General features: G+C 37.1%; 3 protein-coding genes across 3 annotated transcripts in view; all 3 read right to left on the reverse strand.

Moving 5' to 3' along the window:
- LOC128013742 (mixed lineage kinase domain-like protein) overlaps window positions 1-874 on the reverse strand; it is an 8,810-nt gene extending 7,936 nt beyond the window's left edge. The window contains exons 1-2 of the mRNA XM_052596932.1: window positions 772-874; window positions 335-371 (exon numbers count right to left, since the gene is read on the reverse strand). The gene's annotated coding sequence lies outside the window, so the exon portion shown is untranslated. The remainder of the gene's footprint in view (window positions 1-334; window positions 372-771) is intronic.
- Window positions 875-33,156: 32,282 nt separating this feature from the next.
- On the reverse strand, window positions 33,157-33,912 carry LOC128013756 (stonustoxin subunit alpha-like). Its single transcript, XM_052596955.1, has 2 exons — window positions 33,786-33,912; window positions 33,157-33,701 (listed from the first exon to the last, which is right to left on the reverse strand). Exons 1-2 carry the CDS (start codon window positions 33,850-33,852, stop codon window positions 33,157-33,159), a joined length of 612 nt encoding a protein of 203 aa, XP_052452915.1. The 5' UTR covers window positions 33,853-33,912.
- Window positions 33,913-35,223: 1,311 nt separating this feature from the next.
- Window positions 35,224-39,313, reverse strand: LOC128014060 (protein NLRC3-like). Its single transcript, XM_052597296.1, has 5 exons — window positions 39,264-39,313; window positions 36,509-38,338; window positions 36,127-36,281; window positions 35,382-35,545; window positions 35,224-35,235 (listed from the first exon to the last, which is right to left on the reverse strand). The coding sequence occupies exons 1-5, from the start codon at window positions 39,311-39,313 to the stop codon at window positions 35,224-35,226; spliced, it is 2,211 nt and encodes a 736-aa protein (XP_052453256.1).
- Between the last annotated feature and the right edge of the window lie 19,070 nt (window positions 39,314-58,383).

Consider the following 58,383-nt stretch of genomic DNA (forward strand, 5'->3'; position numbering starts at 1 on the left):
TGCTATGTTAGCTAACTACTACAAACACTGCAAAATATGTAATCTTAAAACTTATAGTCAACACATACATCACGGATATTTTACAATTATTGCACTAATACTTATAGCTAATATAGCCTTATTATTATAACAGAAGTAGCCTAATGGAATTATGGTTATTGTAGGCTAATATGCACGTGAATGTAAAACATATACACACACACACACACACACACACAAACACACACACAAACACACAAACACACACACACACACACACACACACACACACACACACACACACACACATATATATATATATAGAAGGCGGTACAGCTTACAGTAAGCTACTTACTTTATAAGTTGCTGTTTCCTTTTGATCCGGCGAGAGTCTGACAGACAAAGGATTGTGAGAACAGCTGATTTGAGTGACTGAATGGTGGCTCCTCCTCTACTAGTTCACTAGCTTTAAGTGCAGCTTCCTCATCGAAACTAAATCTGGTTCACTTTTTATTGTATTGTACCTCAGTGGTTACACACAGAGTATTCACACACAGTGGAAGCTTACTAGAGAAGTGTGAAGTGGGACATAGCCTAATACACCTCTGTAAATAAGTACATTTGATTTAAATTCACATCTCGCACACTTTAATGCCCTTTGGATGTAACATATGGCCACTACTCCCTTTGAACTGGAATCATGGAGGAATATCCCTTGATGTCTACTTAATAATAATTAATAATAATTCCTTACATTTATATAGCGCTTTTCTAGACACTCAAATCACTTACATAGTCGGGGGGTAACTCCTCATCCACCAGTGTGCAGCATCCACCTTAAGGCACTTACGGTCGAATAAAACAAACGTCCTACATAATAAGAGATACTATGACCGGAAATCCTTGAATTGAGAACCAGTGTAAAACATAAATGAGAACATGGGAGGCGCTAGGGAGGGGCTAGCAGGTGCTACAGCACTCCCAAGAAAAATAAAAGCACTCCCATAGCACCCCCACCGTTTTTTTCTTCTTCCTGAAACCAATTATATATATATATATATATATATATATATATATATATATATATATATATATATATATATATATATATATATATATATATATATATATATATATATATGCTGTAGCCTAATAATTTGTATTTAATAATTAAGGTGATGATAATAATAATAATAATAAAAAAAAAAAACATTTGACTCTGCATGCATAACTCGTGCTATGCAAAAACGACATGATTTGCAGCTGTCGTATTTTCGCAATGTCAGTAGGCTACAGCATTTTATAAAAAATAGAGCGAAAAATAAGAAGGCTTGCCCCCGAATAAAGATTTCTATATTCAACTAGTCACTCATTATATTAAATGTATTAATATAATAATAGCTAAATTACCATCCTTTAGGCAGGCGTATATATATATATATATATATATATATATATATATATATATATATATATATATATATATATATATATATATATATATATATATATGGCGCAAAGCAATCAAAGCATCGTAAAGTGATTACTAATGTGTCGGGAGAAAAGAAGACATTTTAAATATTTATTAATAAACAAGTGCTTTCTGTGTCAGTTTTGGGTGCAAATATGACGTTGCTGAATGCTGACGCTGACTCGCCATCTCCACATAGAAATAAACACCTTTTCATACTGACTAAAAAATTAAAAAATATTACAAAACCGAGTGGCTGAGTTTTATTCATATTTATTTTATTATTGATATAAAAATAATAATAACCTGTTTTGGTTATATTTAATTGCAGGACTCTGTATCTGTGACTAAATGTTGTGAGCAGTCGCACTGTTGTACAATAATTTGTATGAAAGTAGGTGTTCAACTCATAAGTGCTTCCATGCTTATGATGCCTCGTTTGTTTTAAAAAGTGAAAGGTTCAGTCATGCCCAAAAATATTAATGCCCGATGAGGTTAGAAAACACCTCACAAGAGACCAGAGACCATTACTTCATCCAAAATAACTACAGACCCTTTAGATTCCCAGCTCCATGTTGGTGCTTCTTCTTTTCAGTTCACTCCTCTCATTTTCTGTAGGCTAGGGTTCAGGTCAGAGGACTGGAATGGTTATAGCAGAAGCTTGGTTTTGAGCTCAGTGACCCATTTCTGTGTTGTTTTTGAGGTTTGTGTATGGATTATTGTACGTTGGAAGATCCAAACATGGCATATTGTAAAAAGTTTAACTATTATTTACTCAATTTTTTTGGTGAAACATTTTACACTCAAAAAAATTGAGTAAATTTTAAAGCTGTGAAATCAATGAAATATACTGTTTAAATTGAGTAATTGTAAGTAAAAAAATTAAGTAAATCTGAATAACTTAATAACTTTATATGAGAAATAAAATTAATTAGATATAATCAAAATTATAAAACACCACAACTGAAATTCTATGTAAAATAAACAAATATTGAGTAGATATAATTGGATGAAATTTAACCAAACAAATGTGCCATGTTTACTACATGTAAAAGTGAATTTATCTTAATATTGGACTATAAATTATCAAAATGTTGCATTCTTTTTTTTTTTTTTTTTACAGTATTTATGGTTTACAATTAATATAATAAAACCAAATTAAGAAAGAAACACATTTTTATTAAACATTTATTTGTCAATTAAACACTAGACAAAGTCTAAAATCAACCTTTGAAACATTTTATCCATTTTAATATTCCAGTAGATTGCAAAAATTAAAAACTGTAAAGTAGCCAAAAGGGAAATGATTAAACCTTATGAAACATTTCATCCATCTTAGTATTTAAGTAGATTACATGTAAAATACGATAGCCGTAAGAGAAATGACATCTTACTTTGTTCCTGGTGCATACCAGCCATTTGCAGTCACACTCATTACCACTCATTAAACCATAAAAAAAAGCAACACTTACATCAATATTAAAGGGATAGTTCACCCAAAAAGATCATGTTGTCATAATTTACTCGCCCTCAAGTTGTCCCAAACCTGCACGAGTTTCTTTCTTCTGTTGAACACAAAAGATATTTTAATGAATGTTGGTTAAAAGACAGTTGAAAGTTGCCATTGACTTCCATGGTAGGAAAAAAAGTATACTATGCAAAGTCAATGGCAACCTTTAAATGCGTTAACCAACACTCTTTAATACTTGGCTGAATGTCACGTCACTTCACTTAAAATATCTTTTGTGTTCAACAGAAGAAAGAAACTCGTACAGGTTTGGGACAAATTGAGGGAGAGTAAATTATGACAACATCATCTTTTTGTTTGAACTATCCCTTCAACAGAATTAATCCGATAACAGAAACACTTCCATCAGGAATACCCATTCAGTGGGATGATCATGAACCACTACTATGCAAGAAAATACATTTTTAACCTTTGAACATTAACAGAGAGTTTTGGAGGATCCAGCTCAAGAAACAGTTTTTGGAACAACTCAAGTGAGTACAAGTCTTTCTCAAAATATTTGCATATTGTGATAAAAGTTCATTATTTTCCATAATGTACTGATAAAAATTAAACTTTCATATATTTTTGATTTATTGCACACCAACTGAACTATTTCAGGTCTTTTATTGTTTTAATAGTGATGATTTTGGCATATAGCTCACGAAAACCCAAAATTCCTATCTCAAAAAATGAGTATATTTTACCTATTTTAACGAATAGGCTGTTCCCAGAGTGCTGTATCAAGGCACCTCAGTGGGAAGTCTGTGTGAAGGAAAAAGTGTGGCACAAAACGCTGCACAACGAGAAGAGGTGACCGGACCCTGAGGAAGATTGTGGAGAAGGATCAATTCCAGACCTTGAGGGACCTGTGGAAGCAGTGCACTGAGTCTGGAGTAGAAACATCCAGAGCCACCGTGCACAGGCGTGTGCAGGAAATGGGCTACAGAGAAGAAGCACTGGACTGTTGCTCAGTGGTCCAAAGTACTTTTTTCAGATGAAAGCAACTTTTGCATGTCATTCGGAAATCAAGGTGCCAGAGTCTGGAGGAAGACTGGGGAGAAGGAAATGACAAAATGCCTGAAGTCCAGTGTCAAGTACCCACAGTCAGTGATGGTCTGGGGTGCCACGTCGGCTGCTGGTGTTGGTCCACTGTGTTTTAACAAGGGAAGGGTCAATGCAGCTAGTTATCAGGAGATTTTGGAGCACTTCATGCTTCCATCTGCTGAAAAGCTTTATGGAGATGAAGATTTAGTTTTTCAGCACGACCTGGCACCTGCTCACAGTGCCAAAACCACTGGGTAATGGTTTACTGACCATGGTATTACTGTGCTCAATTGGCCTGCCAACTCTCCTGACCTGAACCCCATATAGAATCTGTGGGATATTGTGAAGAGAAAGTTGAGAGACGCAAGACCCAACACTCTGGATGAGCTTAAGGCCGCTATCGAAGCATCCTGGGCCTCCATAACACCTCAGCAGTGCCACAGGCTGATTGCCTCCATGCCACGCCGCATTGAAGCAGTCATTTCTGCAAACGGATTCCCGACCAAGTATTGAGTGCATAACTGAACATAATTATTTAAAGGTTGACTTTTTTTTGTATTAAAACCCTTTTCTTTTATTGGTTGGATGAAATATGCTATTTTTTTGAGATAGGAATTTGGGGTTTTCATGAGCTGTATGCCAAAATCATCAGTATTAAAACAATAAAAGACCTGAAATATTTCAGTTGGTGTGCAATGAATCTAAAATATATGACATTATGGAAAATAATGAACTTTATCACAATATGCTAATTTTTTCAGAAGGACCTGTATTTGTGGGTCTTGGGATATCTCAAATCCAATGCATACGTGACTCCCAAAAGATAGCAGCAGGCTTTGCTGAGATTCCCAAGATTGCGGAGGACAGTGATGCCCTCAATCACAACTCCTACATCGCTGACTACCCCATCATTGTCCCGAAGGATGTAGATTTTTATGACCTAATCTGCCAACTCTGCTTGTACGAAGACCGGTAGATCAGCTGAACCCTACAGGCAAATTTTAAAGATAACTGGTTAGAGCTTACATTCAAACCTGAATGTTACAAGAAAGCAACAAATACACAAAACAAATAGCACCTGAAGAAGCAAACATTCTGTTGGACCATATGATAGGTAAAATCTCAAACAAAGTTTACTAGGGGGAGGAGTTGCAAAAATGAACAGCATTCTTCTTAACAAGAGGACAGGTTAATTTTCTACATAGGGACATTTATTTTTAACAATAAACCTAAAAGAAAAATGAAAAGAGACCAACTGCGAGCTTCTATGCTGTAAATCAATGCTATAGGCTTTTATTGAGGTCCGCATTATTTAAACCAATTTCTTTATAATAATGTTTAATATTTAAGTAAAATGACTAATGGTTTTGAAACAAAAAAGCTTGTTTAATTGCACTACTTGAAATCAAACTATTTAAGGATGCAAAATTAAACTGATCTGTTTCAGGGAACAAAAATATTACTTTAATTAAAATTAAAACAATGTACCCCTCCCCCAGCCTCCGCTGTCCTTGGATTTGTTGTGAAACAGCTGTGGTGACTGGAGTAATGGAATGAAAATTCGGCTTTAATATATATATATATATATAAAATTACTAGCCAAATGGCGATAGAGGGTGGGGGGGATAGACGGTTGTTTTTTCTGCATTTTTTTTTTATAAATGCAAGCTTAATGAGCTTAAGAAACTTATTTTAGAAACATTAAAAAGCTTACTGTTTTCAAACTTTTGACCGATATTGTATGTGATCTAGGTTTCAATGCACTAGAATGATTTTACAACGGAGCAGGCCTTAAACTGGCTGACTCCCTATAGTGGGAGCTGATTAAAACGCACCAGTCTATGTTATGTCCACGCCATTTTAAATACTTTTGCATGGCGTATTTGTAGTGGTGATTTAAGAGCTCATACTTGAGTTCATATAGTAATTATGATGTTTTACAAAAACGTGACAGCTTTTTACAAGACAGAATGTTGTCATTTGAAAGTTCATAAATGATGTGTTCCCTTTTGACAAGCCACTGACCCCAAAGGGGAACCTGTACAAAATCGTTTTCCATTGGGCATGTATAGTTATAGTTGCTTGACCACAGTACACTTATTGTTAGACTTTCAAATGGCGGTTGAAATAAACGTGATCCAAATAGTACGAACGTTAACCCACTCCAAAAAAAACAAAAAAAAAAACCCTAACATACATATCACTGCCCCACTAACTAACTTAGAAAACTACACTGTTATGTACACGTACACACGGTCAATGTTTAATCAACTTTTGAATAAAGTATTGCAAATATACATCGTTATAAAATGATTACTTACAGGAAATTCGAGTAATGCTGTTCACGTCGTTGCTGAGAAAAGCAGTCCTTCAGTGACAGGTGCCTCTTGCTTGAGCCGTTAAACTTGTTAAACTTCTTAAGATGAGGCAAAATACAAACACAATTGTTGGGAAATCCTTAATAATTAACTTCTGAATTAAACATCACAAACATATTTAGTTTTAGCTGGCTAAATTACATAACGTCCCACGATATGAGAGGAGTGCGGGTCTTGCCGTTGCTGAGGAAAGCCGTCCTTCAGGTGACTTCGATTAAGCTACGAAACTTGTTGAAGATGACGTAAAATACAAAGACAATTGTTAGGAAATGCTTAATTATTATTAACTTTATAATAAAGTGTTACAAACGTAAGTAGGATTAGCTGACTAACGTTACTTACCAGGAGTTGTGAGGAGTATGGCCAGTCGACGTCTCCGTTTTTTTTTTGATCACTTTAGCCGCGAAACTTACTCAATTTATTTAAACCGTCATTTATTAAGCTGGAACTTTATTTAGTAAAATTGGTAGGAAATACTTAATAAATAATTTTAGTTTCTAAAACAGATCAGTACAAGTAAATAATTATCAAATATTTCTATTAGAATTCACCAGAAATATTGAGGGTATATTAAAAATCTAATTAGTTAGTTAAATACTTATTTATTTTCATTACATAAAATTAAATAACATATGTAAATTTTAGAGAAATTATTTGTTGGATTTTTAATTATTATTTTTAACCTGACCCATTCAAAATATCACTTCACATATCACTATGATTTCAAAAAATTGTATTAAGTAAATATAGCTCTTTATTTTTGTGAAATTTACTAAGCCACTGAATTATTTTTTACAGTGTGATTTCTCCAAGTACAACATGTTCCTGGATCAACATTCTTATTGATTCTGGAACAACATTCCAATCAACCAATCAGAATTGAGATATAACTTTTCAGAAAATATCTGTTTTAGTCTTACAATCAGAGTCAGGTGCTTCTGCACCCTTCTTAATCAGCTATTATTTCCCACTGATTTTAGGAATAAATTATGGGTACAGTAAGGTTTAGGGGTAGGGATTGGGTTAACTCTATATTTTTGGACAATAATGTTGATCCAGGAACATGTCTTACTTGGCAAAATCACGGGGCGACCCCATTATTATATTTCTGAGTCAGTTACTTACTGATTTTTTATCTGTTGGTATTTGATAGAATCCATGATGCCATGTGTCTAAACAAGATGTCTAGGACCTCCAGCAGAAATATAGCCCCACAACATCACAAATACAGATGCATGTTTCATTGTACACATGGGGTACTTTTTTTTCTCTGTGTTCACCAAACCCATCTTGAGTGTTTGCTGCTAAAAAAGCTCATTTCTTTTTGTTTCATCTGACCATAGAAGCTAGTCCCATTTGAAGTTCCAGGCTGATAACTGAATATGCTGGAGTTTGTTACTGATGAGCTAGGATAATTTTTTTAAAACCCTCCCAAACAACATGTGGTGATGTAGGTGCTGTTTGACATTAAAAAAAAAAAAGTTTTCTGACCCTGAGACTCAACTATGTTCCGCAATTCCCCAGCTGTGATCCTTGGAGAGTCTTTAGCCACTCAAACTGACCTCTTCCTAATGCATTAGAACGATATAGAAACACGTCCTCTTCCAGGGAGTTTCATAACATTTATCTTTTGCTACACATCAGAAATATATTCTTTGTTTGTTCTCATTGTGATGGTTGATTAAGGCAATTTGGGCTTTGTTTTACCTCCTCTTTATATTTCTGTGAAACAGGGAACAATGGCTGGATAATTTCATATTCATAATCACCCTGGAGTGCTCAAAATTGTGAATATGAGTGGGCATATACTTGAGAGTTATTTTACTCAAGAATTTCTAGGAGTGTCCTTAATTGTGGCCAATGTGTATTAGAGAAAAACATTTATTTCAGAATGATATTGCCCCCCCCCCCCATTTTAAATTCTTATTATCCAATGAAAGGTTAGATTTTTGTGAATTTGTTAAATAAAATATCAAAAGGATTAACAACACAGATTAATTTTCACAGCCTTCTTTGATCATATTTACCAAGGGTGTCCATATTTTTGGCCATGACTGTATATAGATGTAAGCAAAACATACACACATCTTTTATTGTAAAATGTGACAAGATCGCAAAATCGAAAGTGAAGGCAACAGAGGAGACAGCAGTCAGTTCGGCAGTCTTACCCATGATTGCGGTTTTGAGTAATGGACCAGGCTGGGAGTTTTTAAAAGCCTCAGGAATCTTTTGCAGGGATTTAGAGTTAATTAGTTGATTCAGATGATTAGGTTAATAGCTCGTTTAGAGAACCTTTTCATGATATGCTAATATTTTGTGATAGGAAATTTGGGTTTTCATGATCATCAGTATTAAAACAATAAAAGACCTGAAATATTTCAGTTGGTGTGCAATGAATCTAAAATATATGAAAGTTTAATTTTTATCATTACATTATGGAAAATAATGAACTTTATCACAATATGCAAATCTTTGAGAAGGACCTGTAGGACCATGACTCAGTCAGTTGTTTGTCTGTTTTGTAATTTTACACAGTGACAGTGAAGAATTAAAAACCTCAAATCCAGCATAGAGGGGTTTAGTGAATGTGGTGTTGAATGTGTGTAAGTGTGTGAGTGTGTGTGTGTCAGAGACGCTGTAGAAGGACAGAGTGCCGGCCAGCCAGTCCAGATACATTGCTACTCTTTTAGTGGGGGGTGAAGGGGCAAGGATGTTGTGGCTCAGATCGTTGTGCCAGAAAACAAATTCATCAACAGTGTAGAAGAGACACCAGGACTTGTCATTGTATCCAAACTTACCAACAGTCACTTCCTTCCTGTCAATTGTTTTGAAGGCCACTGCTACACGAGCCCAGCCGGTCCGCTCAACCTCCCAGTAATGACGTCCAGTCAGACGGCTGCTTTGCATTTTCTGTGTCTTACACACCAGAATCGTGCCTGACGAATCTGGCGCTGCTGCTACCATAGGTAACATAGAGGGAGACCGCCGACAGACCGGGATCTTGTCTTCACGACAGCAATATCTATACTTCATGTTGAGCATATATATATATTGATAATGGACACCGTCAACAGTATTGACGGCAAAATAGACTATGTTTGACAGGTGCAATATGCCAGTGTGTCACTGGCCTAAGGTTTTCATAAGGCATCACGCGAGTGTGAACATCACTACAACTAGGAAAAAACGATTGTAATTCAAACACAGCCCCTGTCGGCATTTAAACAGACATTCTCCTTAATTCCATTCGGTCCAATGCAATAACAAAATCTGAGCAGGTCTAAAAACTGAAACTGTTAATCCTGCAACTTTACACTTTGGAAAAGTTATAAACTTATATATTTAAATATGAGCAGGCCTACAAGCTGGGATTGGTAATGCTGCACCGTAATCATAGTTATTTATATCTTTCATTATATTTTATTATATGATATTGGTTGGAGACTGAGAGTAGTGAAGAACTTTGCAGCAGTATTGTATTTCTTATTATTTTTTAATTTTATATATATTTTATTAAACAGTATTTTTTTAAAAAAGTGTAAACAAACTGTTTCTTTCCCTTACTGTACCGAAAATGAACCGAACCGTGACTTTAAAAACGAGCAGTGTTTGGAACGTTACTTTAATTAGTTATAGTTACTCACTACTTGTTCCAAAAAGTTAGTAACTGTTATTAGAAAAGAGTTAGTAACTGAATTAATCTATAATAAAAGTAACTCGTTACCAGGGAAAGAAACTATTTGCGTTACTGTAAAAAAAAAAAGTTGCTACATGTCAGAGAATTTGTACTTTTTTTTGTTGCAGTTTTCACAAGTCAGTTGAAATGAGTAGAACAGACAGGTACATAACTGAAAAAATAACGTCGTTACCTAACGTCGTTCTTTTAAACGCCGTTATTCCAAACACTGAAAACGAGGTACGTACCGAACCGTGATTTTTGCGTACCGTTACACCCCTAGTTTACAGGAAATATGATTTACACGTTTTTTTTGATAGTGTAACTTTAGACATTGTACTAAATATAAGTAACTTTCAACTTTATGTGAACTAACTCTGATTATACTATTAGTAGACTGTCAGGTTAGGGCTGGTGTTAATAGAATAAACTGTTGTTATAATAAGTTATTTATAGCCAGTGGATTGTCTGTGAAAATGGCTGAAAATATGGGGCCTACATGGGTTTGTCCATGGGTTCCATGTGGGCCCTATCTGAATTAACCCATATGAATCCCATATGGGGCCTGACTGGGGCTGATGTGGGGCCAAATGGGCAATGCGTATAAGACCCATATTGGTCCCACTTATGACCCATCCAACAAAATAAACGTGGGGCCTGACTGGGGCTAATGTGGGGCCCAACTGGGCAACACATATAAGACCAATATTTTCCCATATATGACTGGATTGCCAACACAACAACTGTGGGGCCAATGTGAGCCCCATATGACTTTAAACATGAGGCTTATATGGGTTTGTCCATGGGTTCCATGTGGGCCCTGTATGATTTAGCCCATATAAATGTCATATAGAACCTAAGTGGGGCCCAATCTGTTTGACTATTCCACTGGTCATTCATCTACAAAAAATAAAAATAAAAAACTATATGAAAGGTGCAATTTAAAAGTTCAGTACATCAAGTACTTTATTATAATTCATACATTTTCAATAAAAGTTTTTGTAAAGTGTTAAACACCAACATTAGCTGTTTATTTTAAAACAGGGTGATACTATCCCAACAACTGGTTTTACATAACCAAACTTATGTAACATTTAAAAATATATAAAAAACAAACAAACAAACAAATAGTCAAGATATGAAAACAGTGGGGGCAAAAACCTTGGAATTTTCTGTCTGTTTACCCAAACTTCTGATGCTTCCAAACAGTAATAAGATTAAAAAAAGAGATAGCTTTTTCTGAAAATTCATGAATAGTTTTTATATGGAAAGACAGAAATATCTTAATTTCATGAATAACATTAATAACACTTGTGATTCAGAGATTAATGAAAGTCTTACTGGGTTTAAAGCAGCGGTGTCAAACCCCTAGAGGGCCACAGCCCTGCGTATTTTAGTTCCAACCCTATTCCAACACAGATTACATCTAGATTTCAAATAATCCTGAAGGGTTTGTTTAGCTGGATCAGGTACTTTTAATTAGGGTTGGAACCAAGTTCTGCCCTCCAGAATCAGAGTTTGACACCACTAGTTTAAAATCAATATAAGAGAGAGAAAAGATTTATATATTTTAGGTGAACAATCCATTTTCAACACTTAAAAACTTCAACGACAACATAAAACACAAAAACCGTTCAACTTACAATACAGAATTAAAATACTTGGTCTTAACAATTTGTATGGATGGACACACAAAACTGATCACAGTCCTGAAGACTGCTGTGACCTGATTGCTCTCTTTCCGCCCCTGTCTCTAGCCCCCGTGAACCATTTTGAGAGTGCCTTTTCTATGTTTTTCTGGTTCACAGTCTTGGTCTTTGCGTTCTTCTTCAGTCCACCTATAAAAACAAAAGTTTACACAATTAATCATATGAAATGTCCAGCTTTATACTTGGTATACATTTTATTTTATAGTGTCCTTGTCGAAGTGTAGGTGTACATATAAATACTTAGTAATGTTAATTAACAACATTTTACTTACTACAGGATTAAAATGTAAGTTATCCCCAAAATGAAAATTGGTAATTAACTCACTCTCATGTTGTCCCAAACCTATAAAACTTGTTCGTCTTCTAAACACAATTGATTTGTCTTCTGTCCCTCCACTGAAATTAATTTTTTGTAGGTTTTTACTGACAGGAGGCTAAGTATATGATGAATTAACTAAATTAACGTGCAGTTTATTTCAACAATATGTAAAATGTTACAAACACTGTAAAATAATGTTACCCATATTTGTGATATTTGTGATTCTTTTTTTCTATTATTATTATTTGTACAGTACAGCAATACAACCTCTCTTAGACGTGTTTAAATGAAATAAAAGAAACACATTATTCAATGCATTTACTTCTAGATTGATATATTAAAGGGTTAGTTCACCCAAAAATGAAAATTACATCATTAATATCTCACCCTCATGTTGTTTCAAACCCTTAGGTCTGCGATTGTTTTTCATGTTCGCGGTTTGAAGCAACCCCAATACCAATAATGTGATATTTAGCCCCTAAAATGTGAATTCTACCAGGGCAACCCTTCCAAAAAATGTATATTTCAACCCCGGGAAGCAATTTTTATCGGGGAACCTCCTGAAAACGCGATTGGGCTAGTTTTGGACTAGTTTTAAGAAGCAACTGGGCAGGATTTGATCTGGCAACCCTGATCTGAATGCACGTGCATGTATACTTCTAATTATAGGAGCATCTTTACTGATGAGATGTGCATGAAAATCGCATTCGATTTTTTGAACAGCCCTAGTTGCAACCGTGTGCACCGTGAACTCTTTAATCCATTAATGCATCGCATACGCACTGCAAACTGAGTATTTTCCGCACTATAAGGCGCACCTTCAATGATTGGCCTATTTTAGAACTGTTTTCATATATAGGGCCCACCGGATTATAAAGCGCATAGAATAGAAGATACTGCAGTCAAACTTTGACTGGGTTTGTGTTATGCATCCACTAGATGGAGCTGTGCTAAAGGGAACGTCAACATTTTGACAGAGCACCTTGATCCATATATAAGATGCTCCGGATTATAAGGCGCACTGTCGTTTCTTGAGAAAATTAAAAGTGTGGAAAATACGGTAATGTAAACCTGGCATTATGATTGTTATTGATACATGGATGTTTTACCGAATGGTCCAATATTATATTGAGAATTGTAGTATCTGTAAGTTTGTATTGTGAAAGTGCTTTAAACATAATTCTGCATGAGTAGTTAAACATTAAAACACATTTACCACATATGACGTCAAAGAGGCACAGATCTCGAAATCTTTTCTTCAATTCTAGAGATTCGTTTGAAATCAGGAATCTCATCATCCTCCTTGTAGCATGATCCAGTGAAGAACCACCAATATCTGCTACCTTTGCAGTCTAAGTACAAACACAAACAGAATCATTTGTAGATGACATGCATAAATCAGTTCATCTGCAGAGTGATCTGAGAACAGTTCATTTTAGATTTACTCTTTTTTTATAGTGTTGGCAATAGTACCGACTTCGGTACTGATATTCTTTTATATAATAGGAATAATTGTAATAATTATTATTATTTTTAATATATAGCACATTTCCAATACCCAAAATGTGATGATACCAGCATTTCCAACACTTGAGTTCATGCATTTAACAGATATGTTTGATTAACTACAATCATCGCTTCACCCTCCTCACTGAGCACTTACACAGATATAAACAGGAGAATTTCAGCATCTCAGAGGATTTGTCTACGATCAGATATATGAGGGATCCACTGACAGATGGTGGCTTTCATATGCTCCCGTGTGTCTGTGTAAGTGCTCAGTGAATAGCATGAATCAGTGATCATTGTACCCAATCACAGAGATATCTGTTGAGCACATGAAAACAATGGCCAATCATAAATTAGGGCTGCACGATGTGTCGTTTAAGCAGCGATATCGCGGTGTACGGATCCACGATAGTCACGTCACAGGATGTGCGATGTAGGCTGTCGTAGTCGATCAGTAATTCATTAACTGTACGGGCCAGCTGCTCCCCGGCCCTTGCATGTGATTCGCAGATTAATTGCACAGCTTAACCATCATAGAGTGAAAGTTTTGACAGGGCAGAGAGAGAGAGAGCGCGCATGTGTGAGAGCGAGAGAGACAGCACGAGTGAGAGAGAGCGCGTGAGAGAGAGAGAGCGAGAGAGAGAGAGGGGGCCCAGCCGCAAGCTCACCGTCTTCATACAACACGAGCGGGGTCTTCCTCTCTCTCCCTCGCACATATTAAGCATTTGACACGATGGTGTCGATGTTTAAATCATTTAAAATGAGAATGTAAGTGTGCTCACCCTGTTTGTAAGAATTTTTTTTAATAAAATTTCATATTGCAATATATATCGCAGAAAAATGAAATATCACAGTCATTTTTTTTCCCAATATCATGCAGCCCTATCATACATGCTTTAATCTGCTCAAAAGTGCACAATATGTTTGCAGGATATTGCTGGTATAGTAATATTTTTAAAATTTCAATAACAACTGATACTGAAGTCTGTCCCTTTGACAGCAATACTCTCTTATGTTGTTTGATTAACATTAATGGCACTAACAGTAGCAGGTTTATTTAGGCTCCTGGCTCTTTAAGAACTCACACATGGATATGAAATACTGACACTCTTAGATATGTAGGTAGATGCCACATTTGACTGCTCAAGACATGTCAACGCATCTGCCATCTTCAAATAATCAATGTGTGGTTTTGTCAATAAATGAGATGCCACAAAAAACATTTTAATTACCAAAAAAAATTGTTTACTGTAACTCAAGATTACAGCTTTTTAAACAATAGTAACTTTTTAATGTTGTTTGATTAAAGGATTCATTATCTTGTATTGTGATAGGTTAGCAAAATCTATGGTTGCATCTCTCAAGTGTTCACAGACTTGCTCTAATCATTCTAATCTGGCAAACGGCTTGCATATTCTGTGTATCAGAAAACTTACTTGCGATGAGCCACTAAAAGTAACTAATAATAGACACACACTGTCTGAAAGGCAGCTTTGTGCATGCATGCTTTGAAATGAAATTATGTCTTGAGCACACAAGCACAATACCCAAGGACTGGATGACCACACAAAAATAAGATCAGCAAGCAATGTGAACTTACAACAATGGACATTAATCTTGGGTCATGCAACTTTTCATTCATTGCTTCCAAGTCTTCAGTTGTTGTTATAGGGAAAACAATTCCTTCAGGAACCTCTGGCAAAGACTCATCATGTTGCTTGAGCAAAGCATTTAACATATTGCTATGCACCCTCTGGGTCTCCTTCACTTCTTCTAATAGTGTTAAGAGTTTGATGAACATAGCAGAATCAGAAGTAGCAAATCTCTGAATCGTTGGTCCTGTAGTGGCGACTCTCTGAGCGTAGGGTCCAGTTTCAGTATGGCCATCCATTGTCTTGGTGGTGACCTTTTGGGTTGTAATTTTTAGTTGATGGGGAGGTGTGTGTGGTAGTTCATCCTCAGTGCTGTCTGACTCTTCGCTTGTGAAAGGAAAACATTTTCTATTTGGCCTAAAAAGATATTTGAAAAAGAAAAATCAGTTAAAGCCTTATCAATAAATGTCCTTAAAGGAATGCCACTATTTTGAAAATAGGCTAATTTTATAACTCCCCTAGAGTTAACCAGTTGAGTCGAGTTGTTCCGATTCCGATACTAGTATTGGAAATATCACCGATACCGCAACAAATTCTGGCATCTGCTAGTACATGAACCCATATACCGATCCGATACCATTTTCTTAAACAAGATCTAGTTATGACCGCTAGTTTTGCCTTACCGCTGCACAGTTCTTCTTCGCTGCTCAGAATGCATTGCAAACACAGGAAGTTGTGCTGTGTTGCCACAAGCAACCCCTGTTTAGAGTGAAGAAATGAAAACGCGTTAGCAGCACTGATCTATATATGACTGGATCGCTCCTCGCGTTCTAAACTGCCAACAGACAGCGAAGCCGCTTCTATATTATAGATCAGTGGTTATCAGTATGTCCGCTGTTTAGAAGTATTTCAGACTGGACCAACCAGACAGTAAAACGGCGACTAGGGATGCCACAAGTACTGCCACTTCACTACCACTACCAAGAGGATGAATAACAGTCGCACATCACAGATCAGGTTTTATTTATCACATGAAGAGAGTCGAGCTGACTGACAAGAGTGAGGTGAAAAAGACAAGATGATTGCAGAAGAGTTTTTAAACTAAATGTAAATGTGCCAGTTTAAAAAATATTTTGGATTTTGAAAAGCCTGTTGTCTTCTGCAATTAAAATCACAAATGATATGGAAGGCTGTAGCTATCTAATATTTTAGTAATCGAGTATTCTACCAAAAATTCCATCGATTAATCTGATAAAATTTGTTTTTGCTTAAAGTGCAATATTAATTATGCAAGAGAAAATAAGGGCCTCTTAAAATGAACAACTAAGTTTTCCTTTTTAGAAAACATTTTTACTTTTTAAATGCATAGAATGCAATGCATACATCAAAAATAAACATTTAATTAGTACCCATTGTTTCTCTGTCTGTACTTGTACTGTGAACAATGACAATAAAGTTGACAAATGAATTAAGTGCATTTAAGTGCCATTCAGTTGGGTTTTTAAATAACGCATTTTCTGAGATACACATTAAACATTAAACACAAAACATTTAATTTATCTTTTAACTATTGAAAATTAAGCAAACTTAACTTTTTGGTAAACAAAGGGGATTTACTATTAAAAATAAAACATGGAAGAACTGTTGTGTGATTAAACCTTTAAAAAGATAATGTTTGATTTTTTTATTTTTTTTATAGCAGGCTATGTTCATTCTGCTGAACAATAGTAATACATTTCTGGCAAATACTTGACTTTAAACTGAACTGGACTTTTATTTTGATGGGTTAATGTACCTTTACAGTTCTGTGTATATGATGTGACGCTAGTTTTACTCAAATCAAACGGTCAAATGCTCATGAAGTGACTGTCAGAGCAGTTATTTCAGAGATATTGTTCATGTGTTCACATCCTTATTTAGTGAGACAGCAGACGCTGAAATCACCGGAGCGTCACGCACTTCAGTGTGTGTGATAAAGGAAGACACACTTCTGCTCCATTCATTAACACAGACACGCAGAACGTGCACGATTTATATTTACTGTGTTTTTCAGACTATAAATTGCACCTAAGTATTATTCGCATCAGTCCAAAAATACGTCATGACGAGGAAAAAACATATATAAGTCGCACTGGCCTATAAGTCAAATTTATTTTTAACTATGAAAAAAAGTGTGACTTATAGTCCGGAAAATATGGTAAATAGACTGTTCCGGCTTAATATTTACATATATTAGTTCAAATCATGATTTGATGGAAGTGCAATTACCTATTTTTGATTAATTCATTCAAAATTTGGAAAATTCCGTGCCATTCCACGTTAAACTGTAAATTCCGTTTTTATGACTGGATTGCGCGATTTCCTCCTCGTTTTCTGCATCGCGGAAATCATAGGGTCCTAGTTGTGGTATGCCAGCTCTATCTTGCAATGGACACATGCCACGACATTCTCTTTACGTTTGCCGGCACCCTCAAATCAAAACACTGCTGACTCCTGGTGTCTCCTTTCGCTTTGAGGGTGACGTAAATACGTTGTGTCACATTAAAAAATCATTGCGAAAGAACCTGACGTGAGATTTACAATAAATTAAAAGAGGCTTCGAGGCAGAGGAATTTGCCTCGTTCATTTTTTGTAATTGAGTTACTCGAGGAATCATTTCAGCCCTTTTTCATATTTATTTGTTCCTCATTCTTAAATGATTTTTTTATTTTGTATAGGCCTACCTATTTAAACTTTGTGTAAGTTATTTGTTATTTTATATTAGGCTAATACTATAGGGCCGTCAAATGCTTGAATCTGCAATATTCCTTATCAATTAAATTTTTATGAATGGATTCTGCAATTCTGTCTACGTTTTCCACATATCTTAAATCATAGGACCCTATTTAAGCAAAATAATGTGTTTTGATATAGTATAGCTCCTAACTCCAACTAGCATTATGGAGAAAATGAGTTTTAACTTACAATCTTTTGCGCTTCATTGGCACTTCAATGTCAGTTTGTAAATCTGAGGTCTCCTCGGCCCTACTAAGTTTAGCTCTTGCTGCAGAATACGTCTCTGTAAAAAACAAAACACAAATACATTTAGGAACAAAAGTATTAGTCAAATAAAAAAAGTATTATTTGAAAAATGTAAAACCAGACGGTTTAATTTACCTGCATTTCCTAAGACACGTATGCTGTACTTTTCCCAGTCTGCTCCAGGAGTTAACCGTTTTTTAACAGCCTTGCTGATGTCCACAGTCCTACCAGTTGGCCAAAAGCATTCTTCTCTTTCTGGACCAGTAATCCAGCTTGTAGGGATGACATCAATGACAGTCCTTCCATTGTCTGTGTACTCATCAATGAACTCCACTACACTATAAAGGGACATCCAGAACCATTAAAGTACAGAGTCAGTAATCATGCAGCTGAGGCAAAGCCACATACACATCAGTCATAGGGAGAAGAACAAGTTTTTTTGAAAGTTGTGCCACTGGAACAACAAAAAGCTGACCAGTGAGTGCTGAGACGACAGTAATCCCCAAACTTGAAGAAGTGACAGGGTAGTCAAAAAAACATGCTCCTGTATTAAAAAACTCACATACTGCAAAAATGTCTGCCATGGGAGAAACCAGAAGATTTCTAATAAGGGCAACTCTGCTATTAATTTCAAAGCAGTTGTTTCCCGGAGAGCAGGAGATGGTCATTCCTTTGTATTGGCATTGCTTAAACTGTTTGTATGTGGAAAATCCTAGTGGAGTAGGTCCAGAGAAATGTGGCTGTTTAAGATTTTCTTCCATTGTTGAACATCCTTTTGAGTCCCTCTTAAAAGCTTGTTTCTCATCCACACGTCTCACAATTTGTTCAACAGGATTTTGAGGTCTCCTAACCATCCTTTTCAATTGTCCTAAATAGTTTTCATATGGAAAGCATGATACAGAGTCAAGAGCACCATACTTGCGAGCATCTTGTGCCAAATGTGTAAGGCTGTGAGTGTTATATACAAGAAACTCAGATCCATAGATTTTGCCAAAATTTGTGACAAAAAACTTCAGTAACTTTTCAGCATAATCACAATAGACACTGCACAAATCTGGACACAAAATAATTCTTATGGCAACTGATAAGACTAAAAAGTTCTTATATACACGTTTAGGAAATGCATTGAACAACACAACAGGGCCAGTATATAACAAAAACTGCCTAAACTCTGTGGCTTTCCATTGACTATATTCATAAAGGGACCGTGGTTTTCTTGAGAAATTCCTAGGCAAATTTTGCCTAAGTCGTTTCAAGTTCTCAGATACAACAGAAAGAACACTTGATGCAATCCTACATGTCAAGGGTCCCTTAACCCACAGTGAAACAAGCTTACGGACAATTCCTAAGCACACTAAATGCATGTAATCAAGGACAAAAGATGTCCCTAAACCTACTCCCAACTCCCGAAGAGGTGACATATCACGATGGTGTTCCTCATCTAACATTTCTTCAAACTGGGCATCTGTTCTCAAGGCTGCTTCCATGTCTGGGCACACTATTTTTCCATTTAAATGAACACCAGGATGCACACAACGCTCACAAGAGCTCTAACCCGAGTGACCTTTTATACATTTGAGAAAAGCTCGCGCAGGAGCATCACATATAAATGCATCAGGCAAGGGAACACTGTAATGTTTCTCATTGAAGTACAAGCCTTCCTTTGTTAGTCTTTTAAATTCCTCAACAACATCTTTCATGTACTCATGAACTGATGGTGGTTTAGATGGGCCAGCATACAGACTTATCATAAACACTTTCGAGCTAGGTAGCTCCTCAATTTTACCAAGGATGGGCCATAACTGTGCATTAGAACTACGGAAAAGCGGTATTCCATCAACATTTAGTCTTAGAGTTAATGTGTCTGTGAGTTCAACTTGTGCACTTTTAAGCTCTGCGCATATTGCATTACAAATGCCAAAATTATAGTAACTTCCACTCCCCATTTTTTTTACTTCACAGTCTTTTAAAGTGGACATAAGTGTTCTTGGATCTTTAGGCAAGTTAAGACCTTCATTTATAAGTATGTGCAATAATTCTGACAAAGCAGACTGAGAGATATTCCGACTAGCTGCCCATTCAGCCAATTTTGTCTTCATGTCATGCTGAGGCTCCATTTCCTCTTCATCAGAATCTTGAAATGGTTCATTTGTTTCATCACTATCCAATTTGAAATTCAGTTGATCTGATATGTCAGTTTCAAAAAACTGCTCATCATTCACACTTTGCTCAACAGTTTCATCAAGAACTTCTAGAGCATCCACAGCAAAGCTCATTAAATGTTCTTGCACTTTTGTTTTGATTCGTCGCCTTGTAGTACGTGAGCTTGCACCGTAGTACTCCATTATCTAAAAACAAAATTAGGAATAATTTCAATAGTGTATATGATATAAACAACAATCTACATATAGTACTTGTTATATATACTGTACATTTTATATAGACAGCAATCAATGTATAAAATCATGTATAAATGTGGCTGACATCAATGTACAAATTAATTTACTATTATATATAAATTGCTTGGAACACTATCAAACTTCTAATTGCAGTGATGACGTCTCGACGCTCAATCCCTACACCTGAACACTAAGGCTGCGCCAGCGCCCTTTCTCACAACGCTCTCAAGAGTTGATCGTTCCTCCAGCGTTTAACAGAGATAATTCTCATGCCATTCTTGGAAACTGTACTTAATTATACTTGTCATGCAGACATTCATATGAGGAGTTCGACAGCAAAGCTGTCATTCAGAGGACAAATTGTGTTTGTGAACATGAAAAAATGAATGGAGGTACTTTAACGTTACTGAACTGATGACCTAGGTCTGGCTACGGCCTGCGCGCACAGCAAAGCCTAAAGAATGGTGGTCTCAAAACTGTCTGAAATCCAGCCCACCTACCGTTTTTAGGAGCAAGTTACTTCAAATGTATTAAAAACTAAGTATTTTGCCATTCAAACGCGGTTAATACTATAAATTGTGTGGAAATTCAGTTTCCACTCAGGTGGAGAAAATGGCGGCAAGACGGCCACAAAATGCCCAAGTGAAGCATAAATGAAGTAGACAAGACAAGAGAAAAACAAGCGAAGCAAGGAAAGGCAGGGAGGAGAGGAAAGAAATGCGACCGCCTCCGTTGAGAGCAAAAGAGAGATGTTGCATATTTTGGAGAACATTTAGTGTTCATTAGGGTTTCTTAAATGAAAATGCAGTGAATCTAAATATAAATATGTAAATATAAACAGCTAAATATGTATACTAACTGTGGGGCAGAGGCCTCTGTTCCATCACTGAATATAGAGTGTAAAGGCATGGATTGTGAACTATTCATAGACACACTGCTGCAGGTTCCTGCAGATTCTGATCCCAGTCTCTTCTTTCTGCTGATAGTGACAAAAGACAAACAAGTATGCATAGTGTGTGTGTGTGTGTGTATAGCTGAGTAGATTACTTATCAATTGTAATCAGATACTGATAACAGATCACATGACAAAATTTGTAGTCAGTAGTATAATCTCTTATATTACACATTCTTTGTAATCTGATTACTTTTGGATTCATTTACATTTGTGCTATACCTTATTTGATATCACATATATTGAATTAGCCTAATCTTGTACTATTTTGACAGATATAAGAACAAATATATTCAATATAAGAACAAATATATTCAAATAATATATTTGCATATTTGAACCCTTTCAAGCAGTGACTTTATGATTTTGAGATACATCTTATCACATCGCGGGAAAAACACCCTGGAATGGCGAATCATCCTTGGAAGGCCTGTTACTGGTTACTGTTGGTAGTGAACCACTCTCTGATTTGGTTTGTTTTGTGGAAGCGTACATTGTCCCAAATGATGACATAAATGTGATGTGCAGGCCCAGGATGGTGTTGTTTGCGGTCCAGGAGGATGTCTTTTAGCTCCTCTAGGAAGGTGAGGAGACGTTGGGTGTTGTAAGACCCAAGGACAGCATGCTGGTGGACAAACCCCTCCAAACCCATGGCCGCACAAATAGTAATATTACCCCCCCGTTTGCCAGGAACCTCAGTGATCTCTCTTTGGCCGATGATGTTACAGCCTCTTGGCCTTCGTTTCTGCAGGTTGAAGCCATCCTCATCCAGGAAGAGGTACTCATGAGGTCTGGCCATCGCGTCTAACTGGAATATCCTCTGTGAAAATGTGAAAGTGCACAGGTGTTCAGAACAACAGTCAATCAGGTAGCACAGTATTGTCCAGAAGTAATGTAGGCCACTGAGCAACACAGTATGTCCACAAACTGTACTGTGAACATGGATGTATACTTACATGCACATACTTAGGTCTTGACGTAGGTCAAAGGGAACCCTATAGACCTGTTTCATCTGCATCTTTTGGCGCCGAAAAACTCTATTGTGGCCAAGCTGACATCAGTGCTCTCAAAGTTGACATTATCGACAATGACTTTGTCTCTGATCTCCCGGAGTCTGATGAGGTTGTTCTCACGAACCATATCCACAATTAAGGTTTTCTTGTGCCACTGTAAATATGGCAACCCTCCCACCTCTATGTGGCATTCATATGTGTTGTCAATTGACATGTTTTACAATACAGTAACAACTGATCTGAAAACCAATAGACTACTTTCACAGGCTTGTAAGATTGTATTGTGACAAAGAAACCAATAGACCCTTACGAAAGGAAAATATATTTACCAATATATTTCTTAAAATATATTGTGATATATTGTAATATATTATTTTCTAATATTTAATATATTTTAATACATTTAATAATATATTGATGATACATATATTATATAATATATTGCAAAATATACAAACGATTGCCGCTTTTAATATATTGCAATATATTAGAAAAATATAAATATATATAAGAATATATGCCTAATATATTACATGATATTTTCCAATATATTGCAATATATTTTTGTTTCATAAGGGGAGTACAATACCTGTTGTGTTGTCTGAATGCCCTGATAATGGTGGCCACGGTGAACCTACTCAGGTTTGGACGGACTCGTAGTCCTGCTTCAGCCATTGTAATGCCATGGACAATGACATGGTCAATGACTGTTGCTCGCATCTCGTCCGTAATGATGGTGCGAGGTTGTCTTGCTCTCCCTCCTGGACCTTCTCCTCTCCCTTGTTGGCCTGCTCCTCTTCTTCCATGGCTAGCTCTTCTCCCTCCTCTGACTCAAATTCCTCTTCCCGTGACTCTGCCTTCATCCATTTAATTTGTTTGGTATCTTCAGCAAAGTGTGCACTCTGATCTTGCTTTTATACATGTGGTCACAGCATTAGCAACAAGTGTCTTCAATTTTGAGTCGTTGTGTGTAATAAATGCACAGTTAAATGCAGACTATTGTCAGTAGCTTTGGATAGTCACCTGTTAAGCAGAATGTGAAGCTACGATAATATTCTGCACAATGAGTTTTTACTCAGATCCACTCAGTTCAGTGCATTCTGGGACAGCACAAAACAAACTAAAACAAAGCACATAACTCCTGGTAAAATCTAAATAAATCTCAAGATCGGCTTGTGTGAGGAACTGCCATACATCATTTACAGTGTGTATTCTCAGAAGATATGTAAAATGTTCCAGTATTTTCATTTCCTCACTGTTCATTCAGCTTTTAATGTTTGTGACAGTACAATTATGGATATTTACCTGCAGTAGAAAAGCAGTATAGGTTTAGTTATAATGTCGTACCTGTGATACAAAAGAAATGCAGAACTCAGCACTACTTTGCTTGTACTGTAAGCTAAAACGAATATATAAAAACAGATATATATTTTTTAAGTGCACATCATGATTTAACAAGCATCTAATATTCTGTAATTTGTGCAAGAGAATCAACAATCATTGGTTCATTGATATTGTCTTATAGATAGTATAATTAGTACAGTTTAAAAGTTTAAAATTATTCTGCCAACAAAATATTAAATTCCCAATAACTTACCATCAAAATTACCATTACCAACTTATTTCTACATATCTTTGTGGTTACATAAAGAACAAGTTCTGAAGTTACCGCACTGTGCTGCCACTTAAAAGTCCAGGCATAGAATTAACCTCTCTAAATATGATCCTTTCTTTTACTTTCAGTTAGTCACCATGGTCAAAGGCGACTCTTGTCTCTTTCTCGTCTTGTTCTCCCTCTAGTGGTACGAGCAACATCATCATCATTATCATCTCAGGTCAATAACCCACAGATGGGAAGATGCTATACCAACCCATAGTTGGGTTACAGGTTGGGTTATTTTTAACCCAACATTTTTTAGTGTGTACGAAATGTGCTGTATAAATAAACTTGCCTTGCCTTTTACTCAGATAAGTTCAATTCAGTGCATTCTGGGTCTGTTAAGTAAATCAAACTAAAACAAAGCCCATAACTCCCGGTAAACTCAAACTTTAAGTTAACTCAAAATCAATTTGTGAGAGGAACTACCATGCATGATTTGCAGTGTGTATTAATATGTACTCATTTATAAATATTAGTACAATTATTTTTTAATAATACTATTTAGAATTATATGTTATTTAACTACCGAAACAAAAATAAATAAAAAAAGTCACGAAAAAAAAATATTTTAAATTATAATAGCATTAAGAATGATTCATTCAAGGTACATATCAACATTTAAAGTGAATGTATTTAAAATAAATTACATTAATTTTCTAGGATCTGTTAACATAGTATAATAAGCAATACTGTAATAGGGCACATCAAATATCTTGAGATGTTATATTAAGCAATTATATTAAGGTACATAATCATTTCTCACTGTTCATTCAGCTTTTACTGTTTGCTTCAATACAACTGTAGAAACTTACCTGAAGTAGAAAAGCTGTAGTTTTGGTAATAATGTGGTACTTGTGATACAAAAATACTGCAGACTTCAGCACTAATTCTTTGTAGTGTAAGCTAAAACAAATGTAAAAACTATAGTCTGTTGTTGTTGTTGTATTTTATTACATGTTCTGGAATTGAAATTAAACAAAGCTGTAAAACTGCTGTTAAAACAAACCAAATGAGTTAATACATCATATTATAAATACCTATATATTATTGCTATGTATATTATTATGTACTACTCAATAAATAATGAATAAATTATCTTCCTAACTCTAGATACAAATGGAGGAGTCTGAGACACTTAATCAGTTCCAGAACGGGGGCGAGGAGCAGAAGGGAATAAAAAAAATCACTTCACTGTCCCTAGTACTGACTGACAACAACAAGCTCTTATTTGCTTTATTAAACAACTTATACTTATCCTGATAGCTAGTGTTTGTGTTGAGTTACAAACAACACAACTGCTTTGAGATCGATCTAATGTTGTGATGATGATCTGAACCACCAGAGGGAGAAAAAGACAAGAAACAAGAGTCACCTTAAAGGGGGGGTGAAATGCTCGTTTTCACTCAATATCCTGTTAATCTTGAGTACCTATAGAGTAGTACTGCATCCTTCAGAACTCCAGAAAGTCTTTATTTTTATTATATTTATAAGAGAAAGATAGTCTGTACCGATTTTTCCTGGAAAAACACGAGCGCCTAGAGGCGTGACGTGTGGGCGGAGCTAAAGAATCAGTAGGCTTTTGAGTTGAGAGCATGTGGAAACTGTGACACAGATCCAGAGGCTGAAATTGAACAAGAGCAGCATCAGCAAAGGCGGTATGCTATGTGGTATGTACTGAAACTGTATATATTTGCTTAGCGGTTTTTGAAAATGACTAAGTTCCACTTTATGTCACCTTTTTTTTTATTTATTTTTTTAAGCTGTACATGTGGAAAGTGCAGTTTGATGACAACATCGCATGTTGTTTACTTGATTTGCTTACGCGCTGATAGCTAAGTTAACAACACAGAGATATTTGAAGCAGTTTTACTCACCGCATGCGGTTCCAAAACACGATCGTGACCCTTTTCCGTTGGGACTGCATTATCCTTAAGAAATAAACGATGTGCAATCCGAAATGCAGGGAACAAACAAAAACACTTGCACAACTCCGTTGATGCTCTGTAAAAATAAACTCCATCCACTGGTCCCTTAATGCTGTTTCTCTTTTGGTAATCTGTGCAGGGTTGTCTTGCCCTGGCAACCAAAAACACACTTCTTTTGTGACTTTTCGCAACGCTCTCGCTCTGATCAGGCTGTGCTCAGTCTCTCTCTCCTCTGCTATATGGGAGCGTGCGCTCTTCCGGCAGAAGAGCGCGCACTTAGGACCCATATAAGGAAATTCCGCTCCATCTAACGTCACACAGAGCCATACTCAAAAAAAACTTTCCGAAACTTGTGACAAACCGGAAGAGGTTTTTTTGGAACAAAAATACTCCTTCAAACGTACAACTTAATTTTTGAAACTTTGTCCATGTTTAGCATGGGAATCTAACTCTTTAACAGTGTAAAAAACTCAGTATGCATGAAATAGCATTTCACCCCCCCCCTTTAACTAGTTGACTAAACGTAAGTAAAAGACAGAATAACATTTTGAGGGTTTAAGTCTATCCCAGGACATTTGAGTGGCACCATATTGTGGTAAGTTCAGAATTTCTCTTGTACAAATGCTAGAATATGAGATGCTTGTTGAAACTCATGACGTGCATTTAAAAAATATAAATAAAATAAAATACAACAACAACAGAGTGCAGTTTTCACATTTGTTTTAGCTTACACTACAACGAATTAGTGCTGAAGTCTGCACTACTTTTGTATCACAAGTACCACATTATTACCCAAACTATTTATTTATTCATAAATTGTTTGGATAGTGACAGTAGGAACAACAAAAGTGAGTGTAGTTCTTATGGTGAAGGGAGTGTAATAACGCAAATTGAAAAATTTCAAACAGAAAAGTGTGAGGTGGGAAAGGTTAAGAATTGTTTCTAGTGTGTTTTGTGCATTAAACTGTTACAAGTTTTAGGTCAGTGTTGTGCTTATGGGACTATGGATTTAGAGGAACAAACTGCAACACTGAAATTTGGGTGGGTGAAGGAAGGATCACACATTCTTTTTATTGAGGAACAGAATTTTTTCTGTGTTGGGGCTTAGACGATTCCTCCTTTTAGACAGAACCTCTCCAGCCTTGGAAAAGATCCTTTCGCATGGAACAGAGGATACAGGGGAACATAAAAATGTCAGTGGCAGCTGGTATAAATGAGGATAGAGATGTTTATGTTGAGCCCAATATACTAGTGGATCCTCAGATCTTGTGAGATTCACTTTGGATAAATATTGATTTGATTGATAATGATTGTTAGTAATCTGTGCGTGCTCGTGCAGTGCTCGATAATGCCTGAGCATGGAGGAGGTGTTATTGTTGTATGTCAGCTCCTTTAGGCACAGCAAGCATTTCACCTAGAAACATAAATGAATAGACATGAAATATAATACAGCCTTATCGTGAGTATTATTATTAGATCAAGACAGTAAAACAATAATAATACAAATACATTATTGTGACCCACCATTTAAAAAAAACTCCCAGACAGGGGAGGATTTCCTCTTTCTTGCTGGCTCCATTACAAGGAAAAAGGAAACAAATCCAAAAGGGCAATCCAAATCAAAAAGCAGTCCAGTCCAAATCCAAAAAACCAAAGCAATCCAAAAAATCTTAACTAATTAATATAACAATACTATAACTAATTTAATTAATAATAACAATATACTATAACTAATCTAACCTGATATAATCTAATAATATACAGCCCTAACACATATATGACACAATAACGATGACGACACAACTATCTAACTCTAACTCTGACTCTACTACAACTGATTCATCTACTCCTGACAACACCCACAAGGTGGCGTGCCAGTGCAGGAGAGAGACTTTTTGGTTTTGATTGTTAAGCGAGTTTGTCATGTTAATATTGCCTGTTTTGACTGCCCTAAGAACTCCTTATGTGTGAGCTTTAAAAGTTTTAAAATCAATTTAATTTTGTCTATGCACACTAGTTTAGGGATTTGTGCCACTCTCTGTATTTTTGTTTGATTAGTTGGAGCAGTTTAGTCACAACGTTGCGGACGGTGAAGACTTTTTCTTTGATCTTTTCTTTTTAGTTTGGGGTAGGTGGAAATGGTTAAGTTAGTCAGTTTCCTTTTTGATTACGTTATTTTATGTTGTTTGGCACAATCCAGGTTTCTTATTTGTTCTCCTCAGTTCCTAAAAATGATCTTTGTGTAAACATTGTTTTTCTTTATTTCTATGTAAAATAGTTATGGTTTTACATTTATTAAATGAACTTTATGTGACTAACTTGGGTCTCTCGTTTTTCTCATTTCATTTAGTGATATTGTTGACAGGTGCCCAAACTGCTTTAATGTTCCCCTTCTCAATCCCTGGATTGTTAAGAGCCAAAGAAGGGTCGTAACACCACAAAAAGAACTTCAGTCTCTCTATAATAGTATTTTTTTTTTCTTTTCTTTTTTGCAGTATCCTGATATAAATCAGGAAACTGGTTTTGGGTGAAAAAAGTAAGAATACAAAGGTTTATTAATCAAGCAATTATAATGTGAGTTTAAAATTTACATTTACATTTACATTTATTCATTTAGCAAACGCTTTTATCCAAAGCGACTTACAGATGAAGACAGTGGAAGCAATCAAAAACAACAAAAAGAGCAATGATATATAAGTGCTATAACAAGTCTCAGTTAGGTTAACACAGTACACGTAGCATGGGCTTTTAAATAATATAATAAATAAAAAGTAGACAGATAGAATAAAAAAAGAATAGAGCAAGCTAGTTAGAGAACTTTACACATATACATAAATGAAAAGAATTGGAAATAGAAATAGAATACAAAAAGATTAGAAAGGTAGTTAGATTTTGTAAAGAATAGAATTAGAATATTGAGTGTTAAAGTTAGAGGATGAAATAAAGACGGAAGAGATGTGTTTTAAGCCGATTCTTGAAGATGGCTAAGGACTCAGCTGTCTGGATTGAGTTGGGGAGGTCATTCCACCAGGAGAGAACATTTAATTTAAAAGTTAAAAATGAAAATGTTAAATTTAAAATGGTTCACTAATTGTCAGTTATTGTGTTAAATTCACTCTTTCTATTCATACAGTTTATCATAACTGCTTATCAATGATTTACAACGCAATTGTAATGAGTTATTAGTCATTGATGAACACCTTTAGAACTTAAATTTAATTTCTGAGTCTTGTTTGTTTCTTCTCTTTAAATTCAGTTCAAATTTACAAAACAACTCATTCTAATAAAATAACATTATGGTCATCTGCCATTAATAGTAGGCCAATCAGGTGGAGGTGTGTTAGTTTGAACCAATTTTAATAACAAAAATTAAATAAAATAAGAGTTTTGGTGTCTGTGAGCATAGGCCTAATAGAGTTATGAGAGTTTTAAGTGAAGAATTAGTTTTGTACTCATGCAACAATTATCAGAGGAGCTTCTATGGAAGTGTTCATCAAATGAATTGAATTGAACTGAAACAAAATGACAGTTCATGAATTAATGAACACACTTAAAGTAAATTTTCTGGGTTGTATCAGACTAGACTATAAGGATAGATATGGCTGAGTTGCTCATTATAAGATTTACAGTAAACACCCTGCAGATTTACAGTGAACAAACTACAGGAACATCTAGATAAACCGATTTATTCACTTTTGTTTCACATTCAGTTCTGAGAACACAGGAAGATCTCAGTGACTCTGCATTTCAATATTCCACACTTAAATTATCAGAACAAAAGCAGAGGGAAGGAAAGTCAAGTCAGTCAAGTCACCTTTATTTATATAGCACTTTAAACAAAACAGATTGTGTCAATGCAACTGAAATAAATTCATTAGGAAAACAGTGTGTCAATAATGCAAAATGACAGTTAAAGGCAGTTCATCATTGAATTCAGTGATGTCATTATCTCAGTTCAGTTTAAATAGTATCTGTGCAATCATTTGCAATCAAATAAATGATATGGCTGTAGATGAAGTGTCCCCAACTAAGCAACCCAGAGGCGACAGCGGCAAGGAACCGAAACTCCATCAGTGACAGAATGGAGAAAAAAACCTGAAGAAGAGAAACCAGGAGAAACCAGGCTCATTTGGGGGGCCAGTTCTCCTCTGACCAGACGAAACCATTAGTTCAATTCAAGGCTGCAGCAAAGTCAGATTGTGCAGAAGAATCATCTGTTTCCTGTGGTCTTGTCCTGGTGCTCCTCTGTGACAAGGTCTTTACAGGGGATCTGTATCTGGGGCTGTAGTTGTCCTTTCTAGGTGCTGATCCATCTGGGCTGGATTGAATTGTACCAATTTTTTAATGAATGAATGCCACAGTATGTATAAGTATTGTCAAATAATAAAAAAATATATAATTGTAATTGTACATTAATAATTGTAAATAAATTTTTGATTTTAACTGTGATATTACACTTGAAGGTAATATAAATTAAAATGTTATCATTGCTTACAAATAGCTATTTTTAAAAACAAGACAAATAATTTGAATAAAAATTGGTCAATTATATTCTAGTTTACCATAATTGCTTGTCCTTACATTTTCCACCTTACAAAAAAAAATATGAATCATAGTAATTTTAAAATTCTATATATCTAATATTCCTACACAATTGGTCAAAAACACTGAAATTCAGCTAATTGTGTTTAACTTCTTTTTAAACTAATGAATACAATGTAATTTTAAAGGGTTAGTTCGCCCAAAAATGAAAATTATGTCATTAATAACTCACCCTTATGCTGTTCCAAACATGTAAGACCTCCTTTTATCTTCGGAACACAGTTTAAGATATTTTAGATTTAGTCCGAGAGCTCTCAGTCCCTACATTGAAGCTGTGTGTACGGTCCACTGTCCATGTCCAGAAAGATAAGAGAAACATCATCAAAGTAGTCGCATTACGCATTAATCCACAAATGACTTAAGCTGTTCACTTTTTTTAATGTGGCTGACACGCCCTCTGAGTTCAAACAAACCAATATCCCGGAGTAATGCATGCACTCAAACAGTACATTGACTGAACTGCTGTGATTAACACCGAGCCCAGCCAGATAACGAACAATAGACTGACTCGTTCACGAGTGAAGAACCGGTTGCATCGGTGTTTGGATCACCAGTAGTTCTTTCGGACAGTTCAATTCAATAAACCGGTTGAAGAAAACGGTTCATCGGTTCTTTTGCACTCGACGTAATGGCGTCATTTGCGATGATTGCCCTTGATTCAAGCCTTCGGTTTACCCGCGCTCATAACACTAGCACAGAATCAGTTCAGAATCAATCACCAAAAGAATCAGTTCAGTTCAGACGCTCTGTGTGTCGGTCTGCTTCTTAAACTGTGTTCTGAAGATAAAAGGAGGTCTTACAGGTTTGGAACAGCATAAGGGTGAGATATTAATGACATAATTTTCATTTTTGGGCAAACTAACCCTTTAAAGTAAGTAAAATGCAGTTAATGTCTGAAATAATTACATTCAATTCTATAATAGTATAAACTTTTAAAGTATGCTAGGATATATTATTTCCATAATAAGCACACTTTTTTTTAACATTAGGGGTACATCTCATGTTTCTCAATGCAGTGTGTCTGTGTCATGCTGCACATTCACCTCTAGATGGAGACAATTCAAAACAATTCAATCTCAGGCTCCAATCCTAACCCACCATGAACTTCCTGTCAGAGACGGTTAACCTCTGTGCATTGAAATAATGTTATGACCTAGCTTAGTGTACAAATGATAATGATTAATGTATTTATTCACATAATATTAAGCTTCTCTGCTATGTTTAGTATCATGTAAATTAGTAGATTAGTTAGAACCGGGTTTAATAACAATATGACAATAGTTTGGTATCTGTGAGTGAAGTCCACATAGAAATATTGAAGTTTTAAGGGAATAATTAATTTTTGTCTTAATTCAATAATTGTCAGAGGAGCGTCTGACAAGGATCTGATCTCTGTAAAGGGGAGCAATATATTGTGAAAGTCCTCATCAAACTGCACTGAATCCAACTAACAGTTCATTAATTAATGAACACACTGAAAGTACTTGATCTGAGTCGTGTCAGACTTCACTCTGTGGATAGAAAAGGGTTGAGCTGATCATTATAAAATTTACTATAAATACTCTACAGATTTACATTAAACACTGCAGATTTACACTGAACACACTCCAGGAATAGTACATCTGGAGAAACTGGTTCGTTTGCTTTTGTCTCACATTAAGGCGACTCTTCATAAAATGCAGATTAATCCAAACACAGACTTTCTATTTCAGAAAGTAGACAATAAAGTGATGGTAATAAGTAAGAGTTTATTGAATAGTTTTCCATGCTCAGTTAGACATCGTCTGAGCAACACAATTTCAACAAGTGTTTTTATACCAAAACTACTAAATTACTGCTTTACAACATCATGATATGGTAATGAATCCTTGAAACAGAGACTGTGTCTTTCACGTATCTACTTACTTGTGAAGGCAACGCAGCACACAACACACAGTTAGAATAAACAGCTACAGAATAACAACATTACGATTGCAGTACATATATATTATATATGTGTAGGAAGTAATATTATAGAGATAAAGAAACAACATGAATGACGTACAATACAAATGTGTGTTTGCTCTCTTCAATATGCTCTATTATAGACCATAAATATCACATATGTTATTAATTTCTGTAGTTACATCTATAATCATACTTTTGACCCTATCACTATCCCTTAACCTGTCCTTAACCTTAATCATATTCCACATCAATAGCAGTGACAATATTTTGCAATATAATATAAAGACAATAAATGTATATGTATGTTACAGACATCCAATACAAAGACAGGTTGAGTATACATAATAGTTTTACACAATCATGTAATCACTATTTATGTAGTTAATTTCATACATTATATACTGTACTTCATATATCTCATCTTCTAATAATCAGACATAGGACCATGACTCAGTTGTTTGTCTGTTGTGTGATCTTACACAGTGACAGTGAAGAATTAAAAACCTTAAATCCAGCATAGAGGGGTTCAGTGAATGTGGTGTTGAATGTGTGTAAGAGTGTGAGTGTGTGTGGGTGTGTGTCAGAGACGCTGTAGAAGGACAGAGTGCCGGCCGGCCAGTCCAGATATACTCCTACTCTTTTAGGGGAGGGTAAAGGGGCAGGGATGTTGTGGCTCTCATTGTTGTGCCAGACAACAAATCCATCAACAGTGCAGAAGAGACACCAGGACTTGTCATTGTATCCAAACTTACCAACAGTCCCTTCTTTGCTGATTGTTTTATAGGCCACTGCTACACGAGCCCAGCCGGTCCGCTCAACCTCCCAGTAATGACGTCCATTCAGACTCTCTCGACACAGAACCTGAGGAATATCTTTAAATCTCTCTGGATGATCAGGATACAGCTGGTGTTCATCCACATATTTCACCTCTCCGTTCCCAGACAGAATGAGTTGAGTGCTCGCTGTGTTTGGATCCAGTGTGAGATCACAGAAATCTAAACCCCGAGAGAGACAAAACAAATGTACAATTTTGTTTGTTTACATTAAATGTGCAAGAGTGTGCCAGACAAAGAACCTACATTTTTGCAGTCCTGGTTGGATCCTGAAAGGCTCTCCATGGTCCAAACTAAAATGACACACAAACATACAGACATAAAGTAATTGGAAGAGTTATTCACATACAGTCCTTAAATGTAATGAATCCAGTTATTTTGCTTACCATTTTCTCAATATATATTGTAACAAAGCAGTTTACAGACCTGTACATCACAATTTTTGTATATATTCAGTCATTAGCGAACAGCTTTACAGGAAATATGAGTTACAAGTTTTTGTTTTGTTTTTATGATAGTGTACTTTAGACATTGTACTAAATAAAAGTAACTTTGCAACTTCATGTGAACTAACTCTGATTAGAGTATTAGTAGACTGTTAGGTTAGAGTTGGTGTTAATAGAATAAACTGACATGTACTTGCAAAGCTTGCAAAGTAACTTATAGGGCCCTATCTTGCACCCAGCGCAATTGACTTTGTACACCGACGCATGTGTCATTCCTATTTTGCACCCGCGCAAAGCGCGCTTTTCCCTCCACAGAGGCATGTCGCTAAACTAGTGAATGAACTTGCGCTCCCTGGGCGGTTCAGCGCAAAAAAGGAGGCGTGTTCCGGCGCAAACAATCCCTGGTGCTATTTTGATGTTCCATTAAACAATTGCGCCACTGACCAGAAAAAACCTAGTCTAAAGTCAGTGGCGCGTTGCGCGTTGTTCATTCTGCTATTTTAAGGGCGCATGCTTGACCATAATGTATAGCGTGCACAACGCGCATACACTTTGCTCATGTAATCTACACAGATGCAACAGTTATTTTTGCAAATCATAAATTGTTACACTAAAAAAATATTAACACTTGAGATGACGGAAATCATTGTGGTGTGACACGAAGATGTGAAAAAATAAATCTAGCTTACAAATTATTCAGGCTAATTGTAGTAATTAAGGATCAGACCTGTTTGAGGTCATATATGTATAAGGACATCTGACAAATTGGTTTGTCCGTCAAGAACCAGGAAAAAAAAAAATCGATGAAACAATTGTGGCTATTTCCTCCCACGCCTGTTTAACCGACGCTATTTTGGGTGGGTTTCTCCCATCCCCATACAACACAACTTCTCTGTCTTTCACTGCTCTTACAAGAACATCAGTCTCCTCGGCTGTGAACCGCTCCTGCCGTGCGCCTGGTAAATACGCCATAATAATAGCAATCTATAATGGAACTTGCGCACCTGCTTTTAAAGGGAATGTTGGATGACGCTCTGATTGGTTTATTTCACGTTACGCCCAAACCACACCTATGAATAATGAAGCTACTTCAGACCAACCCATTTTAGATTTGCGCCGGGCGCAAGAGCCATTTATCCCGCCGGGAAAATAGCAACAGCGCCGAGACCCGCCCACAAAGTTACTTGCGCTTCGCGCTTTGACACTTGCGTTTCAGATCGTTAAAATAGGGCCCATAGTCAGTGGATTGTCTGTTGGGGAACAGCAGATATTAAGCAGAGGGTCTAATAATACTCTAATAATTGTTAGTTGACTTAAACTTGCAATTTTACTTTTAGTCTACAGAATGTCTGTAGTGGATAGATAAATTATTTGAGGATAGGGATTTAATTAGTACATGCAGAGATGTGAAGTGTGGGCTCTTGCTGCACACATTATTTCTAAACTTGAACCCCACATACTTGAGTGTCTTTATTTGAGAGCGAAGCTGGACTCCTGATTGTCCTGGGTGATTGTAGCTCAGATCCAGCTCTCTCAGGTGTGTAGGGTTTGAGCTCAGAGCTGAAGACAGATAACGACAGCCTTCCTCTGTCACCATACAGCCAGACAACCTACAAACACACATCAACAGATTACATCATCTGTGAAGCACTCAGCTCTCAAATACCTGAGGAATCAATGTTGATCTCTGTTTTTAAACCAGCATGCATGGATTTCTCGTCTTATAAAATTATATGGATAAATACTCTGAAGTGACAAGAAAGATCATGTAACAATCAATCAAATCCAACACAACATTTTGAAACAGGCTTTTTTAATCTAAATATTTTAAATTAACAGCACATTAAAAACACAACTCTGAGTGCTGAACTTTGGTCATGAAAAAGAAAACATAATGCACACTTAATATTATATTAGTGTAATCTACAGACATTGATTGACTTTCAGAAGGGCTTTTTTATTTTTTAATCGGACATCAAGTCTTTAGGCAAACCACCTTGTCAGCTTGATTTCAAAGAATTAACTGGGCAAAAAGAGGGAAGGTGTTGGGTGACAACTGATCTTAAAGACCTGCTGCCTTGACAAATCTTGAGAATTTATGAATGTGTGATATTCTAAAGACCTCAGTATCTTCAGTTTACACTTTTGACTCTTCAGTCCATCAGAAAGCAACTTCACTCCTGAATCCTGCAAGTCATTGTTACTCAGATCCAGCTCTCTAAGGACAGAGTTTGACGATTGTAGAGCAGATGACACAATCTTACAATGTTCATCAGTGAGATTACAGCCAGTAAAACTGAAACAGAACAGAACACAAAATTATCAAATTCTTAACCTCATTCTACAATTAACATTGCAATGTCTATTTAATTGCTGTTTTAAAGAATGGATGCTGGTTTAGGCTGGTTCTTAAGGCCAGGCATTAAAACATACCTAACCAGCATATGCTGTTTTAACAGAGTAGAAAAGTGTAATTCCATTCAGAAAGGACTCTTTATTGTAAGACATGGGTTAAACACTCACAGAGCTTTTCTGCAGTTGATCACAGCTGATATCAGTCTTCTTCTACCTTCATCTGATGTGTTGTATTTCTTGAGATCCAGCTCATCCAGCACTTCCTCTGACATCTGAAGCATGTAGGCGATTGCTGAGCAGTGAGATGGAGAGAGTTTCTTCTCTGAGTGTTTGTCTGATTTCATAAACTCCTGAATCTCTCTGGACAGAGTCTGATCCTTCACTTCCAGCATACAGAGGAACAAATTGATGGCTCTTTCAGTGGAGACGGCTTGTCCATCTTTGATCTTCTCTTTAATGTAAAGTGTGGTTTTATTGATGCTCTCTGAGCTGTTTTCTGTGTGTGTCAGCAGATCCCCTAAGAGTCTCTGATTGGACTCCAGTGAGATGCCCAGCAAGAACCGCAGGAACAGATCCAGGTGTCCATTTTTACTTTCTAAAGATTTATCTACTGCACCTTTATGCAAATTGTGCATTGAATCAAAAACTTTCAGAGCTTTCATTGTGATGCTTAAATAGCAATAAAAGACATAGAAAGCAGCAAAAAACTCTTGAACGCTCAGATGAATGAAGCAGTAGACTTTCCTCTGATGAATCACTGATTCTTCCTTCAAGATCTCAGTGCAAATCTCAGAAAACACTGAGGCGTCAGTGATGTCTATGCCGCTCTCAATCAGGTCCTCCTCATAGAAAATCACATTGCCCTTCATCAGCTGATTGAAAGCCACTTCAGCAAGTTTCACAATCACTTCTCTGTCAGATTTCAGGAGTTTCTCTGGAGTTACACTTTCATCAGACTTTCTCTTAATCTGAATCAGCAGAAAGTGGATGTACATTTCAGTCAGAGTTTGAGGGATTTCTGCACTGAGATCTTTTTTCAGGAGGTTTTGAAGCACAGTGGATGAGATCCAGCAGAAGACAGGGATGTGGCACATGATGTGGAGGCTTCTTGCTCTTCTGATGTGTAAGATTATTCTGCTGGCTTGATCCTGGTCACTAATTCTCTTCCTGAAATATTCCTCTTTTTGAGGGTCATTAAAACCCTGAATTTCTGTCACACGGTTAATGTATTTGGAGGGGATCTGATTGGTTGCTGCTGGTCTGGAGGTGATCCAGATGAGAGCAGAGGGAAGCAGATCTCCTCTGATGAGGTTTGACATCAACACACCCACTGATGAAGATTCATTCACATCACAAACTTTCTCATCATCTGAGAACATCAGCGTGATTCTGCTTTCATCCAGACCATCTAGGATGAACACAACTTTACAATCCTCATAAATCTTTGAGTCCAGATCTTGAAGCCCAGTATGGAAGTCCAGCAGAAGTCTGTGAAGACTGTACTGATGATGTTGAATCAAGTTCAGCTCTCGAAATGGAAACACAAACATGAAATCTACATCCTGATTGTCTTTTCCCTCGGCCCAGTCCAGAATGAACTTCTGCACAGAGACAGTTTTTCCAATTCCAGCAATGCCTTTAGTAAGAACAGTCTTGATTTTCTCTTTCTCTTCACATCCTGGTTCAGGTAATGGTTTAAAGATCTCATTACAGCTGATTGGATTGTGTTGTGTTCTGGGTGTTTTCTCCATCTGTAAAACCTCATGTTCTTCATTCACTCCTTGTCTCTCTCCTTCTATGATGTAGAGCTGTGTGTAGATTCTGTTCAAGAGGGTTTCATTTCCTTGTAGTTTATTTCCCTCAAAGAAGTGTTCATACTTCTTTTTCATGTTGCTTTTTTGTTGGTCTTTGAATTTCTGAAGAATAGCTTCAGGTCTATCTTTAATGATGTGGATCTGATTGTTGGATGCAAATCTTTTCATCTCCATACTCCTCGAACTAAAAAAAAGAACAGCCAAAATAGAATAACAGTAATTACAATGGCTGTTGAAGATGGTCAGAAACATATCAGTGTGGATTGTATATGTTGCATATATTACAGAACATTTAGTGTTCATTATGGTTTTTTAAATTGAACTGCAGTAAATCAGCAGGTAAATATGTATACTTACTGTGGGACAGAGGTCCCTTTTCCATCACTGAATGTAAGGTGTAAAGGCATGGATCTTGTACTTCTCATAGACCCACTGCTGCTGGGTCCTGCAGATTCTGATCTCAGTCTCGTATTTCTGTTGATAGTGACAAAAGACAAACAAGTATGCATAGTATATATGAACACACACAGTACTATTGTATATTAAGATACACATTTGTACAACTTGATAAACAGACAAGCATTGTCCATTAATGATTTTTCCCCTTTTATTTAACATTCAGTATTGTTGTAATTATTAAAGCCATTTTAATTATTATTATTGTATTTGTTTAATAAATGATACTTATTGAAATGTTGTAAAGAACAAACTATGACTGGAACAATATTACATTGACATTTATTTTATTTAGTTAAGACACATTCAGTTAAATCTAAATACAGATCGAGATTCAGATAATTTGACACAGCACTGACTGACATCAGCCAATGCAAACAATCACTAGATAAAAGTTTGTCACATCTCAGAAATTCTGCAACTCATCAAATACTGATTGAACATGGCAACAGAAGCCAACATGGGTAATACACTGATCCAACAAACCCAACAAATATGTCTTATAGCGCTGTTCAGAATCTGTTGGTGCAGTGTGAATAAGTCTACAGAAATCAAACCCTTGATCTTGTCATTGTGAGAGCTGTGCTCTACTGTCTGAGTTACAGAGATATAATTCACCTTCATAAAAAAATGCAAAAGTGCTGATGCCATACCTGGAGTCACTGGAGGTGTCTTCATTCTCTCTTTTCTCATGGAAACTCATTTTGGAAGCACTTTCCCCAAATTCTAAATGTATATGTATATAAATGTCACATTTTAATTAAATTAACTCACAACAGATGTAAGCACTTCTGTATTGCTCCTTTAAAGTAACGAGATTAAATGAGATAAACATATCCCTCACTGATTTCAAAATTCAATATAAAAGATACAGTTTAAAAGACAAAAAAATAAAAAAATAATAATAAACAGATGCACAGTTTAATCCAGACTATTTTCAGTATCTTTGGATACTCGCCTGTTCAGCAGAATGTGCAGTTTTGTGTAGAACAAACGATAATGTTCTGCACAATGTGTTTTTACTCAGATTAACTCAATACAGTTTAACTCAAGATCAGCTTGTGTGAGTAACTGCCGTACATCATTTGCAGTGTGTATTCACAGAAAATATGTAATCATTTATAAATATTAGCTCAATTTTTTTTTCATTCTTCACTGTTCATTCAGCTTTTAATGTTTGTGACAGTACAATTATGGATATTTACCTGCAGTAGATAAGCAGTATAGGTTTAGTTATAATGTCGTACCTGTGATACAAAAGAAATGCAGAACTCAGCTCTACTTTGCTTGTACTGTAAGCTAAAGCAAATATATAAAAACTACAGATGTTTTTTTTTTTTTTTTGAAGTACACATCATGACTTTTAACAAACATCTCATATTCAGGCATTTGTTCAAGAGAATCAACAATCATTGGTTTATTGATTCTGTCCGATAAATAGTATAATTAGTACAGTTTAAAAGTTTAAAATTATTCTGCCAACAAAATATCTTTAAATTCCCAATAATGTACCATTACAATTATGATTACCAACTTATTTCTACATATCTACTGTATGTGGTTACATAAAGAACAAATTCTGAACTTACCGCACTGTGCTGCCACTTAAAAGTCCAGGCATAGAATTAAACTCAAAGTATTATCCTTTCTTTTACTTTCATTTAGTCACCTGGTCAAAGGTGACTCTTGTCTCTTTCTCGTCTTGTTCTCCCTCTAGTGGTGCAGAGCATCATCATCATCATCATCATCATCATCTCAGGTGAGTCTCAAAGCTGGTGTGTTGTTTGTAACTCAACACAGACAATATGAATGGAAATTAAACTAGCTTTCAGGATGTGTATGCTGTGTTATATATCGAAAATAAGGGATTTCTGTTTGTTTGTTTGTCAGCACTAATGACAGTGTTCTGCTGAATTTTGACTCTTCTTCTCCTCATCCTCCTTCAGGAACTGATGACATGTCTCAAACGCCTTCATCTGTAATAATATATTCTATGTAACAAAATAATAACATTTGGGTATTGTATAAATATGTATGGACTCATCTGGTTTGTTTTTAGCAGAAGTTTCAGAGATTTGTTTGATGTAATTTCCAGATCCTGCTTCAGCACATTGACTTACACCTCCAGCTCCCCCTGCAGGAAACAAGACAATTAATTTTTCTAAAAAGTTTTCAATTTATAATGTCAGCTTACATATGTGATTATCTCATATTATTCTGTTGTATTGACAGTTCAACATTCAAGGAGACTTTGGAATATGAGTAAAAGCATACTCCGCAACTAGAAAAGGTACTGACTGTCTCTCAAGTAGTGTGTCTAATTGGATACAAATGTGTGATTAGTGAAGTGGTGTATGGGAAATGTAGTCCAATACAGTCAATATGATGAGTTAGTGACCTCTGGTGGTGTACAAATTGAAGTCCATGAACCGGATTCATGACAGTTTGTTAGAACAGCTGTTGGATTTTACAGTGTATAGTTATTCACAACTGATTGGTAACATGCGTGTTCTGAAAGATGAGTCTGAAAGTAGTTGTTTTTAAAGCTGCTTTAAATGACTGAACAAACATAATATGAATGAAAATAAACTTAACACAACAACAAAATACAAATTGAACTTGCATACTACATCACCTTTTGTTTAGAAGTAAGCCTACAGCCATAAGCCTAAACATGCTTTATTTTATGTTTACATTAAAAAGGAATAGTTCTCACAAAAAAAAAAAAAAAAAAAAAAAAAACACAAAAAACTGAAAGTTCTTCATTTAATCAGAAGCTCATTTAAATAGGAAGCAAAAGCTGTTGTGACTTCTGCCCACTTCTTTGCATGGTCAGCACATGCTTCAGTGCTCTGAGAGTGTTTATAGAGCTGTGAGTTTAACACTTCATGACTGAGTTGAGTTGAGATTATTTGACACAAAAAAATAGCAAATCACTGTTACAACCTTCGTGTCAAGGATAAAACAATAATGTTACAATAACTTATTTTCATTGTGGTCCTTCCTTCAAAAAATAGACAGCTGATCTCCATCAGCAGATGTTCAGCGTCCTCACAGGAGCTTCATGATACAGTAAAACTACACAGAGTCAACACACAGAGAACCAACAGTGATCTGTTTCAGTGTTTGAGCTTCACAATTTGATAATTTCCTTCATCTGCAGGTGTTTTCATGATTCAGTGATTGAGCCCTGACCATCTCAATGTAAAAAAAGAAGACAAAATATGAATCAAGAGAGGCACACTAAATATTTATTATCTGAAATAATATTTATGTGAATGTTAATAAAAAAAGAGATCATTATAGTTTAAAAATATTTTACATTTTTAATGTATACAGTTAAATAACATTGTAACAATGTATACATTAAAATAAATCTAATAAATAAATCTATAAATATTATATAAATATTAATCAGTTTATGTACTTCATCTCCATTAATTTATTTGACAACAATACTAAATCCACCAAACCCTTAATAAACACCTAAAAAACTAAACATGTAACTCTGAAAACCACATTAGAGCATTGCCAAACAGTCAAACATTAAGATTGTGTATGAATGTATGTTGTGAGAAGATGATCATTAATATCAAGTCTAGTTTCAGCCCAGTAAAGTAAGTATATTTTCCAGAAGAATCACCAGGATCTTTACAAACTTCTTTCAATGAGTTTACTAAATATAAGTTGGGCATACATGTGTGGTTCTTAAACAAATAACACATATTAAGGCGACTCATTCATAGTAAGAAAAAAAAAAAAAAAAATTATCCCCAGTTGAATAAAATAACAATTAATTTCTACTGTGAATTAATAAAGTATTTCTATAGCAATGTCGAGTGATTTATTCTCTTTACACACAGAAGAGGCCATCACTAGCATGTGAATGAACTCTTATTTGACAATCAGCAGACATGTCACAGTGTCTGGGTTGTGTCCCTGGGTTTCCACTAGATGTCCTCCTTTCCCACGGTGTCTGGCACTTTATTAAATGTCTGTTCCCTTATTTGGTCACCTTCCTCCTTGTTTGGGTTAATTGATTATTCCCCACCTGTCTCCATTTCCCTCATTACCTTCTGTGTATTTATACCCGGTCTGTCTGAGTATGTGTCACGGAGTCCTTGTCTAATGCCTAATGATTATTCATGTCCGTAAAATCAGTCTTGCCCTTGCCTTGTCTTCTTGTTTTGTTTTCATGTTTGGATTGTGTTTGGTATTGACCCCTGCCTGGACTGTTTACCCCTTTGGATTGCCCTTCAATAAATGTCATACCTGCAATTGGTTCTCACTCTGTGTTTCCTGTAACACCGATCGTGACAACATGAGCTTTTGACAAAGAACTGATGATCAGTTATCTTCAACATATATTATTTTTAAATGTTTTTTCCAGCAGTGGAGAGTTATTTATTTATCTATCATTAAACTTGTCAATTTAAACATCTCCCTCTTATTTTAATTTGAATTAAAACTTGTATTAGAAAATTTTATTCACTATTAATGAGTATTTAATGATGAATTTGTTCTCATAAATCGGTCAGTTTAATTTAGTTATAGACTGTAACATGAAGACACATTCAGTTATCTGCAGCGTCTCAGTAAAGACTGAAAATGAAACACTGTGGCATGAGAAATGGCTTTTATTTAAATAGCTTCTTATTTTTGGCAATTTTATTTTTTTCAGTTCAGAAGTTTAGTGTGTTTTAATTGTTCTTCAGACTCTTCAGGATAGGCAACTGTAATTCAGACTCCAGCAGAGAAACAGACTAACAGTCACTCTGACCTGTAAAACCAGCAGTGCTATAGGAGACCTTCAGCTGTGTGGTGTAAGAACTGTTTCTCCTTGTACCTATAGAAACCTGGAGAAACTCCAAAATTTTTATTTCACAGCATCAACAATCTCAATACAAGAACTCCATCAAGATTCAGTGGAAATGGAGCTGATCATGGAACTGATTTCACTTTGACCATCAGTGGAACCCAGACTGAAGATACAGGAGATTATTACTGTGTGAGTGCACAGTGGATCAGTGGTGGTCCAGTGTTCACACAGTGATAAAGAGTCGTACAAAAACCTCCCTCAGGCCTCATTACATAACCTTTTACACTGATTAAACAAACCAAATTAGATTTAGAAGACAAAATGATGTGGTTGCATCTTCTATCTCATGTCTGCTTTTGTTCAAACTGAACACACTTTTTCACCACTCAGTTGTTATTTCACTTTGGAACTGCTGTGATACATGCAAAAAGACTCATTGGACCCACTTTATATTAAGTGGCCTTAACTACTATGTACTTACATTTTAATTAATAATTTAGTACAACTTATTGTGTACATACATGTTTTTACATTGTACTTATATTTAAAAACAACTACATGTAATTACATCTGTATTTAATTTCTGTAATTACATTTATAATTACACTGTTGACCCATACTTTACACCTTAACCCACCCTTAAACTTACCCATACCTCCAACCCTCTCCCCAACCTTACCCCATCCCACCTCAATAGCAGCAAAAGTGTTTTACAATACAATATGAACACAATAAGTACATTGTACTTATTTATGTAAGTACATAGTAGTTAAGACCACCTAATATAAAGTGGGACTGACTCATTATATAATTATAATATAATTTAGCACAATAGGCATGCTGTTATCTATCCGTCTCTCTGTCTGTCTGTCAGTTCTGAAAATGGACTCAATTAACCCAGCAGACACCACTACAACATAAGAGCCCATCTGTGAAGTCTAGAAGTGGTCCTCAGTGGTCATCAGGTGCATGCTAGGTTTTTATGGCATGTTGCTGGGCATTGGAAGTATAGTTCTGTTCCTAGGTATTTGTATCATGTTGTTTTGCATTGCTAGCATGTAGTTTGCAAATTATCGTAAGTTTATAGATGCTATTGTAGACTGAAAACGGTTTCATTTCAATAAACTTTTAAATAAGTAATTTATAAATTTGGAGCAAACAAAGAATTATTGCGATTTTATATAAGCTACTTAATTTCATTTTATATTACTATGTTGCGAACTACGTTGATGAGAGTAATGTTCACTGTGAAGCTTACACTGCGATGTACCTGAGAGGAAACAGAGTTGAACATCACAGTTGTATATGACATGAGAATAAGGCCTGAAGTTAGGAAGAACACTTTAAGGAATTTAATTATTATTATATTTTCATGATGATAATTTCTTCTCAAATCATCACTTCCCACTGATAGTTATTTACCATGTTCTAAACATCACATCCTTTCTTTTTCTCCCAGATGTAATCGATCTAAGAGGTTGAATAAAAATATTAGGACTTTATTTTTTTAAATTAACTCAACTTAGCAATAGCAAGCTTAAAAGCTAGACAGTTAGCATCAGCTAACAATATTTAAAACTTCCAGTATGGTTATGAATAAACATTCACATCTGTCTACTTGTCTAGTTAATCCAAACAATATAAAAATGTATACCGTTAATAAACAGTATAAAGAAAGACATTACATAGGGCATGCGTAGCATTTTAATGAAACTGTTAACATTACGGCAGCAGGGAATTTGAACTTGAATTGATGTGTCTGCATCGTCTGCATTCAGTTCGGTGGGCTTTAACAGATCAATGTTTACAGCAGATTTTGTTCACAAACATCTGACAGTTTTGACCTAAATATGATTTTCATTTACAAAAATGTATCCTAAATTTCAACATTAATAACTTACTTTTAACAGCATCAGATGTGTTTACGCTCACAAGATCTCCCGGTTCTTATACTTGTGAATTCAGTTCACTGGAGACTCGCACTAAATGGTTAATTTTAATCAGTGAGTTATTGGCTCTAGAACAGCTGCAATTGGCTCATTCTAATCGGTCTTGGTCATTCATGTACATTTATTATGTGTGATTTCACGGAGGTGCCATTTTGAAGGTATCATTGCATTGAGCAGAGAACTGAAAGTGTGCAGAGCCGTGCAGTAAAGACTGATTAAATCATCATACTGGAGAAACAGATGCAAACCAAGTAGTTACTGTATCTAGATAATCTCAGCAATTTTTTTAGGAACCGTAATTTATTTAATTTGTCACTGATGATTAACAATTAACACTGATCCATACTACCTCACGCAAAAAGTTGAGTGCCGCCGGCATTGCTGCCTCCAACTTCATTGGATATTGTCACAAATCGGTCAGGCTCTTCACCCAGCCAATCACAGCGCACCCCATCTCCTGAGTATTAATCACCAGCACCTGTTCGTAATTTACTCACCCATCAGCCACCACATTAAAGCACACACTTCAGTCTCACTAACTGACTGATCTCGTGACTACACAGTGGATTCTTTCTCTGTCTTAGTGACCAGCATTGACTTAACTAGATACTTACCTCTTCTCCAGTGAGAATCTCCTCTCTTCCTTGCAGAGATGGGACCAAGTCACACATGTGCAAGTCTCAAGTAAGTCTCAAGTCTTAACCTTCAAGTCTCAAGTAAGTCCCAAGTATTTTTTTCTTGGGCAAGTCAAGTCAAGTCAAGTCACAAGCTATGTCAAGTCAAGTCCAAGTCAAGTCACCTTAATATTGTTATTTTACCTGCAGAATCTGATCTTAATAAAGTTAAAAGACAAGATATAAGTAACTGTCAGTAAATTAAAATAATTTGGATTTGCATTGTAAATACTCATGTTCGGTAAAATACATCATGGAATCAAACAAAATTGTAACTTCCTAAAATTATTTATTTTTCACTTCTGCCAACAGTGTTTGAAATGTTTTACATTTTCAACATTGAGTCCATAAAACAAATAACAGCTAAACATCCAACAGACTCCTCTCTGAACACCCCTCTCTCTCTCTCTCTCTCTCTCTCTCTCTCTCTTTCTCTCTCTCTCTCTCTCTCTCTCTCTCTCAAACACAGTTTACATACAACATTAAACTGTTACATTTCTCCTCTCTCTCTCTCTCTCTCTCTCTCACACACTCTCTCTCTCTCTCTCTCTCTCTCTCTCTCATAGTATAGAATATAAATATGACGTATTTTCAGTTGTTTCATACTTTTTTGTTATGTACAGTACAGACCAAAAGTTTGGACACACCTTCTCATTCAAAGAGTTTTCTTTATTTTCATGACTATGAAAATTGTAGATTCACACTGAAGGCATTTAAACTATGAATTAACACATATGGAATTATATATGGAATTATATACATAACAAAAAAGTGTGAAACAACCGAAAATATGTCATATTCTTGGTTCTTCAAAGTAGCCACCTTTTGCTTTGATTACTGCTTTGCACTCTCTTGGTATTCTCTTGATGAGCTTCAAGAGGTAGTCACCTGAAATGGTCTTCCAACAGTCTCGAAGGAGTTCCCCGAGAGATGCTTAGCACTTGTTGGCCCTTTTGCCTTCTGTCTGCGGTCCAGCTCACCCCGCCCCTGGAATGCGTTTTTTTGACGGCCTGCTAGCGGATCATTATTTCCAATGCCGTTCACATCACGTCTTTTTTGGCGCAAGTTCGTTATTTCCAATGTAGGAGCGCGGTATGCGCGCTCATAATGGAAGCAACGCGCTCACGACGCGCACCGCATCGAGTTAAAAACATCTAAACTTTTCAGAATGCTGCAAGCGCACTGCAGGTCATGTGACAATAACTAACCAATCAGCTTCATCCTTTCCTGTATCAACGTTGAAAGCTCAGCTAACATGAAAGAACAGCTGTTCATAGCTGTATATGGATTGCCATTTTGAAATGAATTTAGTAGCAGAGCTACTGCGAGCGATTTTTAGTGCTGCAAATCCATTTATCCTTTGCTGAAATTTCTACGTCTTCATTGAGAGAGAGCGTGTCATGGATGCTTAGCAACGACAGATGCCCCAGGAGCACTTCTGCCCGAGCGCTTTGGAAAGAAGGAGAAAGCGGCGCGACTAGCGTTTTCCACACGTTTTTAGTCACAAACTATTGAAGACAAAAGCGATGACCCTCGGTACCTCTCAGGCTGACATGTTGAAGTGATGTGATATCTGATTTAAGTGGGCGTGGTGTGTGTAAGGTAGAGAGGACATGACTGATGATAGTGTCCTGATCCAGTCACGACGCTATTCTCAGCCTGCGCTCCAGCTGAGTAATCAACTTTATTTTAAAAAATAATTTATATATTTTATATTCAAACTGAAAACATGATTTGATTAACACTCAAGTCATTCAAGTCATCGTGTCTCAAGTCAAGTCAAGTCCCGAGTCTTTAACTTCCAAGTCCGAGTCAAGTCTCAAGTCCTAAAAATAGCGACTCGAGTCGACTCGAGTCCAAGTCACCAAGTCACAAGTCCCCATGTCTGCTTCCTTGTGACTCCACTGTGTCTCCAGTGGATCTCCTCTTCCGAACGCTCCTCTCCAGTGTCTCCATCGAGGGTGGCACACACACACATTCAGTCAACGTGCCTGTTGCATTCCCTGTAAAAAGATTACAATCATCAGTCTGTTACTCCATCGCTAGTGTCTGTCTCAGTTAAGGATCTACTCTAAAGCAGCATAAGGCAATAAAAAACTTTATGGCAGGAATTCTCAACTCTAGCTCTCAGAGTACACTTCCTATTTAATTTAGCTCAAATCTCAATCAAACTCCCCTGCTTCTAACTTTCTAGTAATTGTAAAGATCTTGGTTAGCCTGTTCAGGAGTATTTTTTTAGGGTCAGATCTCAACTCTGCAGTAAAATAAACGTCAAGGACCAGAGTTGAGAACCCAAGTTATAAAGGTTCCCAAGTTTGGCATACCCGTATAATTCTTTACTTTAAGATTATTGAAAAACTATCAGACATCCTGAGTTTACGCCATTGCAGTCTTCTTCTGTGCACACACAGGTAAGTAACATTCAATTAGTGACACTGAGCGGTGTCATGTAAAGCTTACTGTCTCCTCCAGCCTCCAGTCTTCCGTATACAGTACAGACCAAAAGTTTGGACACACCTTCTCATTCAAAGAGTTTTCTTTATTTTCATGACTATGAAAATTGTAGATTCACACTGAAGGCATCAAAACTATAAATTAACACATGTGGAATTATACATGGAATTATATACAGAACAAAAAATTGTGAAACAACTGAAAATATGTGATATTGTAGTTTCTTCAAAGTAGCCACCTTTTGCTTTGATTACTGCTTTGCACTCTCTTGGCATTCTCTTGATGAGCTTCAAGAGGTAGTCACCTGAAATGGTCTAACAACAGTCTTGAAGGAGTTCCCCGAGAGATGCTTAGCACTTGTTGGCCCTTTTTCCTTCCGTCTGCGGTCCAGCTCACCCCTAAACCATCTGGATTGGGTTCAGGTCCGGTGACTGTGGAGGCCAGGTCATCTGGCGGAGCACCCCATCACTCTCCTTCTTGGTCAAATAGCCCTTGATGCCTTCAGTGTGACTCTACAATTTTCATAGTCATGAAAATAAAGAAAACTCTTTGAATGAGAAGCTGTGTCCAAACTTTTGGTCTGTACTTTATGTAACATGTGAGTGAGATATCAGACATACAGCTAAGTATGGTGACCCATACTCAGAATTTGTGCTCTGCATTTAACCCATCCAAAGTGCACACACACTGTGAGCACACACCTGGAGCAGTGGGCAGCCATTTACGCTGCGGCACCTAGGGAGCAGTTGGGGGATCAGTGCCGTGCTCAAGGGCACCTAAGTCATGGTATTGGCGGCCCGAGCCTCAAACCCACAACCTTAGGGTTAGGATTCAAACTCTCTAACCAGAGAAGTAGAAGTGTATTTTAGTGAAGTATTCAGTTTAAATTCCATTTGAGTTTAGTACAAACCCCCCAAAACAATATTTAATTTCAGAAACGTTTGTCAAATAAAGTAACTCTTTACATTTAATGATGCATAAAATGATCGCAAGACATTTCATGGTTACGTTACATGACCCATTTCTGTTTAATAGAATTGAACCTAAATAACATGTGAATATAATGTTGGCTACTTCAGAAAGCAGAGAAAAAGCAAATCTAGAAAATACCTTACTTATCTTTATGAAAATGTCAAAGGTAAACGAACATAAATGGAGATATGTTGGCAAATATGATGATTTTGCGTATCACCACTGCAACCCAGGCCATCTTGTTATCTAGTCTTTTCTTCAAGTGTGAGACCTAAAATATATTTCTTAATGGTGAGTTTTTGACCTTTTCTATCATTTAATTTACAATTGCAGACTTTAACACAACAAGAAAGTATCATTTTAAATCAAATGAAAATGACGATTCTCCAACTAGAGAACACCTCGGCTTTGATACCTGGTGGCACTTCCCCAAATGCACTTCGATTCAAGCATGTATGTCTGCGGACTTCAAGAGAGGGGCGTAACTTGAAGTTGTCCAAATCACTTAGAACCATGCTAGATGTTGGCAATATGGCTGCTTGCATTGAGAGACAACATAGAGAATATATATATATTTTTTCCAAAATAATTGTTTAAATTGAAGCGTATAAGTCATTTTCATACAGTGGTATTGTTTTTGGAGTTAATAATCTATTAAAACTAAGGTGTAAGGTAAGCAACATATAAGCAAAAGGTGTAAAGACGCTATCCCCCGGTTTCACAGAAAAGACTAGTCAAGGCTAATTGAACTATGGCCTAATCCTGGCTTAATCTAAAACCTGTGTGTTACTTACATACTGTAATATAGCATATTTGTGATTCTGCTGTAAAAACAGGTTTTATAATGCATAACTAACAAAGGAGCTCCAAAAAGTACACGTCTCAAAAGTGGGTTTACATAAACCATATATTCAAATCAATTCAATTCAAGTTTTTTTTGTATAGCACTTTTTACAATACAATACAATACAAAGCAACTTTACAGAAAATTAAGTTTCTACAATATTTAGTTGTAGCTGCTAAATATTGTGGTGACTGTCAGTTTATGTGCATATGCATAAAAATGTATACAAGATGTAGTCAACCAGACGATGAACATTATTAACAGCTCTTTTATCAAGTTACGCCCCTCTCTTGCAGTCTGCGGACAGGCCCTTCTTTTTAGATTTTCATGAGTGTGACGTCACCTGACAAAGACCGATTCATGAACTAATCATTCGGTCCCATTTGCGATTAGTTTCAAAGGTTCATTGAAAAGACTCATTTCGTTCATGAATCAGAAACCGCTTCTTGTGTGTCGGACCACATGATATGTTATAAGGAGTAACGGTATGTTTTATGAAATGTAGTCAAGTAAAAAGTACAATCTTATGCTTTGCAATGAAGTAAGAGTAAAAGTTACTCAAAACTCCAGTAAAGTATATATAGTTGAGATTTTGAGTCATATTCTTAACACAACCATACTTTAAAGTTAAGTTTTAGTGTATTTGTTTATTTATTTACTTATTTACTCATTTTAATTTTACTCTCACCTAGAGAATATTTTATTTGTAATTTGTGTAAGAACATAGCAAAATGATTCAGGTTTTAAAGGTTTGTAATAATATTAAAACTTCCTAATCATCGGCAAGAAGGAGGCGGGAACCGGCGGACCATCCAAATGAAACTTTAATTAAAAAAATTAACACAAAACAGCGCAATTAGCCCCTCACGGACAACTGATTCGCGCAAATAAAAAGCAAAACCTAAACTAAAGCCCAGGCCTGGTCTTCTCTCATCCTTCTCTGTCATCGCTCCAGTTTTATATCCTTCCATCTCCTCTGGGACTCGAGACCGGTGGTGGGTCGCAGGTGTTGCTTATTTCCCAATCACTCCACTGGCCTCGCTCGTTCCCACATCCCTCAGCCCCGCCCCACTCGTCACATACCCCCATCGCCCCTTGCAGGCCTAGGGGTACCCACGAGACTGCGTTCTACGAGGGGGGGCTCACGGGGACCTGCGGGAACCTGGGGGTAGGACAGACGAGGCGAGAGAAAAGGAGATGGAAGGAAGAGCAACAGAGACGAGAGAGACGAGAGAGGAAAAAAAAAATCCGGTTCCTAGACGCACTGCTGCTCGGCCCTCCACCAGCTGAGTGATCTCCTCCGCAGTGCCTGGCGGTGGCACTGGACTGCCCTCGGCGGATGGGACGACACTCCTCCACCGCCTGAAACAATATAAAAATGTATACCGTTGATAAACAATATAAAGAAAGACATTACATAGGGCATGCGTAGCATTTTAATGAAACTGTTAACATTACGGCAGCAGGGAATTTGAACTTGAATTGATGTGTCTGCATCGTCTGCATTCAGTTCAGTGGGCTTTAACAGATCAATCTTTACAGCAGATTTTGTTCACAAACATCTGACAGTTTTGACCTAAATATGATTTTCAGTTACAAAAATGTATCCTAAATTTCAACATTAATAACTTACTTTTAACAGCATCAGATGTGTTTACGCTCACAAGATCTCCCGGTTCTTATACTTGTGAATTCAGTTTACTGGAGACTCACACTAAATGGTTAATTTGAATCAGTGAGTTGTTGGCTCTAGAACAGCTGCAATTGGCTCATTCTAATCGGTCTTGGTCATTCATGTACATTTATTATGTGTGATTTCACGGAGGTGCCATTTTGAAGGTATCATTGCATTGAGCAGAGAACTGAAAGTGTGCAGAGCCGTGCAGTAAAGACTGATTAAATCATCATACTGGAGAAACAGATGCAAACCAAGTAGTTACTGTATCGAGATAATCTCAGCAATTTTTTTAGGAACCGTAATTTATTTAATTTGTCACTGATGATTAACAATTAACACTGATCCATACTACCTCACGCAAAAAGTTGAGTGCCGCCGGCATTGCTGCCTCCAACTTCATTGGATATTGTCACAAATCGGTCAGGCTCTTCACCGAGCCAATCACAGCGCACCCCATCTCCTGAGTATTAATCACCAGCACCTGTTCGTAATTTACTCACCCATCAGCCACCACATTAAAGCACACACTTCAGTCTCACTAACTGACTGATCTCGTGACTACACAGTGGATTCCTTCTCTGTCTTAATGACCAGCATTGACTTACCTAGATACTTACCTCTTCTCCAGTGAGAATCTCCTCTCTTCCTTGTGACTCCACTGTGTCTCCAGTGGATCTCCTCTTCCGAACGCTCCTCTCCAGTGTCTCCATCGAGGGTGGCACACACACACATTCAGTCAACGTGCCTGTTGCATTCCCTGTAAAAAGATTACAATCATCAGTCTGTTACTCCATCGCTAGTGTCTGTCTCAGTTAAGGATCTACTCTAAAGCAGCATAAGGCAATAAAAAACTTTATGGCAGGAATTCTCAACTCTAGCTCTCAGAGTACACTTCCTATTTATTTTAGCTCAAATCTCAATCAAACTCCCCTGCTTCTAACTTTCTAGTAATTGTAAAGATCTTGGTTAGCCTGTTCAGGAGTATTTTATTAGGGTCAGATCTCAACTCTGCAGTAAAATAAACGTCAAGGACCAGAGTTGAGAACCCAAGTTATAAAGGTTCCCAAGTTTGGCATACCCGTATAATTCTTTACTTTAAGATTATTGAAAAACTATCAGACATCCTGAGTTTACGCCATTGCAGTCTTCTTCTGTGCACACACAGGTAAGTAACATTCAATTAGTGACACTGAGCGGTGTCATGTAAAGCTTACTGTCTCCTCCAGCCTCCAGTCTTCCGTATACAGTACAGACCAAAAGTTTGGACACACCTTCTCATTCAAAGAGTTTTCTTTATTTTCATGACTATGAAAATTGTAGATTCACACTGAAGGCATCAAAACTATGAATTAACACATGTGGAATTATATACAGAACAAAAAATTGTGAAACAACTGAAAATATGTGATATTGTAGTTTCTTCAAAGTAGCCACCTTTTGCTTTGATTACTGCTTTGCACACTCTTGGCATTCTCTTGATGAGCTTCAAAAGGTAGTCACCTGAAATGGTCTTCCAACAGTCTTGAAGGAGTTCCCCGAGAGATGCTTAGCACTTGTTGGCCCTTTTTCCTTCTGTCTGCGGTCCAGCTCACCCCTAAACCATCTGGATTGGGTTCAGGTCCGGTGACTGTGGAGGCCAGGTCATCTGGCGCAGCACCCCATCACTCTCCTTCTTGGTCAAATAGCCCTTGATGCCTTCAGTGTGACTCTACAATTTTCATAGTCATGAAAATAAAGAAAACTCTTTGAAAGAGAAGGTGTCCAAACTTTTGATCTGTACTGTATGTGACATGTGAGTAAGATATGTGACATACAGCTAAGTATGGTGACCCATACTCAGAATTTGTGCTCTGCATTTAACCCATCCAAAGTGCACACACACTGTGAGCACACACCTGGAGCAGTGGGCAGCCATTTACGCTGCGGCACCTAGGGAGCAGTTGGGGGATCAGTGCCTTGCTCAAGGGCACCTAAGTCATGGTATTGGCGGCCCGAGCCTCAAACTCACAACCTTAGGGTTAGGATTCAAACTCTCTAACCAGAGAAGTAGAAGTGTATTTTAGTGAAGTATTCAGTTTAAATTCCATTTTCCTTTTGCTTTGATTACTGCTTTTCACTCTCTTGGCATTCTCTTGATGAGCTTCAAGAGGTAGTCACCTGAAATGGTCTTCCAACAGTCTTGAAGGAGTTCCCCGAGAGATGCTTAGCACTTGTTGGCCCTTTTTCCTTCCGTCTGCGGTCCAGCTCACCCCTAAACCATCTTGATTGGGTTCAGGTCCGGTGACTGTGGAGGCCAGGTCATCTGGTGCAGCACCCCATCGCTCTCCTTCTTGGTCAAATAGCCCTTGATGCCTTCAGTGTGACTCTACAATTTTCATAGTCATGAAAATAAAGAAAACTCTTTGAATGAGAAGCTGTGTCCAAACTTTTGGTCTGTACTGTATGTAACATGTGAGTGAGATATCAGACATACAGCTAAGTATGGTGACCCATACTCAGAATTTGTGCTCTGCATTTAACCCATCCAAAGTGCACACACACTGTGAGCACACACCTGGAGCAGTGGGCAGCCATTTACGCTGCGGCACCTAGGGAGCAGTTGGGGGATCAGTGCCTTGCTCAAGGGCACCTAAGTCATGGTATTGGCGGCCCGAGCCTCAAACCCACAACCTTAGGGTTAGGATTCAAACTCTCTAACCAGAGAAGTAGAAGTGTATTTTAGTGAAGTATTCAGTTTAAATTCCATTTGAGTTTAGTACAAACCCCCCAAAACAATATTTAATTTCAGAAACGTTTGTGAAATAAAGTAACTCTTTACATTTAATGATGCATACAATGATCGCAAGACATTTCATGGTTACGTTACATGACCCATTTCTGTTTAATAGAATTGAACCTAAATAACATGTGAATATAATGTTGGCTACTTCAGAAAGCAGAGAAAAAGCAAATCTAGAAAATACCTTACTTACCTTTATGAAAATGTCAAAGGTAAACGAACATAAATGGAGATATGTTGGCAAATATGATGATTTTGCGTATCACCACTGCAACCCAGGCCATCTTGTTATCTAGTCTTTTCTTCAAGTGTGAGACCTAAAATATATTTCTTAATGGTGAGTTTTTGACCTTTTCTATCATTTAATTTACAATTGCAGACTTTAACACAACAAGAAAGTATAATTTTAAATCAAATGAAAATGACAATTCTCCAACTAGAGAACACCTCGGCTTTGATACCTTGGTGGCACTTCCCCAAATGCACTTCGATTCAAGCATGTATGTCTGCGGACTTCAAGAGAGGGGCTTAACTTGAAGTAGGGGGCGTAACTTGAAGTTGTCCAAATCACTTAGAACCATGCTAGATGTTGGCAATATGGCTGCTTGCATTGAGAGACAACATAGAGAATATATATATTTTTTTTCCAAAATAATTGTTTAAATTGAAGCGTATAAGTCATTTTCATACAGTGGTATTGTTTTGAGTTAATAATCTATTTAAACTAAGGTGTAAGGTAAGCAACATATAAGCAAAAGGTGTAAAGACGCTATCCCCCGGTTTCACAGAAAAGACTAGTCAAGGCTAATTGAACTATGGCCTAATCCTGGCTTAATCTAAACCCTGTGTGTTACTTACATACTGTAATATAGCATATTTGTGATTCTGCTGTAAAAACAGGTTTTATAATGCATAACTAACAAAGGAGCTCCAAAAAGTACACGTCTCAAAAGTGGGTTTACATAAACCATATATTCAAATCAATTCAATTCAAGTTTTTTTTGTATAGCACTTTTTACAATACAATACAATACAAAGCAACTTTACAGAAAATTAAGTTTCTACAATATTTAGTTGTAGCTGCTAAATATTGTGGTGACTGTCAGTTTATGTGCATATGCATAAAAATGTATACAAGATGTAGTCAACCAGACGATGAACATTATTAACAGCTCTTTTATCAAGTTACGCCCCTCTCTTGCAGTCTGCGGACAGGCCCTTCTTTTTAGATTTTCATGAGTGTGACGTCACCTGACAAAGACCGATTCATGAACTAATCATTCGGTCCCATTTGCGATTAGTTTCAAAGGTTCATTGAAAAGACTCATTTCGTTCATGAATCAGAAACCGCTTCTTGTGTGTCGGACCACATGATATGTTATAAGGAGTAACGGTATGTTTTATGAAATGTAGTCAAGTAAAAAGTACAATCTTATGCTTTGCAATGAAGTAAGAGTAAAAGTTACTCAAAACTCCAGTAAAGTATATATAGTTGAGATTTTGAGTCATATTCTTAACACAACCATACTTTAAAGTTAAGTTTTAGTGTATTTGTTTATTTATTTACTTATTTACTCATTTTAATTTTACTCTCACCTAGAGAATATTTTATTTGTAATTTGTGTAAGAACATAGCAAAATGATTCAGGTTTTAAAGGTTTGTAATAATATTAAAACTTCCTAATCATCGGCAAGAAGGAGGCGGGAACCGGCGGACCATCCAAATGAAACTTTAATTAAAAAAATTAACACAAAACAGCGCAATTAGCCCCTCACGGACAACTGATTCGCGCAAATAAAAAGCAAAACCTAAACTAAAGCCCAGGCCTGGTCTTCTCTCATCCTTCACTGTCGTCGCTCCAGTTTTATATCCTTCCATCTCCTCTGGGACTCGAGACCGGTGGTGGGTCGCAGGTGTTGCTTATTTCCCAATCACTCCACTGGCCTCGCTCGTTCCCACATCCCTCAGCCCCGCCCCACTCGTCACATACCCCCATCGCCCCTTGCAGGCCTAGGGGTACCCACGAGACTGCGTTCTACGAGGGGGGGGGGGGCTCACGGGGACCTGCGGGAACCTGGGGGTAGGACAGACGAGGCGAGAGAAAAGGAGATGGAAGGAAGAGCAACAGAGACGAGAGAGACGAGAGAGGAAAAAAAAAATCCGGTTCCTAGACGCACTGCTGCTCGGCCCTCCACCAGCTGAGTGATCTCCTCCGCAGTGCCTGGCGGTGGCACTGGACTGCCCTCGGCGGATGGGACGACACTCCTCCACCACCTGGTGGACGCCGACGGCTCCTCCGGTTTTGGGGCAGCCAGCAGGAGTTCCCCGTTCCCTGCTCCTCCGGATACCTTCACGGAGGCAGCAGGCTCCGGCCCCCTGGCGAATGGCGCAGACTCCTCCGCTCCTTCACGGACGGCAGCCGCCCCTCCACCTCGCAGGCGGCCGGCAGTGAGCTCGCCCGTCCCCGGCAACTCACTCCAGCCCACCGCCTCGAGTGTCCATGGCGGCACATTTCTCGCCTGCTCTATGGCACCGCGGCAAGGGATCTTTCCTTCTCCCGGGTTTCGGCACCACTGTAATAATATTAAAACTTCCTAATCATCGGGAAGAAGGACACTACGTCCTCTAGCGGTTGCTATGGGGAACACCTCATCGTGACCCGTGTCTGAAGTATACATTGAAAAATCACCAACGAGATGGCAGGCGATAGCCCCAGATGTCAATACAGGCACGACTATGAATAAACAGGTGCCGGGAGAACACGTCATTATCTTCTTCGTCTTAAGCTTGCGTCTGAAGCATGGCAGGGACCTAGAGGACGCAGTGTCTTGTTCCCTATGCAGGGAACCATGGTTACATCCATAACCTGAGACGTTCCATTTCAAGGGGAACTTCGAAATGTGTCCTTTAGGGGTCGCTATGGGGATCAGTATACCAATCCCGCCCACTGAGGGGAGTGCAGGCCAGAATCATGTTGAATATTAAGTACCAACTCTACCATTTCCATGGGAGTTGCCCCTGGGACATTTAGACGGCTGTCTGTGACATTACCCCTTACAGCCAAAGGCTTAGGCTACATACCCAACTTACTTGTTAGGGCCTCGCCCAGGGTAGAGCTGGAGGCTTGGAATCAAGAAAAATTCCTTGAAGGGGATACAGCAAAGAACCTAGAATTATATACTAAGTCTTGCCTGTCACACAGGGGCTACTGCTTGCTCTAGCATAAGCTTGCTGAAGGAACTGTCTCAACAGATCTTAGTAGCAACACCCTGTATAGATAGGTATCCGAGGATACATAGGTGGAGTGGCGCCCAAGATGAACAGGGCTTTTACCAACTCAAGAAAGGACACGAAGCAACCTCGCAAAGCCCTCACCATATAGGATTTTAGAAAGAATGCAGAGCACTAGCATGCAAACTTACCACAGTGTGTGAATTTCAGAAAGTGTGCAAAGATTTCACGTGCGCACTTACCACAACATGGATTTTAAGTACTGTTCTAAGGAGGGGGCTCTCGTGGCACTCTGACAGAGCAGCTCATAGATGGAATGGTGCATTCCAAAACAATATGTTTGGGAGTCATCAACTCGATCTGTGGAAATAA

Source organism: Carassius gibelio, chromosome B25 (assembly GCF_023724105.1).
Source record: "Carassius gibelio isolate Cgi1373 ecotype wild population from Czech Republic chromosome B25, carGib1.2-hapl.c, whole genome shotgun sequence".
NCBI classification, from domain to species: Eukaryota; Metazoa; Chordata; class Actinopteri; order Cypriniformes; family Cyprinidae; genus Carassius; species Carassius gibelio.

Coding starts and splice junctions, on each gene's coding strand:
- LOC128013756 (XM_052596955.1), bottom strand. CDS start 33,852: ATGTTTGTGTGTCATTTTAGTTTGGACCATGGAGAGCCTTTCAGGATC. Junction 33,702..33,785: donor CCAACCAGGACTGCAAAAAT/GTAGGTTCTTTG, acceptor CTCGGGGTTTAG/ATTTCTGTGATCTCACACTG.
- LOC128014060 (XM_052597296.1), bottom strand. CDS start 39,313: ATGAGTTTCCATGAGAAAAGAGAGAATGAAGACACCTCCAGTGACTCC. Junction 36,282..36,508: donor ATCAACTGCAGAAAAGCTCT/GTGAGTGTTTAA, acceptor GTTCTGTTTCAG/TTTTACTGGCTGTAATCTCA. Junction 35,546..36,126: donor TGGACTGAAGAGTCAAAAGT/GTAAACTGAAGA, acceptor ATCTGTCTTCAG/CTCTGAGCTCAAACCCTACA.